General features: G+C 44.8%; 3 protein-coding genes and 1 pseudogene across 3 annotated transcripts; 1 reads left to right on the forward strand and 3 right to left on the reverse strand.

The window, feature by feature from the left end:
- Nucleotides 1-22,705: 22,705 nt before the first annotated feature.
- Nucleotides 22,706-25,938, reverse strand: LOC136484953 (3-oxoacyl-[acyl-carrier-protein] synthase I, chloroplastic-like; annotated as a pseudogene).
- A 1,954-nt stretch (nucleotides 25,939-27,892) lies between these two features.
- LOC136484954 (receptor-like protein 2) lies at nucleotides 27,893-30,865 on the forward strand. Its single transcript, XM_066481912.1, has one exon. The coding sequence runs from the start codon at nucleotides 27,911-27,913 to the stop codon at nucleotides 30,101-30,103; it is 2,193 nt and encodes a 730-aa protein (XP_066338009.1). The 5' UTR covers nucleotides 27,893-27,910; the 3' UTR covers nucleotides 30,104-30,865.
- A 3,771-nt stretch (nucleotides 30,866-34,636) lies between these two features.
- On the reverse strand, nucleotides 34,637-35,547 carry LOC136484955 (uncharacterized). The gene has a single exon (XM_066481913.1). The coding sequence runs from the start codon at nucleotides 35,406-35,408 to the stop codon at nucleotides 34,875-34,877; it is 534 nt and encodes a 177-aa protein (XP_066338010.1). The 5' UTR covers nucleotides 35,409-35,547; the 3' UTR covers nucleotides 34,637-34,874.
- Nucleotides 35,548-44,288: 8,741 nt separating this feature from the next.
- LOC136488945 (uncharacterized) lies at nucleotides 44,289-47,349 on the reverse strand. Its single transcript, XM_066485714.1, has 3 exons — nucleotides 45,698-47,349; nucleotides 44,543-44,678; nucleotides 44,289-44,477 (listed from the first exon to the last, which is right to left on the reverse strand). Exons 1-3 carry the CDS (start codon nucleotides 47,347-47,349, stop codon nucleotides 44,289-44,291), a joined length of 1,977 nt encoding a protein of 658 aa, XP_066341811.1.
- Nucleotides 47,350-72,089: the final 24,740 nt, after the last annotated feature.

A 72,089-nucleotide genomic window follows, 5' to 3' on the forward strand; every position in this document is an offset into this window, starting at 1 on the left:
CTATGCGGTCAGGGCAATAGCGCCGCGTGGCCAAGGCGACCTCCACGCGGCGCACGGTTCCTGCCGGTGTCGGCCACTGAAGATTTTGATTCAGTTCGTTCAGTCATGAAATGCTGAGCCTGACGACGTGTTTTGCAATCGAGTTAACTCCCTATGCAAAGCGATTCAGTGATTTCTTTTAGAACCAAAGTCATAGTCCTAAGTACCATCTCCAAATGTTGTTCAATGATCTTGTGCTAACTCGCAACATAAACTGAGTAAAATCATGATCAAGGTCGGCTTGTCAGGCTGTCAGTGATCCAAGACTTAGCAAAATTTTGTTAAGTGTTGAATCTTGGTTTTGCTGATTTTTGTGGGACCAATTCAAGCAGGTTAGAAGCTAAATCAGTCAATGACCTAAAAATAAAAGTTGTTCCTTATGTCAAACACTACAACTTTGCTTTAGTGATCTCCTCCATGCAAGGTCTCTAACACCTAGTTCAAACTTGGTCAAACAAGCTACATTCAAATGATGATACATACTTAAACTATGACTTAATGACCTATTTAGCCCTAGCCATAAATACCAAAGTTGTTCATGATGATATTCTAAACATGTTTCAGCTATTTGCAAGGTCACACAATCATCTACATGTTTACACTCATGATCATATGCACATACACATGGAAACATGAAATAATAAGAATGTTGCACATGTTTCAATCGAATGTTTCAAATGTCAAAGCTTGTATATGAATGCTTTATGATCATGCTCATGCTATGCAAGTCAAGTTATGCAAGGCTAACACCCGAGGTGTTACAGATTAGATCAGTTTAAGATTAGCAAACGATGGGTTAAATAAGATATAAGGCCGATCTAGATCAATCTCAATCGGGCAGAGTGATATTGTTGTAATTAGATAAACAATGAAAGTAATAAGCAATATCGGTAACTTAATGAATCTACCAAAGACTGCCATTCAAAGGTAGAGCTGATAACTTGACCTCGATCTAATTCAAGCAGTGGGGTGTGAGGCAGAATCACACATGCCATACTTGAATTAGGCAAGAGTCGATAACTAGCTTATACCAGAGCCACAGTGGGGGTCGACCGGATCGATGTAGCCATACGAACAGAGATACAAACCATAACGGTACTTACAACAAGCAGTGGAGGTCGACCGGATCGATGTAGTCGTACTTCCTAAAGAACTCACCGAGACCTACTCTACTCCTACTCCTAAGGGGTGGCCGGAGCCGAAAAAAGTAATTGACTTGTATTTGATTGATTGGTTCCCTCTTACAATAGTCGGGGTTTGGTATTTATACCTGGAGCCTAAACATGAATCCTATTTGGGCACGATTTGTTACAGACTTTGGCATAAAAATATTCCTAATTTAAGATAACTTGGACTCTAATCTTTCCCTTTTTGTAGAGTCCAACATGTTTTCGTCCTGGCATTGATCGTAGCCTTGTCGTTATCTGCTGGTGCTGTCCAAAGAAAGCCGATTCCTAGATTTCGCGTTTGAATCAGTTGTTTCTAATCCGCCCGCAACTGATCCCTTGATGATACGATTCTGGGAGCTTCTAGGTCTCTGTGACCTTTCTTCCAAATTTTGGTGTAAACACACGCCCCCCCCAATTTTGGGACAAAAGAAATTTTGTTCCAAAATTACCATGTTCGTGCTCCCGATAGGCCTCTAGTCACGGGTAAGGAATCTTGGGGTCTACTATTCATCACCATCCATATCAAACCATGAGTCCATGCTTCAAAACTTTTTCAGAGCATTATTGCTCCATGGGCGTTTGGACTCATCCTTCCAAGCCGGCTATAAAATGGCTATCTGACCCTGGTGAGAGCAAATTCAACAATTCAGCCATGTTTTGTTTTTATCTGCTTCCTTGGGTGTCTCCTATCCCACTGGATCCTCCATGGTTTATCCCTTTGCTATGCAGATCTTGAGCGATTAGAAGAATTCTTGTGCATGGGGTAATTGTGTCACTTATTCTAGCATTTCGTTGAGCAAGAAGACCAGCCATCGCGGTTAGAAGAATTCTTGTGATATCACCTGAGTCTTCTCTCTATGCTCACAAAGTTGTTTTAGTGTTTTATGAAGGCTAGAATATGTGGACACCTTCCCCTTATTTGTTCCATCAAATGCCTATTGGGAAAGCCACAAGCTTCTTTCCAGCGGTTTCCCAGTCACCGAGGAATTAGCTGGGTATCTGCTAGGCAGGCGGCTCTTCCCTTTCTCTTGCACAATATTATCAATAGGCCGATGTGACTTGGTTCACGATGACCCTCGGCCTTATGGGGATCTGGACTCCCTTCAATCCAAAGAGGCCTTGGTGGGTAGATCTCTAGTTAATGTAGATTCTTTGTATCCGTCCCACGATGCTTCGTAGTTTGGGGAAACGATACATTCGAATTTGTTACCCTTCCGTTATCTGTCTCCTGAACTTCCGGAGTGCCGTTCCGCTTCCGTTTCTAATTCCAAACTCACACCCCTGGCGAAATCTATCTTCTCGCCTTCCTAGGCTATATAAATGGGTCTCGGTAGTTGATCTAAGGATAACTCACTTTGCCCCAAACCTTCTACACCCTTAGCATAGTTCCTGCTTTTCCATAGGTCAGAGATCATGGAGAACAGCAAGAGGTCCCCTGAGAAGGTCTTCATCGGATCTGCATCATCGCGTCAGTGCCCTCGTCATCAGGAAGGTGTATCCCGTGATGCCTCTGCTGCCTTGGGGAACAGGGTCGACTCCATTCGGCCTTTAGGGCCTTCCTCATTGACGGCTTGCCACCAGCCCTCTTGCCATTAGATGAGGCAGATTGATAATGATGGTCTACTTGCCTCCATTGATCGACATGGCCAGAGTCTTGCTGAGTATCTATCCCTCATAGAATCGGCCCTGCCCACGGTCTAATGCCGGTCACCTCCTGCGGTCGATTCGGTGGAAGATAGGTTGGCCAAGGCCGAGTCCAAAATTGTAGGTGAGATACCTATCGTAACCTCTCCTTCTTTTCAATTTTGTCTCTGAGACTCTGATCACCTCCCCTTTGAATCTTTTAGATCTATCTGCTCAACTAGAGAGCCTTCGATCAACTACGGATCATGCGGCGGGATTTGTCAATGCTAGGGGTGCCGTTCCGATGGTTCGTTTGCATGACATCCCAAATCGTGTCAGGGAGGTTGCTCTCCATGGCGTTCGTCATGGCGCTGCCATGGCGTTGGCTGCCGCCCAAACCCATTTGGGCCAAAATCTTCAGCTTCGTCTCCATGGTTTTCCAGACGTAGCATACCTTGGGGAGCGGGAGCGCTTGGTCAAGGATTTCATGAGTGCCGCCAATTCTGTAGCTTTTAATACCTTGGCCGATGACATATTAGGCAAGGTTTTCCTCGGCCCGTAGTTTGTAATAGGCGATATTTAGTAGATAATTTTCTTGTCTTGGCACTATGCGCATCACTTTTGTTTATGCTTGCTTTTTCAGCTAAAGAGCCAATTTGATATAGCCGATCTAGGCCCTTGGTTTCACCAAGTCTGAAAACGCGGCTTTTATTAAGAGAACTCTTTGATTTCCTACCTTTCAGTTGCTCAGTGCTATATTTCCATTAGCATTAGTGAAGTGGCGCTTCGCCTTCCATTAATTGTTGTTGCCTTTTACACATCCCGAGGCGTCTGCCTCTTCGCTTCATGTCTTCAAATACCAACCGAGGGCTTTGGCTTCAAACGTCTCTCTATCTGCAACCGTTCCTTCGCTTTCTTCCATCTGCAAAAACCTTGCAGCGGTTCCACTCCTCTTTTCTATAGATTCACTCATTCCTCATGGCCGGCGAAGGTAATCAAGGCAAGCGCGCGGCAGAGGAAATCTCGGTGGAAGACATGCCGATGAACTAGCGTCCTCGGCGCATAAGGTAAGATTGGCAACCCTTGTTCACGATGATGGTCTGCTCCGACTTGCCTATAAGCTCATTGTGAATGACAGCCTTCACTCTTTTCCCAGGACTGGCAATCCTGCTGACACTACATCTTCTGTGCTGGCTTCATCGTTGGGTTCTTCCAACTCATATGATGGTGATGATGCCCGGTGCTTCTTCTAAGAATGGAGGGCGGCTGAGGACCGCTATTCCAAGGTGATTTTGAATAATGGTCAGCTGGAGATTCGCTTAGGACTCCTCCAGGCTGCTCTTAATGCGGAGGAGGAGACCAACGCCGTTCAAGCGCGGCTGGCTGAGTCTGACGCCACGGTAGTAGGTAAGATGAGCTTCATGAATGTTTCCATCCTAGCTTCCATTGCCTTTGCCTTGATATTCTTCTACAATTGCCAGCTCAAACGGTGCAACTAGAATCTCTTCAATCAGCGGTAAATGCGTCCGCGGACGCCGTCAATGCAAGGGGTCCCCCATTGACGTTTGCCTCCAAGACATCCCGGCCCACATCCAAGAGATTGCTCTCCATGGCGTTCGTCATGGTGCGGCGGTGGCACTAGCTGCGGCGCAGGTCCAAATCGGGCATGATCTCCATACCATGGAGGTTGGCTTCCCGACCGACGATGGCCCTGAGGGACATGCAGATTTGATAGAAGATTTCACCGCAATGGCAGAGGTCATCGTGGACATTACACCCGCTCAAGATGTGGTGAACAAGGTCTTCGATTAGTTTGCATTTAGGATAAACCAATGAATGAAGACTCATGTTCCTTTATGATTGTGTTTCAATGCAATGCCTTCGTGTATGACTGTTTCTATCTTTTGTTTTTGCTATATAAGTGATACATATCGTATCGGCTTTTATTGCCTTTGAATATGTTTACTTTTTGAACTAGAGGCGATACCCTCCTTGTACCGGCTATTAGAGCCGAGAATGAATCGGCTACCGAGTGTTGATCAGACGCTAGGATAACGTCCCACAAAACTTTCAATATAAAAGGTCAGACGAGTAATCAACCTAGGTCAAGCGTCCTATTAAGCGAAACAGAACTTCTCTTAAGAAATCCATTAACTCTGAGTCGTACTTACACTTTAACTCGGCCTTCACATACATCGGCCTAAACCCATTTCCAAGACTTAATGCTCATTTTCCCCTTGATCCAACGGCCGACGTGAAGCTGTGACTTTTCTACTAAAACAAACTCTCAGAGCCGATCGCTTGCATAGGCTGTTGGCTTTCATTACTGATTTTAATGAAGCCTCCTTCCCATGACTTGCTAGAAAAACACTCGAAATCTCCTAGTTCCCAAAAGACTGGATCGACTGTCGTAATGTTTACGAACTCGTTAGCACAAACTAGTTCGACATCATCTCCATGCCATTGAATCAAAAATTGATGCATGGTCGACGGTATGCAGCAATTCGCATGAATCCAATCATGACCGAGGAGTAAACTGTATGATCCTTTCCCATCAATAACAAAGAACATAGTGAGCAGAGTTTTACTCCTGATTGTCAGTTCGACGTTTATTGCCCCCCGGGTCTTGAAAGTATTTCCTCCAAAGTCTCTAAGCATCATGTCGGTCTCAAGCAAATCTCCTGGTCCCTTGACAAACTTACGTAAAGTGGTGTATGGCATAAGATTGACAGAAGCACCTTCGTCCACCAACATCTTGTTCATCGGCTTCCCATCAACAAAACCTTTCATGTATAAAGCCTTTAAGTGCCGATGCTCGATTGGCTTATCAAATAATGCTTGCTGCACAACCGTTAACTTGGCAACCATCTCTTCATACTCTGACTCGTCGAAGTCTGAATAAACTCCCTGATCTGCCGGAGCTCTGAACTCTGATGATAACAGAAAAGCCATTTGGATATTAGCCGATGGTTGCCTCTTATCAGCTATCTGCTTGGTATGCCATACTTGAGTTTTACCGGGTGCCTGAGCCTGTTCCATCTCTCTGTTCCTTAGGTGCTGCACCCTCTTCTTTTGGCTTCTCGTCAAATCTCCTAGGCACCACTGGCCTTCCTGCCACGTGTATATTCTTTCAGTGCCTTCCTCTTCATGATCAGCCTAGTTCTGTCCAATGACTCTTTTCCCCAACCGATCATGAACACTTTTGTTTTTTAAGCGCCGATCCATGTTGTTATAATGATATGCATCTTGAGCATAGATAGACCGGCGGTTGGTTCGAGATTGCCTATACTCCCGATATTGATTGCTACATTCTAGACAGTTGTGTCTGGTAGGCAACTTCAAACCTTCATTCCAGCAATGTCTAAAGAAGGGACAATTCCAATGTAATTCAGCTTGTTCCCTTTCATACTTCTCTTTTTCTAATTGATGCAGGTATGTTTGATCTTTTAACCAACGCTGATAATCATTTTCCTTCTGCCACTGCCATTTATTCAATAGAATCTGAGACGTGACCCGCGGCTTTGACGTCTCTGCTTTCGACATCTCCCCCTGCTCGTATCGGCTCTTTTGTTTGACACGGCGTCTTCTAATCTCTCTGTACTCATCAGCCGATATTTGCATCTTCGGATCAACTGTTCCAGCTTCTTTTGATTTGGCCGATGTTAGAACCTTAGTTTTTTCTTTGAACAGCCCAGCATCAACCAAGTTCTGATCTCTTGGGAAAGGATTATCATTGACTTTCATCTTTCGAGGTGTATCGAATTTGAGCCTCCCTTGCTGAATAGCTCTCTGTATATGCTGCCTGAAGATTCTACACTCATTAGTGGAATGAGAAGTAGCGTTATGAAATTTGTAGAACTTCTTGTTCTTCAACTGATCAGGGGGCAACATGACATGACCATCGGGCAACTTGATATGCCCCTTCTCAAGCAAGAAATCGAAGAGCTTGTTCGATTTGGTAACATCAAAGTCGTAACTCTCCTCAACTCCTCTTCCCCAAGGATTTGGCACCATCACTATCTTCTTGCCCCAATTCCATTCAGCTATAGCAACCTCTTCTTCTTCATCTTCATAGCCGTCATCGACTGAATATGGATCATAAGCTTCGGCCACTGAGGTACTCTTCTAGAATCGGGTATTTCTACGTATGCTCTAGAATTGGCTATTAAGTGCTGCCACTCATTGAGCCAGTTGACTCAAGTTGTCAAATTCCTGCCCCAGCAATTTCTCTTTCCACATCGGCAGCATTCCTTGTACGGCTAAAGCAGCTAACTGATCATTGGCCAAGCTCAACGAGAAACACAAATTCTTAGTCTCTTAGAATCTCTAAAGAAACTCAGTGCCCGATTCATTAGTCCTCTATCTCATGGTTGTCAAATCGGTTATTTTCTTCTCTCCAGTCCCAGTGTAGAAATATATATGAAACTTCTTCTCTAGGTCAGCCCAATTGGCAATGGAGTTGACTGGTAGTGACGAGAACCAAGTGAAGGCCGGCCCTGATAGGGACAAGGACAAGAAACGAACTCGATGGGCATCCTCAACTGATGCTTCGCCCAATTGTGTAAGATACCGACTGACATGTTCTATTGTGCTTGCACTATCTTGACTAGTGAACTTGGTGAATTCCGGGAGTCCATAATTTATAGGAAGAGCGACTAAATCATACCACTCTAGATATGGGCGTTTGTACGAAAAGGTCAGCCCTTTTGGCTTTAGGCCGAACTGATTCTTCATCATCTCGGTCACCTTCAGCAGCAACTCGTTAGCTTGTGAATTTGGATTTCTTGGTACTTGCTGACCCATCTGTGGATTGAAATCCTGTGTGCCTTGATATCCTAGATTTGGTATCATGTGGAGGGTGTTATAATCCATGCCATAATGATAGCCTTGTGGAATCTCAATCTGTTGGGTCCTTTGCTAGTTAGCTGCTTGAAGTCTCTGATTATAGACATAAGGATCTATATCTCTACGGATCTTCTGAACGGATGGTGCTATCTTTTGAGCCGACGACGGTATGTGGCCTGATATGCCAAAATTGATCATCTAGTTCTGATTTTTCCTCACCGGCTGTTGCACATGCTGTATTGATGGTCCAAGATTGTACTGTATCTGATTCATAGTAGCACCTGGAGTTTGTTTAGATAAACCTTGAAGTGTCTGGACTTCACCATTACCAGCTAGTGCTGCTTCTTGATGGTTGGTGCCAACTTGATTAGTCCCTTGGGTCAATGGATCTGAAATGTTGTAACAAGTCGATCCAACCTGACTAACTGGAATTCCATGAATCGCCTCTTTCATGGCGTTGTGAAATGCGTCAACGAAAGCTTCATTGCGGCTTGACAGGGCATCACGAATAGATTTGTCTATGGCTTCCACAAAGAAACGCATGTCTTCAGCTTCAACTGTATCTGTTTGTCCGTGTAGTAGAACTCTTGGTAGTGGAAATTTCTAAATAACTATGCTGTCATGTGTTTTGGTGTAGGACTACAAACACTTCTTCTGAAATTCTTCCATAGCTTTGTTGATGGTATCCCTATCTTCATTAGGTAGGTCTTCATAATGTACCATAAGGATGTCATTATTGTTATGAACCGCCATGATGATTGTGGTGTCCCACCGGGCGTGCCAGAAACATGTGTCGACATAGAATTTCATCCCGTGCCGAGGACACACGCAGCAAGCCGGAAGGGTCCGCTCGATGGAGCAGATCCGCCTAGCTTCAGCGTAGGGGTGGTCGATCTAGTCAATTTAACCCTGCCATTGACAAGGAGAGAAAGTTCATCAGTAATTAAGGGCGGAACTTGCCGGTGTTGCTAGACAGTTCCGAAAGTACGGCTATGAGAGCCGATATGGAAGGAAATCGGCTAAATAGCCGATCCCAGTATATTTATGAGAATAAGTCAGTTAGAGCTCATAGGGTCGTGTGAAGAAGAATCGGTTATCATTCAAAATAAATATCATTTAAGCAAACATTAATCAATGGCAATAAGATATCGATGATGATTGGTTTATACTGAGCCAATGATTACAAGTAACCAAACTCCTGTTTATGTAAAGAAACAATTCAACACCGCTCAACCATCTAATAAAGATAAATCTAATGAACATGTTAGATCTCATCTATCGCCATGACCAGTGGGGCATGAGGCAGAATCATGCAGGCCGTAGAAACAACAATAGACTCGACGACCCTAACTCGTTACTAATATCAGTGGGGCATGAGGCAGAATCATGCAGGCCGTAATACAGTAACAAGATCATGGGGCTAACACATCTTTCAACTTATCTCTACTTCAACAATCTCGTGATGTGAACTATTCATGAAAGCATTCGATATCGGCTAAACAGACGATTCAGGCATAGCGCATAGTTAAGGTCATGCCTTCTTAGGAACGGATCTACCAACTAACGATCCCCACTCCATGGTGCCAATAGTGGGGTGAGAGGCAGAATCCCATAGGCCATGATGACGGGCCATGGAATGGTTCTCGCTAACCAATAGATCTACTCAAGATCGAACATGCCTTAATCGCACGCTATGCACGATTAAGATTGATATAAAACAGCCAATAAAAACATAACTCATTATTTAAGATGTAGATTAGATCAGTTTAAGATTAGCAAATGATGGGTTAAATAAGATATAAGGCCGATCCAGATCAATCTCAATCAGACAAAGTGATATTGCTATAATTAGATAAATAATGAAAGCAATAAGCAATATCGGTAACTTAATGAATCTACCAAAGACTGCCATTCAAAGGTAGAGTCGATAACTTGACCTCGATCTAATTCAAGCAATGGGGTGTGAGGCAGAATCACACAGGCCATACTTGAATTAGGCAAGAGTCGATAACTAGCTTATACCTGAGCCACAGTGGGGGTCGACCGAATCGATGCAGCCATACGAACAGAGGTATAAACCATGATGGTACTTACAACAAGCAGTGGAGGTCGACCGGATCGATGCAACTGTACTTGCTGAAGAACTCGCCGAGATCTACTCTACTCCTACTCCTAAGGGGTGGCCAGAGCCGAAAAAAGTAATTGACTTGTATTTGATTGATTGGTTCCCTCTTACAATAGCCGGGGTTTGGTATTTATACCCGGAGCCTAAACATGAATCCTATTTGGGCATGATTTGTTACAGACTTTGGCATAAAAATATTCCTAATTTAAGATAACTTGGACTCTAATCTTTCCCTTTTTGTAGAGTCCAACATGTTTTCGTCCTGGCGTTGATCGTAGCCTTGTCGTTATCTGCTGGTGCTGTTCGAAGAAAGCCGATTCCTAGATTTCACGTCTGAATTAGCTGTTTCTAATCCACCCGCAACTAATCCCTTGATAATACGATTCTAGGAGCTTCTGGGTCTCTATGACTTTCCTTCCAAATTTTGGTGTAAACACTATCGTGCAACGAGTTGGTGTCATTGTGGTCCCTTTGGCAGTTGTTAGTTAACTCGGGGCCAAGCTCGCGAGTATGGATCGAGGCCAAGCCTCGGAAGTGATAGTTGGTTGTTGATCTTCGTTAGCGACAGTTATTCTTTTTAGATCCATCAGATGGCTCATGTCAAGAATGTCGGAGGTGGTCCCGGTGATGAGGATCCGAGGCCCCCGCCTCGCCAGCCTACAGATGCAAAAGGCAAGGTGACAAAGAAGCTAGCATCGAGGAAGTGCAAGTACCCTAATGCAGATACAGTGAGAGCAGCCACAGTTGGAGAGGCCGCAGAGCACATAGAGAGAGGAGGTGCTCGGAGTGGTGTTGTCATTGCAGATCAGCTCTCTCCATCTATGAGGGCTGCACTTGAGCAGGTTGAGCGCCGTCATGGTGGTCCAGCTGGGACTCTCATGGTTGGAGGACGACATGTGGCTATTGATGAGAGTCAGCCTCAGGGGGAGTCACAGCAGCAGCCACAGCCAGTAGAGCAGACTCAGGAGGGACAGCAGGCCGAGGAGACAGAGTAGGCACCTTAGCCACAGCTTCGCCGCTCTGGTCGTACCCGTGCTCCAGTCACACCGAGGCCAGAGACACAGCGGAGGGGTTCTTGCCCACCGCCTAGACCACAGGGTCCGCCTCTAATGACTCACTTTGATTTGAGGGCTGCCATGGCCAAGCAGGTGCAGCAGCTTAGATTTGTGGACTCTGAGCAGTGGTTTCCACTGAGGCGGGATGAGCGTGCTTCAGAGGGTTTCTAAACACCTCTATAGGAAGATTTTTATAATGCATATCTTAACAGTAGGGCAGTATTCAGATCTCAGAGGGTGTGCAACATTAAGACCATTGTAGCAGTAGCTGGAGAGCATATTCGCCCTTACCTAGCTTACATGCCAGGACTGATAGATTTACTTGGATGGACAGGCTTATATGTTCCATCTTGGGTCCATCAGTTCTATGCTACACTCTGGATTGACCCGCAGCACAGATTTATACACTTTGCATTCAGAGGCAGAGATTACAGGCTAACGAGCACTAGGCTCAGAGAGATACTCAGGCTTTAGGAGCAGCCTATCCGGCTACATGAGGTTTGCTATGGACAGACAGCGCCCCCCTAGACGCCCTCATGGTGGTATGGTGCCCCCTACAGATCTAGTCCACCATTGTTTTACAGAGCCATTCGGCGAGGGGTCGAGCAGGACACCCAGTGATCTCACTCCTACGGCTAGAGTGTTGGATGCCATTATGAGGAGGACACTGCTTCCGAGGATGGGTATAGCGAGGGCTTGACTCGCATACAGTTATGGTTACTGAACACTCTAATATAGCAGACAGTGTTTGACATTTGGGATCTCCTTCTATCAGAGATGGAGGATACTATTGTAGAGGGGTTTAGGGGTCACATGCAGCTGCCATATGCTCACTAGATTACATTCCTAATCCATAGGGCAGTTATTGTGAGGCCACCAGAGATGCTGGCAGAGTATAGTGGTGCTACTACAGAGTTCCCTGCATACAACATGACTCAGATGATCCAACATAGTATAGTGAGGACACCCAGCTAGCCGAGCCAATGTCTAGAGGTGCCAGAGACTGCAGCTCAGCAGGATGAGACCATTAGGAGCATAATAGCTATAGAGGAGGAGGAGCTTGATGCTCAGCAGGAAGGGATTGTCGCGAGTGACCCCAGTGACAGCTCAGATGATGACTACCAGCCTATTTCTCAGATGCCTCCACGTCGACTTGACCATGAGATCAGTAGTTCTAGTTCAGCTCCACCTGCACCGCAGACAGACCCCGCTCTACTTGCCATACTTGAGCGGATGAGGCAGGATCAGGCTCGCCAGGCTCAGGAGAAGCTACCACTTTTGCTCAGTTTTAGACTAGGCAGGATGAGTTCCAGTGACAGCAGCAGGCAATCCAACAGCAGCAGTAGGCTATACGGCAGCAACAGCAGGTCATGCATCAGCAGTAGCTTCTCATGCAGCAACATCTACTAGGGTTTATGCAGCATGTTGTGACAGTTATTAGGGCTCTATCGCCATAGCCTTCACCCCAACTTAGTCAGCCTGCCACCACTTCTATGACTCCAGCATTACAGCCTAGTGGGCTTCAGAGTCAGGGATAGCCACCAGCACAGTTTGCGTCACCTACAGAGCAGGTGTCCCAGTGGTTTGCCTCACCAGTGTTAGTCCCGTAGTTCACACCTCTTCAGACGGGCTTCACATCGGCTCAGACTTCTTCGCTGCTAGTGCCAGATACTTCAGTCTCCAGGAGCCTTGGAGCGACTTTCAGTGAGTTGATAGGGCAGCCTACTCTGCCATATTTACATGTCCCAGGTCCTTCTATAGTTGTACCTATTACCGGGACTACAGAGACGCTCCCTTCTTCTATTGCATCATCAGAGCCGCCTGCTTCAGTGATACCTACACAGTCTATGGCTGCTCTAGTCCCTGATTCGACCCAGACCGCTTCAGCATCGCTTCCAGCTACATAGGGTTAGATAGCTCAGAGCTCAAGGTCAGATGATGATGGCACATAGTTCCAGCTCACTCCTCGTACCTCAGCGCCCGACTCGTCCGCTGCAGCCCTGCCGACCGACCCTTAGGTTTTGGTGTTTGACACCAAAGGGGGAGAGGGATCGAGTATGTTAGATTTAGGGGGAGTGACTTAGAGGGAGCTTAGTATTCTATTATATTTGGTTTTTATGTGTGATACACTATTATGCATTCGTGTGTGTTTACTTTCATGCATCAAACTATTTATGTGATAGTGATATCTACGTGATCATGATATTTGACATGTGTGCTCTCTACTTTGAATCTTTTATATATCATATCACTAGTGTTATGCTCATTTGCTTTGCTTCCGTGTTTTACTCCGATGCAAATGAGCTTTATTACTTGTACTCATGCTTATTTCATATCTTTTGAGTACATTATGTTGGCTTGGGTCATATAAGCTTGCCTAATTCTTTTGTTCTTATTGACAAAAGCTTATATGAATCAAGCATGTTAAAAACCTCAACTCTTTCATATACTCGAGGTGGTATTGTCATCAATCACCAAAAAGGGGGGAGAATGAAAGCATCTAGGCCCCTAGTTGGGTTTCGGTGATTAATGACAATACGTGATTACTGTGACTAACGTGTGTTTTGCAGAGGCAATTAAGTTAGGTCACGGTAATGGAGATCGATTGGGCTATCATGGTGGTCATGCCCCTATGATGGAAATCATTTCGGTTTTCAAACGATGGACGATAAGGTTAAGGATGGACTAGTTCTAAGTGTCGATTGGAGTTGAAGAGACACTTAGAGTAGTTTAGGACTTTGTTTTTTCCTTTGGTCATACTATTAAGGGGGGTATGGACGGATAGCTTGACCTAGGTGAGTCTAGTGGGTTAGGTGTGGTGCACACTTGCTAAACCTAGCACTAGGTAGCTCCTAAGAAGCCCTTAGATCCATTGGAGCAAACTTCATTCACATATGATCGAGAGTTGGAAGTGAATGGAGGATCAAATACTGACCGGACACTAGCTCCGGGTTGACCAGACGCTGGCGCAGAGTTTGGTCAGTTCATTTGATCAAGGTGAAGTCATCTAGAAGTGACCAGACACTGAGTCCCAGCATCCGGTCGACTCCAGTAAGGTTCCAGAGAGGGAAAATCACGACCGGACGCTGTCCAGTGTCCGGTCACCACTTAAACACTAGAGTTCATGGAGAACTAACCAGAGCGTCCGGTCAACATGACCGGAGCGTCCGGTCACCCCACAGAAGCACATAACGGTTCGTTTTTCAGCCATGCTTATAAATACTTCCTCCATTCGTGTATTACTTTTGCTCATTCCAATAGTTGAGAAACACCTTTGAGAGTGTCAAGAAGAGCAAGGTCCTAGTGAGGTGATTGAGATTTGAGAATCCCAAAGAGAGCCCTCATTAGTGAGATCAAGAGTAGCAAAGTGTGCATCCACCCTTCTCATTAGGCTTGTCGTGGTCAAGTGAGAGTTTGTGCTTGTTACTCTTGGTGATCGCCATCACCTAGACGGCTTGGTGGTGATTGGGAGTTTGGTGATCATCCGGCGGAGCTTGTGGATGACCCAACTCAAGTTGTGAGCGGTTGTGGGTGATTCACCGCGACAGAGTGTCAAAGAATCAACTCGTAGAGAGCACTTGATCCTTGCGCAGATCAAGGGGGAGCTACACCCTTGCGCGGGTGCTCCAACGAGGACTAGTGGGGAGTGGCGACTCTCCGATACCTCGGCAAAACATCACCGCGTTCCTCCTTCTCTCTTTACTTTGAGCATTTACTTTGAGCAATTCAATTCTTGTCATTTACATTCATAGAATTGCCATGCTAGAGTAGGATTGGAACATAGGTTGCTAAACTTTTATGCGGTAGATAGATAGAAACACTTTCTAGGCACAAGGGGTTAATTGGGCTAACCATAGGACTTAATTATTGCAAAGAAATTTAGAATTAGCACAATTCACCCCCCCTCTTGGGCATCTTGATCCTTTCACTATGGATGCGGCGAGTTGGGGCACTTTGTGAAAGTTTGTCCAAACAAGCCCACACCCAAGACAAAGAAGAAGACGTGCAAGAACCAAGCCCTCACATCAATAAGGTCATGGGATGATTCTTCAAGTGAAGAACATCATCACAAGAGGCGATGCCGCAAGCACTCATCATCAAGCTCTTCTCGTATGTGCCTTATGGCACGAGGTAACGAAAGCTCATCCTCTAGTGAGTGATAGTGATGATGAAATACCTTCTTATGATGAAATTGTGCAATAAAATCTTAATTATGCTAAAGTTTGCACTAGTCAACAAAAGAAGCTCGAGAAATTAAAAGAAAAGCTAGCTAGTTCACAAGAAGCATACAAAACTTTGCTTGAACAATATGAGAACTTTGCTAATCTCAATGTTGAACTATCTACTAAAATTGAGCAACTTAAGGCTAGTGCAACAACAAATGCATGCACAATTAATGATGAGCAACTTGTAAAGAAAAATGAAAAATTAAAAGAAAAGTTAGCTAGCTCACAAGATGCTTATAAAAGTTTGCTTGCTAAAATGGAAACCATGTGCAAACTTTGTGATGAGCTAACTAATAAAGTTGCTAATCTTGAAACCGTTAGTACAACCTCCACCAAGGCATCTAAAAAGAAAAGCTCTATCTATATTATGTCTGAAAAGGATGCCTCTACTTCTTGTAATGATTTATATTTAGACTCATCTTTGTGCAACCAAGTTTGTGTTGAGAAAGTTGTTGTAGATACATGCACACAAGAGGTTGCAAACGAGAATGAGCAACTCAAGCAAGAAGTAGCTCGCCTCACCAAGGACTTGACTCAAGTGAAAGGCAAGGCAAAACAAGCCTAACTTTATCAAGATAACACCATCAAGGGAGTGAAGAAGCTTGATGAAGAACAAATTGTGGTTTGCTACGTGTGCCACAAGGAAGGTCACAAGTCCTATGAGTGCAAGGTGAAAAATGGGGGAGGAGCAATGAAGAAAGAGAAGAAGCAAACAAGCAAGCTCTCAAACACCTACACCAACAAGGTGGACAAGAAGGCCTCCACACCTTATCTCTTGAAGAAGAAGAAAAATGATAAGGTGGTGGCCATCAAAGTGAACAAGCAAGCCAACAATGGGATCAAACGCTTTTGGGTGCCAAAGGAAATCATTTCCAATATGAAGAGCACCAAGAAGGTTTGGATCCCGAAACGGAAGTGAGAAGTCCGATGGACATCGGGGAATTTGGAGACTTAGCAAAGTAAGGTTGCATTTCATAGGGTGCATCATAATGGACAAAATCATTGTCAAGTGGGTTAGTAAATACTATGGACCCAAATTCTCCTTCCCATGTTAGGTAACTAGATTCAATTTCCTTCAAGTAGTATCAATTTGGATTTCCTACAAGTGGTATTTCTTACAAATTGATATCTTTAAGCATCTAGTTACTTTTTATGCCAATGTTTGCATTTGCATGCTTATATCTTTTGTCATGCATACACTAGGTTTATCTTATGGTAGGCTTGCTCGGTTTCATTCTTAACCCTTGGAGCAAACCTACATGGTTTTAAATTGTTTTGGAGCACGACACATAGCTAGTATTATAATTGTTCATCTAATATGTGCCAAAGTCCAAATTATAGATAATTTCTCTCGAATATCATCTTCGAAAATGATTCTCACATTCATGAGATGTCATCTTTCAAGTGGTATTATTGATTCTAAAATCAATGTGCATGACTTCTACAAGTATCCCACACTTATGTGCACAAATTTAGGGAGAGGTTACTCTACAAGTTGGATGCGTTGAGACTAACAGCTTTTCAAGCTTATCATGTGTGTAGTAGTCTCATTGCAAGGAAAATGGAGTCCCCGGAGTCAAACATCTTACTTCAAATATCCACCACTAATTGTAAGTGGTAGAAATCAAATTGGTTTCCACATGTGGTATTTCTAAACCGATATCATCATGTTGATTTCATTTTGATATTTATATGCTTTCTCCATGCATTATATACATTAAATTCCCTTGAGCAATAATTTGCCAAATATGCATATGCCTTGTTTTCTACCATATGTATGCATATATTTAGGGGGAGCTTAATCTATATAATGTGAGAGTCAAATTTTATGACCTATTCCACTCTACACATAAAGGATCACAAAGTTTGACCCTCTCTTGTGCTACTAATGTCTTTCTTTTCGGTGGTTGATTCCAAAGGGGAGAATTTAGAGGACCAAAAGCAAGCATTAATAATTTACATGTGGTAATGGTCCGAGAAAGAGAGGATAGTGGATTATGGATTGCCTATGTAATGGGAAGAATTTGTAGGAAGCAAGGCTTAAATCCATAATGCCATATGGGGACATTTGCAAGGGCAAGATAAGTTTTTATGTGGTATCCTTTAGTTTTACAAGTAGTATCTTTTAGCATTATATAATCTTGCCCCTTCCATTGCATCCTAGCAAGTAGGTAGTTTTTAAATTTCAAAATTTTTATTATTTGCTGCTTTGGTCGTGTTGTCATCAATCACCAAAAAGGGAGAGATTGTAAGGAAAATGGACCCTTAGGCCATTTACTTTGGATTTTGGTGTTTGATGATCAACACAACCAAATTGGACTAATGAATTTGCAAGTGATTGTTTTGTAGTTCAATAGGATGAAAGACGTGACTTGGACGAAGACAACGTGATGATCCGATGATCAACACCATAAGCAAGACCTTAGAAGCACAAGAGAAGACCCAAGATATCAAGCAAAGTCCAAGCATGAAGATAGGAACCAAGCCGTACGCAAGATCATGAAGAAACGAGCTCACAGTAGTGACCGAACGCTGGATCGGACGCTGGTAGCATAGTGACCGGATACCCGATCAAGAGGCTCGGCGACAGCAGTGACCGGACGCTGGCGACAGATCGACCGAACGTAGGACAGCATAGTCCGGTCGAGTACAGAGAGGTTCTAGAGCGGCGAAAATGCGACCGGATGCGTCCGGTGGCATGTGACCGGACGCTGGCATCGTCCATCAGTTGATCGCGGCTCTAACGGTCGGGACGACCGGACGTGTCCGGTCAGTAGCAGAAAAGCAAGATTTCATCCCTAACGGCTACTTTCTTAGTGTGGCTTATAAATACAACCCCCAACCGGTCAAATGAAAAAGGTGAAGCTGAGGAAACATATCAAGGGTGTTGATACATCATTTTAGTGATCTCCACTTGCATAGTGCTTAGTGTTTTATTAGGTGATTAGCGTAGGTGCTTTGTGAAGTGCTTAGGTTGATTAGACCACCGCTTATGCGCTTGCTCTAGGTTTAGGCCTACATGAGGTTTGCATACCTCTTACCACTCGGTGCTTGCGCGCACTATTGTTGTACATTGGAGGGGCTTGTAGTCTTGCGAGATCACACCAACCGCGTTTATGGTGTGGCTGCCACCATGTACCGGAGGGAACAAGGCCCGCGATGTTTCGGCTGGCTCGAAGCTTGATAGTGAAGACGGCGAGGAGCATCTGGGAGAGGCTTGCCGGAAGGCACGTCGAAGACCCACTTGCGCGTGGGGAAGGCCCGAGGCTATCCACGGAGTTACCTGACCGGGAGCTTGGCCCTTGTGAGGGGCTCCAACGAGGACTAGGGGAAAGCTTGCGCGCTTCTCGATACCTCGGTAAAAATACCGGAGTCGTCGATGGGAGTTTGCGTATCTCTACCTTGCTCTTTAGCTTCCGCATTTACATTGATTGTATTACTCCTTTTACGGTAGAGATAGCAACACACTAGCAAAATCGTAGTTGCACATTTAGATAGTTTATTTTTTGCATAGGTTTTGCTAAAGTTAGAAAAATTGGCCATAGTTTAGAAGTAGAATTTTAAGTTGCCTAATTTAAACCCCCCCCCCCCCTCCCTCTTAGGCGTCATGGTCCCTTCACAAGCAAAAGTCTATATCATAAGGGGTTCACCACAAATTATTTTCTCGCAAGCAAAAGCTCTCCAACAAAGCATATATCATAAGGGGTTCATTTTTGGGGTTCACCACAAATTATTTGCAAGAGGGGTTCAGTTGGAGAACTTATGCTTCGACAAAGAATAGAAGGTGAGTTCCCCACTTTTTTCGTTGAACAACTCCAGACAATTTGTTGCTATGAAATATTACGGCCATGAGTAGAACCAATGATCGTTGTGTAGATAGATTACCACCAAAGCAGATATGTAAATATTGTTCTTACAGGACTGAAATTTCGTTTGCTCAAATTTGGATGTTTCTGAAAATTTTTATGTCCGATTTATATCTGCTGAACAACCTCCAAGTGATGATAAATTATAAATATGATTCATGAAACCTATTTAAAGGACTACTTAAGTTATATTGGCTTCACAAAGTTTGGTTATTCTAGATAAAAAAAAAATGACACTAAGATTACTTTGGAGTGGACATTCCTATTTTTGAAAAATTGTCTCATGGACCATAAGCATAGGGCCTGTTTAAGTGATTCGCAAGGATGCCGGAATATGAAATGTTAAATCGATGCTGCATGTCATATCTCACTCCAAACTTAAGCTTTGCTAATGCTAGCCGTCATCATGCAGTAATCTGCCAAGCAACGGCACTAGATCTGGCAGCATGAACACATGTATGACGCCCACAAGTGATGCTGAGGGATCTGCAATATGGGTAGTGCACAGATCGAAGACTCTGAATAAACCAATTTTGTGGACTGCAGAGATAGCAAGGTCACAATATGGCGGTCGGAGCCTTATCATTTTTCACCAAAGCATCATCATGTCGTTAGAAAAATACTACAGCTTTTGTCTTTCACTAAACCATAATAATTTTGGCTGCAGTGGTTATTCAATTCACAGTTATCCTAATCCTTGCTTTTTTCCCAGGTTGGTTCCGATAAGCTCTGTTTGTGTGAGTGAAATGCAATGATAACTTCAGTAGGGTTGCTTTGCTGAATATATTGCCAACGTAGTTTGTATGTCAGGTTTATACCATTTTATTTTTATCTCTATAATAGCTTCAACGGGTTCCTTTGCTGAACAGAGGTTGCTATGTAGGTTTGTATGTTTTGTTTTATCTAAGTGTCCTGTAAGGGAAATGAATCAGCACGATTATGTTCAGATCAGTGCAGTTTGCCATTGTTAGAAACAGAAATGGCTTAACCAGGATTAGTAACAATCACCCGTGCAACTAGGCTTCTAAAAAGAATTCAGCCCTGATTCAACACAAATACATTCCAGCAATGGTACTTGTTCCATTGCCACGATTTTTTTTTCTTAAGTATCAACTTGGATACTGTTTTCCTAGAAAATGGTAATGGTTGTTCACACTTGCAAAAGTTCGCTCTCTCTTTTTTAGAACTGAAATGAGAAATATTGTGAGATCATGTGAAGTGCAGCGTCATATGATGATCTCAAAGAACTTTCCTCTCTTCTCTATGGATCTTTTAATTTGGGTCCTCAGTCATAGGGGACTGCAACCTTGTTCGATCTGCTCAAGATAAAAAAAACGTACAACAACAATTGCAATCCTTCCTTAGCTACTGCAGTCAATGAGACAATCCCGGAGCGGGTACTCGTCCTTGCTTGAAATTCACCTTCTTGAATCTTGATAGGCTCTTCACTTGTCGAATCAATAGACCGTACCCATCCTTGCTCGCCTTGACAGAGCTTTTACCAACTATGACTAGTATCTGGTCCTCCCCTCGTCAACAAAGTTAGCTCAAGAATGGCTCAAACGAATCCGAAATATCAAGCAACGATATCTAAGTAGTCAACGAACACACATATCGAAGTAGAAGCGCCCACGTCTCAAAGTAGAAGCCAACGACCAAAAACATGGGTACCAGCACAAAAATCACCGGAAAAAATATAGTCAAAGAGTAAATTTCTTGATTCCATTGTAATGCACGGGCATTAACCTAGTTTTCAATAAATTCCAATCTTAATAGAAAATATATGTTACTTCGTAGCCAGAGGTTGTGCTTTTAGCTGGATGTTATATAAAATAGCCATTGCTGCCCGCGCTTCGCTGCGGGTGATGTGCTTGGTATAGGAAAAATCTTGGGAAATATGGCTCATGTGTCTAATATGTTTTCTCATCGCATTGCTACGAAAGGTTGGTCTATTTGATACATTAAATAGGAAGTATGGGAAGGAAAGATAACATGCCTTTTTTCATTACAATGTTGTAAACCAACATAGAGGCTGGTTATCATTACATGGTGCCTATTCTAGGCCAGCAAATCAATGACATGTTAGTGGAAAGAAGTATTTGATGGAGTTGGACTCAAGAAACTAACACACTTAGATTCAAAGCACAATATTGGCTAGGATTACATTATAGGTAGAAAGAGCAAAAACTACAACACAAGTACGCCGCCTAACGCGAGGGTTTATAAAAGAGTGAATTAGGATCCACTCCCCTTAGCCGAAACTACAACACATTTCGTAAATCTGGAATTACACGAAAGATTACACGGCATCGAACACTAAATTACACCGGGATTTAAAGTTATATGGTTAAGAGCAACCTAGTATAACCAAGACGTACTCCAAAAGTTGGGATAGACGAGGGCAATGGAGAAACAACAAGATAATGATTATCCAAAACATGACGTATGACCAACAGGTGAGCACATTTAATGCCTCTCCTTTACATGTAGAGATTTTTCACACGCGCAAAGATGCCCGCTCCTACAACTGCGCATGCCTACCGAGGCCACCTCGGTAGCAACGTACATACAACCCAAGCCGTCTCTTAGATGCATGGATGCATGTGTAAGTATAAATGTTCCTGCATGGTCGGTGAATTATTTTTATCTGATGGTAAGAAGGAGAGGCATTAAATGTGTCCTCCTCGCTGACTTGTTTTTATCTGATGGTAGCATGGAGGGGAAACATTAAATGTGTCCACCTGCTTTCGACACACCCTGCGTAGGTGAAGATATCGAGTGCTTTCAAATTTACTGAGTGAATTTCTAGATAGCTTAGGGAGGCACTCGTGCATGCATGGAAATTTACTGCCTAGTATCTATTGGTAGTAAATTCATTAATATAGAGGAAGAAGGCACATGTGATGTAAATGCCTCATGTCATAGTAACTTTTTTTATGTAAAGGACATGTGAAAGCACACTGATGTAAATCCATATACCGTAGTAACTTTTTACATGCAAAGTACACCTACAGGGAAGCAAGCAAGCAAGGCCTCAGCATGCATGCAAAGTACACAAACAGATAGCTCATGCATGCATGCAAAGCAAGCAAGGCCCCAACAGCATGTATGCACACGTACTCGCATGCGTGCCGACCATCATGCTAATTAGGCACCGGCCATGCATGCTGAGAATCCACCGTCCCCTGCTACGCGCCACCGTCCATTTGCGTGCCGCGTACAATCAACAGGGCATGCAAAGTACACCTACAATTTATATTGTCCTTGCATGCATGTTCATTCAATTTTTCGTCTACTTCATTGAATATGTCCACTTGCTTCATCTATCCACTGCCATGGAGGAAGACCGGTTATGACGCGCTTCATCTGAGTCGTGGAATTTCTATCTAACGCACCAACTAAATAGAACGTACGTGGACACCCTGGGAGACCGCCGATTCGGCGTGCCTTTATATCTCTAATAGAATGATAACGATTCATCATTGACCATCTTGTGAATTTTGGAGGGAGAAACTTATTGCTCGACCTTAAGCTAATTATGAGCACGTGAGGAGCAAGGAGTGAGGTGTGGATCATTCCATTCAACTCACCAAATAACCAAACAGAATATAAATAGTAAGATGTGCTAACAGGACCACCTTTTATTTACCTCTAACCAAACGATGTAAAAGTTCTTTTTACTTTATTAATAAAATCCACCCCTTCTCTCAAAAAAAATCTAGCAAACACGTAAGTCAGGCAAAATGGTGTAAACAGACCAAAATCCATCTTACAACGCTGCCGCACTAGTGATCTTTTTTTTCTGCCAGTCCGTTCATTAGCTTCAACATCTGGTCCATATATACATACATGCATGACAAAAGGCCCTGTTGTCTACTGCGACGACCCAGGGAGATCGAATTTTCGTTTTCTCTTGATGCTGCCGTTTTACACAATGCATTACACAAACACAAACAAACAATTCTGTATGGGGACTTTTCACTATGGCTAAAAAACATCAAGGAAGGCATATATCATGTTCCACCAAAACATGTAGTATAGTGCTCTTGGCCACTCATAGCCATTCACAAGTCACCAGGGTATGGGCTTGAACGGTGCGAACACTGCCACCGAGTTGTGCCCACCAAATCCAAACGAATTGGAGATACCTGCATGCCAGAGGGAGGAACTCATCATCATCACCACTACACCAGTGCCAGACTTCCAGGGAGGGAGCAATTCAGTTCTGTACTTGTATGCATCGACAGTTCGCCACTCACCGACGTGTACCTCGTGCCGCTGTTTTTACCCCACTCACCGTGTCAAATTCATAAACTGCCGGCTCAGGATTCTGCAGTCGATAGAGCAAAGCCAATAAATAAATAAATATCACTACGCTTCCGGTACGTACAAACATCACATTTGTATAACAACAAGATAGAAATTCATTCGAAGCTTGATTCAATTTCTCAGGGACCAGTAGTTTCAGAGATGTAAATTTACTGAACTTGTATCTCGTTGCAAACTTACGAATTGGTTTATGGTCGGATGCACCCAGCCGGTGGTTATCGCTTTGACGGTAGCAATGGCTTCCAGCCCGCCGGCCGCGCCAAGGCAATGCCCGATCATGGACTGCAAGAAGACACCCACACAGATATCAGTTACATCATGCATCATGCACGAACTTCATGCCAAGTTTTTGCAGCAAAAACAGATCATCGTCAATTCGTCATGGCGCAAGTAAATACAAGATCGATCGACCACCTTGGTCGCGTTCATTTTGATCTGGGACGGGTTCTTGAACACCTGCTTCAGTGCCTTCACCTCTGCCAGGTCCTCGGCAAACGAGGAGGTCGCGTGAGCGTTCACGTAGTTCACCTGCAGCAGCGGATGCATGCATCTCAGATTCTCAGTGGATGGATCACCACGCAGCTTACTAACCCGTTCACGCCAATGCAATGGGCGAGGCATTTTGGCAGGCACCATACCTCCTCCGGCGCCACGCCGGCGTCTTCCAGGCTCCGCCTGATGCACGCCGCCGCGCCACGGCCGTCGGGCCTCCGGTCCATCAGGTGGTGAGCGTCGCAGCTCGCCGCGCCGCCCAGGTACTCCGCGAGGATCGGGGCGCCGCGCCGCCTCCCGTGACTCGTCATCAGCTTGCAGCGTGGCAAGAGCCGCACGCACCGCACGACGAACAGTAGCGGCGAGCACAGACGCACGCACACGTTCCCTCGAGAGCGCGGCGACGGCGCGCACGTACCAGTACCTTCGCCCAAGACGAAGCCGTCGCGGTCCCTGTCCCACGGCCGGGACGCCGCGCCGGGGTCGCCGTTCCGCCGCGACAGCGCCCGCAGGGCCGCGAACCCGCCGAGGCAGACGGGCGCGACGGCGGCCTCCGCGCCGCCCATGACGTCGGAGCGGCCTAGCCGGATCTGGTCCGCGGTGCTGTGGAGGCAGTGGTTGGACGTGGCGCAGGCCGTGGAGATGGAGTAGTTGGGGCCAAGGAAGCCGATCCCGGCGTCGATGGAGACCAGCGCCGACGCCGCATTGGGCATCGCGAACGAGATGGTGCAGGGGGAGACTCCCTCGGCCCCTTCCTCATGAATTCCTCCACCCCGGCGGAGAATGTCGTCGCACCGCCGTTGCCGGAGCCCACGACCACGCCGACGCGTTCCTTGTCGATCTACGGGCCGCTGTGATGGTTAGAATAGATTGGTGGGGTCGGCAAAGCGGTGAGCGAACCGCGTGCCTGGCGTGTGATCGGCCGACCTTGTACATTGCTCTAGAGCCGAGGGCGAGGCCGGTGGACGCGAGGGCCTTCCTGGCGGCGACGAGGGCGTAGCGCTGGCAATCGTCGAGGCGGCGGTCGCTCTCGTCGTCAATGTGGCCCTCGCAGGAGAAACCGCGGATCTGGGCGGCGAAGTGGGTGGAGAACCCAGAGGTGTCGAAGCGGTCGATGGGGCCGGCACCGCCGCTCCCGGCGAGGAGGCGGTCGTAGTAACACCGACACCACGCCCATCCCCGTGATCACCAGCCGCTTCTTCGGGTTCGACTCCCGCCACGGCGTCCGCCGCGGGGCAGAGGTTGCGTGCGCGAGGGCACGTCGGAGCAGCAACGCTGCCTCCGCCTCCACGTGGGAGGCCACCATTGCTCGCCGCGCCGCCGCGCCGCGCGCCCGACCCGCGCCGCTGCTCCACCATGGCCGCTGCGCGCTTCCCCCGCGCCTCCGCACCACGTCGGTGTGGGGCCCGCCCTACGTGCCGACGCATGCCGGCAACGTGAGCAAGGCCTCGCCCGCGCTGGGGGCCTCCTGTGCCGGTGGCCGCTCCGATGGACCCGCCACGGCGCGGCATCACCACGCCCGCTGCGCGCTCTCCCCGCGTGGGGCCCGCCCTAGGTGACGACGCGCGCTGGCAGCGTGAGCGTTGAGTGGTGCCTGGATCCACTGAAAGAGGATACTGGGGGAGCTAGAAGATGGAACCGAACCTGAGGAACACCCGATCGACTCCATGGCCGGGCTGCTGTCGTTCGCCACATCCCACCACCGTACACCGGCATCTCCATCCCGTTGTTCGTTGTAGCCCGCTAGTCACTCGACGGGAGCAAGGACGCCGTGGGTCGGAGGAGCGGGTCCACGCCGCTGCAAGGGGCCATCGTGGCTGCGGGTCAGGCCGCACCGCAGCCAGGGCCCGCCTCTGCCGGGGAGCCGAGCGCGCGTGGGGGAAGGGCTGACGCCGCCGGTCGGGGAAGGGGCGGATTAGCGCCGCCGTGGATCGGGGAAGGAGCGGGGCCGTGCCACCGTGGGTCGAGGAAGGGGCGAGGCCACGCGCCGCCGGTCGGGAAAGGGTCGGGGACGGGCCGCGCGCTGCCATCGGAGGGGGAGGGACGCGGACGCTAGAAGAGCCGGCACCGACATCGAAGCTGCTGTCCCATGACGCCTCCTCGCCGGTGGGGGAGCGGTGTAGGCAGCACCGCAGCAGGCCTCCACCGGTGCCTCCTCGCCGGATGACATCTGAGACTGAAAAAGAGAGAGAAACGTGAGCATTCAATGGAACTGGAGGGAGATGAGAAGGGCGGGGCTTTTTTTGCGGGCAACCAGCTATTCGTCAAGCAAGCAAGTGTGAGCAGCTTTTGCATGCATGCAAGCATGGCCCCAGCGGCATGCGAGGATGCGTGCCGACCACCATGTAGCAGGCGCCGTACTTCATTTAATGAGTATAGTTGCAGCTGATTCATCTATCTCACCTGAGCTGTGGAATTTCAATCTAACACACCAAACAAAAAGAACTGACGTGGACATCCTAGAAGGCCGCCGATTCGGCGTGCCTTCATATCTTTAATATCAAGTTGACAAACTAAATACCCAAGCTCCAAATTTATCTATTATTTTTAAGTGAATATTCATCTATCAATCTGTGCATGCGTGTCTGAAACGAGGTCAATGTCACCTCTTTTTTTTTGCTTTTAACGGTGTCTTCCTGTCCACAGTTTTTGAACCAAATCTGCCAAAGATTCACGAAAAAGAAAGAAGCCAATCGGTGGCAAAGACGAGGACTCTCAATTAAAGAACAAGGAATATTGTAGGAGGATAGAAAGAGAACCAAACTGTACGGACTGACCACATTCTTATCTTTCTGCGGCTCAAAATTCCCCAGTAGCCAATTATGGAACATCACTTTTTCAAAGGTTCCACATTGTTGTCTCACACACACACACACACACACACACATATATATATATATGCATATGCACGAATCACAGATATATACAAAGTTAGAAGTGAACCAGTTGACGTGTATCGACACACTGTTGCCTTGAATAGATCACTATGGCATCTTCTCTTTTTCTAAAAGCTGGATCAGAATAGGTCAGGATAGGTGTGTGATTAGCACAGCTTCCACTTGGTGCATGATGACCCCACTGTTGGAACTATGGTTATCAACCACCTAGAGTGCACTTGCCAACGACAGGTAGGCTGTAACCCTATGATTGTAAAATATTGCCCACAAATTTTATTTTTCCTGCATTGAAACAGAGAAAGCTAAAATTTGTGATGTATATATGTTCACTTCGATTGTACTCCCTTCTAAATTATAAGTCATTTTAGCTTTTCTAGATATATATTTTTTTTACTATATATCTAGACATAATATAAATCTAGGTGTATAGTAAAAGCTATGTATCTAAAAAGAACCCGAACGACTTACAATGTAGATTCTAACTCAAATTGTGAACATACATTAAGTAAGAATTTAAGTTCAGAACTTCCATATTAGCCATGTACTCAATCTGGAACCATGAATCACGCTTATCCTTGCTCCCCTTACCATCAATATCACTTATATATCCAAGTTTATGGTGCTATTGGTTCAGCAAAAGTAGAGGCCTAATTTGAGGGCTCCCGCCGAAGAATTCTTTAAATCATCATTTGGAGATAGTCCTTTGAATAAAAACTGATCTCTATATCTTTTTACACTCCAACGACTTCTATATCGTGTGTGCACTCTAGAGAGCCAATCCCTCTTTTCAACATTAACTGGCGAGAAATCCAAAAGAGAGGATTGCTATATTTGAAGATCTAATTAAATAAAACTATTGGAGGACATTTTTATCAAAGTCTTTATTCTTATTAACTAGGAAGAATATAAAGAGACTCTTGGAGTTGCTCTTAGGTTAGGCTTCATCGACCCCTGAGAAATCTGTAGGGGCCCGCTGTCACCAAAAGACATGTGTAAACATCAGAGAATAAAGACTAAGAAACCACAAAAGTATCGAATACGAGAGGCACAACTTAACAAAACTCGTCTGCATCTGGATATCACAATTTGCAATTCCAGAAAACCTACAGGCAACTGATATAAAAGGAAAAAAAAATGTAAAAGCAAAATTTGATCAACATCATCGCCTGCCTTTAAATATTCAGTTGCTGAAGTCCTACATTGTACAATGGAAAAGACCACTGTAAGAAGTCCTACGTTGTACAATGGAAAAGACCACACAGCAACTCCATTCCTCGAGCAACAGAAAACCAAAAACATTACAAGTATCTTTACTTGCTGTTGCTCTTGTTCTGTTGCTCTTCTTAGCCTCTCCTGTCAGCTCTTGCAAAGAAGAAGAGAAGACCTCCCTCCTTGGGTTCCTCGATGGTCTCTCTCAGGCCTCTGCCCTCAACACTTCATGGAAAAATGACACAAATTGCTGTTTGTGGGAGGGCGTTACTTGCAATGAGGATGGGGCTGTCATGGATATCTCTCTGGCTTCTATGGGCCTTGAGGGGCACATATCACCCTCACTTGGCAATCTCACCGGCTTGTTGAGGCTCAACCTGTCCGGCAACTTACTCTCCGGTGAACTACCACCGGAGCTGCTGTGGTCCAGCTGCATCGTCGTCCTCGATGTTAGCTTCAACAAGCTCAATGGAGAGTTCCACAAGCTGCCATCCACCCAAGAACTGGCAATAAAGGTAATCAACATCTCAAGCAACTTTTTCACAGGATATTTTCCATCTGACACACTCGATGGCATGAAGAATCTGGCCAGTCTCAACATGAGTAACAATAGCTTTAGCGGGAAATTTCCGAGCACGGTTTGTGTTGACAAGCCATTCTTTGTGGTGCTTGATCTCAGTTACAACCAGTTTCATGGTGGCATACCGCCAGAGCTTGGCAACTGCCCTGTGCTGAGAGTGCTTAAGGCTGGACAAAACCAATTCAGTGGGACACTCCCCTGTGAGCTTTTCAATGTCACCTCATTAGAGCACCTCTCATTGCCTAATAACCATTTGCAAGGCAAACTTGATCCTAAGCATGTAGTAAAACTCAGCAAATTAGTTATCCTTGACCTTGCCGGGAATTGGCTAAATGGCAAAATCCCAGATTCTATTGGGCAGCTCAAGATGCTGGAGGAGCTTCACTTAGACAATAACGACATGTCTGGAGAGCTTCCATCATCTCTGAGTAATTGTTCAAATCTCACAACCTTCATCCTGAAGGGCAATAACTTCCACGGGAAACTCACTAATGTCAACTTCTCCACCCTACCCAACCTAAAATTTCTTGATTTTAGATCAAACAAGTTCAGTGGCACAGTTCCAGAAAGCATCTACTCTTGCAGCAACCTTATTGATTTGCGGTTATCTTACAACATACTCCATGGTCAACTTTCATCAAGAATAAACAATCTCAAGTCCCTAAGATTCCTAGGTGTTTCTCATAACAATTTTACAAACATCACAAATACACTTCAGATCCTCAGTTCCTCTACGACTCTCTCTCTCTTAATAATGGGGGGAAACTTCAAGCATGAGACCATGCCAGACTATGATGCATTTTATGGATTTAAGAATCTCAAGGGACTTGCCATAAGTGACTGTTCACTATATGGAAATTTACCAAACTGGCTGTCCAAGCTTAAATTGTTGCAAGCACTGCTTTTAAACAACAATCAACTCAGTGGACCAATCCCGGCATGGATTAATACCTTAAACTTCCTTTTCTATATAGACATGTCGAATAACAGCCTTACCGGTGATATACCAGTAGCACTGATGGAGATGCCAATGCTTGAACAAGCCAAATCAGACCAAATTTTCCTAGCCACATCTGTATTTCCATTTCCTCTTTATCTGGCTCCATTTCTCCAATACCGTACGACCAATGGTTTCCCAAGAACAATCAATCTAGGCTACAATAGACTTACTGGTGTAATCCCACCGGAGCTTGGTGATTTAAAAGGACTGCTTGTACTCAACCTGAGCTTTAACAACTTATATGGGGAGATTACAGAATCAATTGGCAACCTTGTGAATCTACAGGTGCTAGACTTGTCATACAACAATCTGACCGGCGCGATCCCTTCCACGTTGGAGTCACTTCACTTCCTTTCCAAATTTGACATTTCTAACAATGATATGGAAGGGCCTATTCCAACTGGAGGTCAGTTCAGCACGTTTCCAGATAGTAGCTTTGTTGGAAACCCAAAGCTGTGCAGCCCTACCCTGGTGCACCTTTGTGTGCCCCATTGTAGTTCAACGGATGCAGCTGCACTTCCCATTGCCTCCACAGAACAATACATTGACAAGGTCATCTTTGTGATTGCCTTTGGTATATTCTTTGGAGTAGGAGTTCTATATGACCAGATGGTTTTGTCCAGATACAACTATGTTGGCCCAATCTAGTTCAGCTGTAATAGGCTATAATAACGTGTCCTCTGGCTTATGGATATGAAATGGATAGTACTGAAGTAAGCAACAAATACTGTGTGCGTCGCGATTGCCATCTGAGTCTCCAAGCATGTCATGCATCACCAGCAGCAAGGTCAACCTGATCGAGTTGTCATGGTCAGAGTTTGTTAATCATGTTCTGCTTGAAGTGGATAAGTAAAAGGAAACGAAGGAAAGGACTGATCGATGGAGGAATGGAAGAATTTGTAATCAAACAATGAACTGGGTATGTTTAGTCCCAGACCCGTCTCAGGGTTATGTGTAACTTTGCGTAATGTTTCATAAATTATGTAATGGGCTTTGCTATGATACTCCCAAATGACCATGAACCGGTTCATTTGATTAGATTGGATATGGTTAGAAACATATATTACTTTCTACAAAGTAATTGATGAAACATAGATTTATTATTTTTTAAATTTATAAAATAGGATAAATAAGGGAAGTTTTAAATATAAAGATTTTTTTGATATTAAATAGTACAACGAAGATGCTCACAACGCACGTACACTCACCCAAAGACTACGTCGGCAAATCGAGGCCTACCACTGAAAGCAATGCATGCACACTCACCCCTATGAAGTCAGTCACGTAAACACTAAGGGTCTCATTCAAGACTTGTAAATTGCAATTATGAGCACTCGAGAGGATAGCTAGACAGTTCTATTGCACTAGATTCTTGTATAGAGCAAGAATTAGTAGGTCCTAGAGGGTTAAGTGAGGTTGTAAGAGAACAATAATCACTTGTACTCCTTTAGAGTTATGTTTATAGAATTTGTGGTCAGCTTTACAAAAATCAATCTCTTTGCCGTTGTTTCAACATTGCCATCTAGTGTTTTCTATGAGATTCATCGATGTTGTTCTTGATACAATGCAAGCTTGTGTCATACTCTCGATATCCTTCTTTCAAATATCTGTGTTTGCTAACGAGTGTCTAGCGACATGGTTACATATAGTCCTTTGAGGAGCAATTATGTCATTGGAAATCTGGAAGCACTGCTTGTCTCACTAATGTCGATGCTTCCCAATACTAGTAGCGAGCATCCCTACCATGGATTAATGCTGCCGCAACTTTCGTTAGAATCCTCCAATTCATGGACCTCAATTCTTGAACATGAGTAATAAAAATGAATTAAGATGAATATATAATATATAATACTCCCTCCATACTAAAAAATAAAGTCGTTTTGGATAAGACTGAGGGTCAAACATTGGGAATATAAATCATAAATAACTTTTAAGTTATTGAGTTTGAAAATGTGAAAACTATATGTATAGATTTGTCTTGAAAATACTTTCATAAAAATTTACATGTATCACTTTTTGATAAATATCTTTATAAAAATAAATAGTCAAAGTTATGCTTTGTAGATCGTGTCGCTGTTCAAAACGACTTTATTTTTTTAGTATGGAGCGAGTACATATCAAGGACTAGTCCGTTACTTGTAGTCCGCTGCATGGTGCCTAGATGCTTTCAAATTTTAATAATGAGCATCAGCGCCGAGCATATATAACAGACGTCTCCAAGAGTTACATAAAACCACTTGTAAAATTAGTTATTGGCCAAAGTGTCCCAAAACCATACTCCATATATTTATGCATCCTTGCTCCAAAGCCACTGTCATTATGCTCCATATACGCGTTATCAAAACGCGTTACTATTGTGATCCGAGATGGGCCAAGTCAAAACACATATCTTGGATATTGGCTCAAACAAAAAAGTCAAAACGTTTCTTGTTGCCGAACGAGGCCTACTGATAAAATGCGCTCCTGTAGTCCTACTGATATCAATTGACAACCCAGCAAGAAAAGCACCTATCTCAAAAATTTCTGCATCATACTTCACATTTTCGACCTTCAGATGCAGCAGCATTCTACTGAAACCTTTCTTAACTGACAAGTGCTCACTAATAAAGCCACAGTTGTCCTTCAGGTCAGTAGCAATTTATCACTTAAACAAAAGCAAATATAAATTTCATTCCGAACATAACAGAATTACATACCATCAGAGCATTCCAAAATGGCAAAATATACCCTACTTTGTGTCATTTTGTTCGTAATATACATGGAGCAGGTTAAACCATCGTTCATTTCCCGTGACAAGTTTATACCATGCTTGTTCTGGCTGATGTTAAAATATAGCTTATGCTCAAAAGTCACATGCTCGCACTCAGCTCTCAACACATTGCAATATTTCTGTGCCAAACACTGACATCCCTACAAAAGCAAATGCTACTCTGTAGCATATAATTTGATTACAGTACCATATTACAACATACGCTACCATAGCAGTGCATATCACTTTCACTGAAGCTAGGCTAATGGTCCAGTCAAATGTATGCAAAATATTCCTAAGAGTAAATTATGTATGCCATTGCTATTGAAGGGGTTAAAAATTTAAATCAATGGTATTGAAGAAAGATCAGTTACAGCGGTGGAATATCAAGGATTAGAATTTATCAGTGGCATATAAGGAATCAATCCTATTTCTAAATGATAACCTCACAATGGGATTAGGGTAAACTATATACTACAAATTACGAGCATAAGTTAGACTATTCTCCTTTGCGGCTACAAACATAGATGAAAAATACAAAATAAAAACTTTACCATAATGCTATATCAATGTTTCAAAAAGCACCTGTGTGCTCGGCAGGAAGTCAGGCTTTGCCAAGCGCATAGGTGATAGGTGTGTGCATTGCCTATGCAGACGTAGGAAACTAATTTTTTTGGCTAGTTAAGAGTAATTCATCGATAAACAGAGGAGATATGGCTTGCTAAACAAAAAGAACTTGACATTACCACACATACGTTAGTTCCAGGACATAATTGATAGTTTATCTTCCTCTATCTTCATTTGTCGCATTTTCATTATGGATCAAATCCTAAACCACTATCAGAGAAACACCTAGACAAAACACCAAGGCACTAGGCAAGCGGCACTGCTCTATTTAGCGACTGGGTGCCACCTAGCACCTCTCTTTGAAACAGAGATTATATCTATTGAGGGTAGGGGTGGGCAATTGGGTAACCCAAAAGGTTCAGGCCGAGTAATTCCGGTTTTTGGAAATTTGGGTTTCACATATTGGTACCCAATTTGGCATCTGCTAACCCTAGTGTTAATATATTTGCACAACAGTGCAACACCCTTTCTTGTTTTCACAAAGATGGGACTCAGTTCCCATTAACATTAATTAATGGGAGTCAAAGCACCACTACAAGTAATATTAGTGATTTTGTCAATGTCCAATATAATCCACGTCAAATTCCAATTAACCCATAAATGTCCTACAGTATCATTCTGACAAGTGGGATTGTTCATTAATAACTAATATAATGTGAGTATTTCTATTCAATAAATTAACATGTGGGATTGTTCAAACACAACACCCTTTCTTAACAAATCTAAAGGTGCCTCAAGGTCCCTGGGAAACTGTTCTACAATAACTACATCCACAAATTCAATTCATAGACCCAAGAGATATGGGAACTGAAATACAACAACACATAACTAACCTTTTATTTTTCCTACAATCGGTAAAAACATCCACAATAGCTAGCTGAACAAAATCACCGCAGTTGTACTTTTATATTTATTGATGGATTTATCTATGCTTCTAGCTATAGTAAAGTCATTTACAGCTAATGATGGAAATCTGAAAAGAATGATTGTATAGCAGAATCTTAACCAGCCAATTCTGCTGCAAGACTTATTTTTATTAAGTGGATGAGAAAGCCAGTTTCAAACAAGAAATCCACATATCTACTCCTATATCAAATTTGTCCTGGTAAGAAATCTAATCTGATGCAAGTGAAAAAAGTCTAGTCTAGTCAGCAACCAGGCCATCACTTTTTTTTTCATAAAAACACAGGGGACCTGCGTATCATTATATTAAGAAGAAGGCCATCACATTTCAACACAGATATATACTATAAATTATAGTACTAGTTTAGCCAAACTGCATGATAAGGTGACTCGGTAAGATTCAGAAATAAATGTATTTAAACAGTAAAAAACAAGGCTAATGACAAGGATTAATAGACAGCAGATTAACATGAACTAAGTAGTATTATATAAGTTATAGCTTGTGAAAAAGTACTATCCTGCATGCTTCAAACATCAAAACAGTACTTTTCCAATAATAATTTACTTACAAGATATTATGGAAATCAAGCAGAGCTCGAGGTTATTGATGTCATCAACATATCATGAAAACAGTGTAATGTTCAAAAGGAAATTTGTAAAAAACACTATAGGATTCAATACCCTTGTTGGTAAACAGATCTAATCTAAAATCTACATTATTTTAACAAAAGATATCTCACATTCAGACATTCTGGAGCAACATCCCCACATTCTTCCAATGACACCACTATGTCCAAGACAATCCAATGGACAATGGAGATAAGTGGTCTACGCTACTAAGTAAAGAATAACATATTATACTGATTCAATCAACTACAACAGGTTGATATAAAATAGTGGGATGGCACGCAATCCCTGAAACTCAATACTTATAAAAGCCTTGTTTAGTACCATTGCAAAATGATAATCATGATCCGACAATTCTGAGTTGATGTCATACAACATGGTGCGATGTAACATTAATTGACATAATTAAAAGAGGAGTCCGCTACTCCACACTCCACAGCACGCAGATCCATTTAGATGTAGCGAGATTTTGCAGCGGATCTGGTCTAGTTAACAGGCAAGATTTTATCAGGCTCACCAAAGGTAGCCGGGGATCTTGATGCGGAGGAAGAGCATGGCCATGGCGTAGGCGATGACGACGGCGACCGCGCCGGCGCTTCCAAACGAGACGCGGAGGCTCCGGGGCCTGGTGCGGTCGACGGCGAGGTCGAGGAGGATGATGCCGACGCCGCCAAGGAGGAACATGAACCCGGAGGAGAGCCCCTCGATGATGTACTGGCCGTTGACGCGCCCCGGGAGGAAGACGACGGGGCGGACGGCGCCGGTGCCGGGGTCCTGGGCGCTGCCGATGCCGGGGGGCTCGACGATGACGTCGTAGACGAGGCCCGAGACGACCGCGAAGTAGGTGAGTAGGATGAGGGAGAAGACGGTCATGGGTGAGGGGAGCGCCAGGTTCGACGGCAGCCTCAGGCGGGTGCGCGGCGGCCGGAGGAAGGAGAAGGGGAGCACGCGGAGGACGTGGAAGACGGGATCTATGGAGTCGAAGTTGGCCTGCGTGGCCGCCGCAGCGGCGGCGCTGCCGGCGGCGTGATCCGATCTAGGGGGCATCGCGCGTGGAGTGGGAAGAGAAAATACGGGCCACGCCTGGGCTATGGGCCTATTGACGTTCTGGCAGTCAAGGGGCGTGTTTCTACCCCCACAACCCCCGCCCCGGCGCACCCCTCTGCCCTCCGCTCCCTAAACCTCCTCTGCGCCCCAGCCTCCTCTGAGCCGCCCAGAGCTCACGTGCTCCCCGATGACGACGGCCCCGCTGCCGCAGCGGCCCCCGACGAGGACAGGGAGGGGGAGGACCTCTACAACGACCACTACCTCGAGTAAGCCAACTCGAATCTGACCCGGGGCTGGAGATTTCCCGGATCTGCTATGATTCAGGGTTTTAGGGTGGCTGGTTAAATGGGACCAGGGGATCTGGTAGATGTCATGGGTTGATAGGCAGATGCGATTGTTTTTTTGGCGTGTGGTTTTGGTCAGATATCTGCGGTTTTAGGATTTGTTGTCATGATTTACCGCATGGTGTACGCAAATTGTGGCATTTAGAGAAGAAGAAATGGTCAATTTATTGGCTGAATTTTCCCATTGTTGTTGAAAAGTTAACTAATTAGATTGTCCTAATAAACGTCATATGTTTAAAACGAGGGAGTACATAAATTGGGGAAGAATTTTGTAGTTGAGTAGGTAATTGTAGTGCTAGAGTAACTAAATGACAGGCTTAACTAATGTTTGTTGGATTGATGGAAATGAACTTAAATCTACTATGTTTTATTGAAAGCGGCCAACTTTAGTTCTTGGTCATGCATCTAAATTTGCTAATTTTACTCGTCTGGTGGAAATACACTAAACCCATCTCAAAATTTCCTAAATTGAAGTGCCTTGTGTGACTCTCTGTGTCTATAGTGGCAGATGCCCAGGCTCACCATCTTTGATGAGAGATTCGTGAAGTGGCTCTGCTGCCATGATGTGAATTTGTGTTCAGTTACACATTGCTATCAAACTAAAGTTACTGTATGTTTCCTAAATTGGGAATTTGGACTTGCACAGTTTGTTGCGAGGATCAGTTTCGGTTTTTAAATAGTTTACAACGAAGACATGAATTTTTCATGATCGCAATGAATCCAATGTATCTAGCCAACACGAGCCATTCTATATATCTGCTGACTGTCAGTTTTGAAAATTTTTGCTTCCATATTCAGTCCTTTTTCCTTTTCCTGATTGCAGTGATTACCGAAGGATGGATGAGCATGATCAGTATGAGTCAGTTGCCTTAGATGATTCACTTGAGGATGACAGGGATCTTGATGAAATCATGGCTGATCAAAGGGCTGCGGAAGCGGAGCTTGATGCACGGGATGTGAGGTCTGGTGCAGCAACTGACAGGAAATTGCCATGGATGCTCCGCGATCAGGGTAATTCGCTTCAAGACAAGTTTTATTTCTGTAGGATATCAGAGCAAATTAGGTATTTATATTTTAAATTTATGCTCTTGATTAAACTACCACATGAGTATTTGGTATATGAACATATGTTGCATCTCTGGGCTCTGGTTCAGTTGCATCTGCTTCTTTTGTGATTGGTTTTACTACCACATCCTCATTTGGTGATTTCAGTGTGGTTAACACTTTGTGTAAAAATCTCATTTTGGCATATTGCATATTATACTGAATATTGAGTTGGACTATCTCCATTTATCAACTGTTGTAACGGTAAAATTGTATTTTATTTTTCTTCCACATGTAGGAGAGCTGTGTGTCGTTTATGTCTCAACTGCAAATGAATTTGTTGCTTAGGAAGTTATTAATGTTTGTTTGAGTTCATGTCCATATAGAAAGCATACAACAGATATTAGCAATCAATCTTCGTTTCGCAGCAGTACTGATGACGCCTAGATAATTTTTTGAGAACTGATAGTTATAGATTCTTGTAAAAAAAGGGTAAAGTGATTGCCTTAGGCGTAAACTTTTGTAACATATATTAGAAGTCCAAGATTTAGATGTCAGTTACTGTGAATTAAAAGCTCTTATTTTCCATGGTCAGATGAGGATATGAGTTTTTTTCTCGAACATGCAGGAGTGCTGCGTATCATTATATTAAGAAGAGAAAAAGGTGTGTGTAGGGGGGGGGGGGGGGGGGGGGGGGGGGGTTAGAGCCCTCATACAGATCACACACCCACACACAAAACACTCAGTAGAACTAAAACTCACGCGCCTAATAAAGCTTTAAATACCAATCGGTGCAAGGGCAAGGAGATAAGACACAAGATATGAATTTTAGGCGTCCTAAAAGGCACAGGGCTAGTTTTTGTTGGCCAGGTAACACAAGTGAATTCTGGATCTAGGAATAGATGGTAGCAATGACCATGGCTGCCGTAGCTTCATTATATAGCTAAAAGCAAACTTGGTTCACAAGAAGCTCCTCAACTACTACAACATATTCTTACTACATAAAGCAGATACTAGGCATATTCCTATATGCTAAGATAGAGCCGAGTACAGCTTTAACAAAAAGTGATCAGGCTTAACTCTCAATTCTCCCCCTAAGCCTTGTGCCCAGCCTTGGAGGTGATCTACACCAGCCCAATCCTCTCCCTCGTCTCCTGGAACTTGGACTTTCCAAGTGATTTGGTGAGGATGTCAGCCAGCTGATCAGAGGTGCTGATGTGGTTGGCCTTCGCTGTCCCATCTTCCAAGCAGCTCCTGATGAAGTGATACTTGATCTTGATGTGCATGCTCTTTTTATGGAAGACTGGATTCTTGGCCAGAGCTAGAGCAGACTCCTTTGCGGCCGCCTGCACCTGCTTGATGGCATCCGTAGCTGCTCCCTTGGTTGGAAGGAGGACCACCCACATGAAACGGGACGCGTCGTCCACCAGGAGCACGAAGTAGCGCCACCCGCCTATAGTCGTCGGCATCACAGGGCCACATAAATCGCTATGGACAAGCTCGAGCTACTCCTACGCACGGTAGTGGGCCTGACGAGGGAAGGGGCGCCGCACAACTGCTCGATGTGGTCGATCACCGGCAACCCGCGCGCCAACCCCCCCCCCCCCCCCCCCCTGCCTAGCTTCGGCAGCGCCTCGAAGTGGAGGTGGCCGAACCGCTCATGCCAACGCCACGCTTCATCTTCCCCACGAGCGGCGAGGCAGAGTGGCTACGCGACCTCCACGTGAAGGATGTAGAGCCGGTTCGTGCCACGACTGGCCTTGATGAGGAGACGACCGAGCCGGTCCCGAATTCGGAGGATGCCATGGTCGATCTCCACCTTTGAGCTGCCCTCGTCCAGCTGACCGAGGCTGATGATGGAGTTGCGGAGCGTCGGGATGTAGTAGACGCCGTGCAACACCAGGTGCTCGCCGGTCTTGGCCGCGAACAGGATGGAGCCGACGCCTTGAATTTCCACCGAGGATGAGTCGCCGAACTTCACCGAGCCCCGAGCTCTGCGGTCCAGGTTGGAGAAGAGCTCCTGGTGCCCGATCATGTGGTGGGTGGTGCCGCTGTCGAGGTACCAGCCATCGAGCTTATCCTCGCCGGAGCCGGTGCCGAGGAAGACTCGTGTGCGCGGCTCGTCGATGTGGAGGTTGGCAGCGGCGGTGGGCGAGGCGCTGAAAGTCGGAGCCTTCTCCTTTCCTCCGCCTTGTTTTCGGCTCGAAGCCGTGCGCCAAAAACAAAGAAGGTTCCTCCTCTGCTTGCACCATGTGAGCTACGCCACCGCGTTCACGTTGAGGCTGGCTGCAGTCCTTGGCCCAGTGGCCTGTCCTGCCGCAGTTGAGGCAGGTGTCGTCGCGGGTCGCCTTGCGTTTGCCGCTGGCGGCACCTGCCTTGCCTCCTCGACCTCCACCACCGCCTGGTGGATCGCCCTTGGCCTTGTCCTTCTTGCGCGGATGCCGGCGTTGATCCTTCGGTGCGCTGGAGCCCTCCCCCTTCTGCCGCGCGAGCCACTGCTCCTCGGTGTAGAGCAGCTTGCTGCCGATGGCGACCGGTCCGGTGGGAGGCGCCTCCTCGCAATCATCCACCGCCTTGAGCCTTCCCGTCACCTCCTTCATGGAGAGGTCCACAAAGTCAAAGAGGGTCTGCATCGCGAGAGCGGTCTGGGAGTACTTCGGGACCACGCTCAGAAACTTCTCCACCGCTGCAGAGTCGCAGTCCTGATGGAGCCGCTGCAAAGTCCCAGTCATGGTGGAGCCGCTGCAGAGTCGCCCGACGGACACGGTCAACGCCGATGCGGGCTGCAGCGATGCTTGCTTGGTGGAGGCCTTGTCGGCGAGGGTAGCTCCTAGCTCTGGAGGAACCGCGGCGAGGAGAGCCTTGAGCGCCCGCCGATCGTCGTGGAAATCGACGACCTCGCCCTCGATGGCGTCCTAGAGCTAACGGGCTTGCATCTTGACCTTCATCAGCAGAGACCACTCGTGGTAGTTCGTCTTGGTGAGCATTGGCCATGGCGTGCCCGCTTCGGACTCCTTGTACACGGTCTGGACAACCGGCGACTGGCCGCGGTGTCCGCTACGTCGCTCTGGTGATGGCGACTCGCGACGAGGCGGCCGCTCCACCTCCGCACGCAGAGCAGCAGCTGCAGCCGCTGCAGCCTGGGCCGCGGCTGCCTGCTCCGCAGCAGCGATGCGCGCGTCGGCATCTGCCACCGCGCCGGCGGTGGCACGGGCTCTGCGCTGGCTGGAGGTGCCGGAGACATTCGAGTGGTTGGACATGGCTCTCTACTCTCTCAGGAACAACCTAGGCTCTAGATACCAAACGTTGGCCAGGTAACACAAGTGAATTCTGGATCTAGGAATAGATGGCAGCAATGACCATGGCTGCCTTAGCTTCATTATATAGCCAAAAGCAAACTTGGTTCACAAGAAGCTCCTCAACTACTACAGCATATTCTTACTGCATAAAGCAGATACTAGGCATATTCCTAAATGCTAAGATAAAGCTGAGCACAGCTTTAACAGAAAGTGATCAACCAGATAACTAGATAACTTAGAGAGAAGCACTAGGCATATATCGACTTGAACTAGGTTATGCTTTTATTTCAGAACTTGAATTGGTTCTGTAATTACCAATTAAATAATAAGCCTCATGTTCTGCAGCTCTAAATGACTGTCTATCCTTTAAATAGTAAGCCTTATGTTCTGCAGTTGTCAATCACTACTGATCTTTAAGCGCTGGGAGCAGCTGCTCCACAGTTTTCTTCAAAAAAAATCACTACTGATCTTTTAATTTGTAAAATGCAGGATATTGTTGATCCATTTACAGATGAAATGCTTGCAAGGTTTGTTGTAGATAGTCACGCCAGATCCCAACCCAAGGGGGCTAACCTTGAAGGCTAACCTTGAAGACAGGGTTCCAACCGATGTGGACGATGATCCACTGTCCGCTGCAAGACAAGCTGATCCAGATGTATGTATCCTAACTATTTTAACTGAAAGAACCTCTTAGTCTGTTTTGTGGTTCTAACAGAATGTTATATTCTCAGGTCCTTTCCCAAGACATGCTGAAGAAGTACATAACTTATGCTAAGCTGAATGTAAGACATGCTGAAGAAGTACATAACTTATGCTAAGCTGAATGTATTTCCCAAAATACATGATGCCGATCTAGATAAGATTAGTCATGTTTATGCTGAACTCCGTCGTGAATCCTCTGTATGATATCCTTCCTTCTTAGCCTTGTCTAGGGTTTTGTGTGAACTAAATTTCTGAAGTGACACCTTTGAAAACAAGGACGTACTAAGTAGTTTCCATGTGACTTTGCAGCATGGCCAAGGGGTTCCGATTGCAGTAAGGCATATAGAATCAATCATCAACTTGTGAGGAGCTACATGTCTCAGGAAGATGTTGACATGGCCGTCTTTTATTTCAACTCAGAAATTCAATGTGCAGAAAGCACTTCAAAAGGTGAATTTTGTTGGTATTGAACTGTTATATGGCCCTTGCATCGGATATGCTACACAAGTACATGCATTCGATAATCAATTTTATGTAAAAGTGCGAATCTATTTAACTGAAATACTGTACCAAACAGTGTCAGTTTTGTCAGTAAGTGTCATTTAATTATGCATTGCTTTCTATGTCTTGTTGTAGATTAAGCTAATAGCATGAGTTAAAGCTTGTTACCCTTTTGTACTAATCAGTCTGGGTCTGGGTAGTCCTTGAAGCCAAAGGGCGCCTAGCTCAAACGGTTAGGTGACTCAGCGGCACTCCTCAGGTCCTGGGTTCGACTCCCCGTGGGAGCGGATTTCAAGCTGAGGTTAAAAAAATCTCCTCGCCCGTCCTCATGTGCCAAAGCGTAGTGGAAGGCCCCGGCCTGGTTCTCACAGGGTGACTCGGCACCTCCTGCGAGGATGGGGGCAGGGTTCGGGGGTTTTCTCGATCTGTTAGAGAAGATCCTTCTTAACGGAAAACCCGGGGGCCGTCATAACCCCCGCAGGTCGAGTTTTTTTTTTTATAGTCCTTAAACTACTGAATGCCTTGCAAACATCAACATAAATTTCTGCTGTCCAAAGAATTTCCGGGAAATGCACGACACATTTAAGAAGGATAACACCGAGCTGCTTTTGCTCCTTCTGTGTACACTCGTCAAGGGTACCTCATTTCGTATAAGCATAGAAATAACACTGGGCCAATCGCCTTCTCAGGATTTAGTATCTGCTGTGTTATATTTAAGAGCTTTATATATTTAAACGTCTATGCACTTTGCTGCCATTTAGGCGTAACTGTACAGTGTACCAAATCATTTGTTAGATAAATGATGGGTGTGACTGCACGCGATAAAAAAAACTAGGAAAAGAAGGAAAAAACAAATCACAGCCAAATAGCTATAAATACACCAACAGACAGATTTTATTTGTAGATTTTAGTAGCAGTTTCATATATTTTGATTTAAATGAGTTAACTATGAATTTTTAGAAATTAAACAAGATATTTATTATTTCCAAAAACAAAAAATAGATAACCTCCTTTACCCTGACTCCCCAGCCAGTGGCGGGCCTAAAAAAATTAGGTGTGGCAAATTTTAGCTATTAGTTAAACCAAAGGTGGAAACGACCACATGTATATGTTGTAATCAAGATATTATAGCAAAACAATGAGCGAATAATAGTTTTAAGGTGATAACCTTGAATTTAAAGAATAATTACTATTTTTGCAACAAACCATTCAAGATACATCAAAAGAAAATCCATTATACCTTTTTAAAGATCAATTAGTCAGTGACAATGAAGTGAGCACATGCTTTAAGTATTGATGAATATTAGAAGAACATACATACCACTAATGAAAAACTAAGACCATCCACTGTCTACGCTGAGTGGTGCTAAAAAGGAGAAGAAAAATGGAGCACTATTTTTCATTGTAGCTATAGATGCCAATTACGAGTGATGCCAGGAAGTCTTGAAGTGATGCATGAACTTGCGCTGATGCCCAAACAGTAAAAAAAGTTTTTATTGCTTGTCAATTCATCCACAACCGCTGCTCAACTCCCTGACTTGGAATCGGATACGGATGGAGACGCATTGCTGCTCATCTTTGTCGGTGTGCATGCTTGCCACCGACCTGGCTATGGACCTCCGCCGCTATTTCTCCATGCCATCTGCTTGGGACGATGTGTCTGGGATGGAGACGAGGTGCATGGGACGGGAGACAAGTCTTACACCACCTGCTAGTACCCATCATCGATGTCATCGGTTTCACCTTCCACCGTCACTGGCATTGAATCAAACACATACCTTACAATCTGTGGCTCATTTAAAGTGTGGTGTGGCAATATGTGGCTCTGACTTTGTGAGTATATGTATGTATAGATGGATTTTTGAGACTGCACATTTTTGTATTAAGATAGAAGAATTAGAAGTTTACAGAATGCGACAATTGAAGGTTTACACGATGCGGCATGGCCAACCATGTGTTAAACAATGATCAAATTGCCAATCTAAGGAGACTGGGCAGACATCAAACTACCTAGATAGTCGTTCTCGGCTTTGATCCATTGCTCTGTTTTGATGTCTTCCAAAAGCACCTGGCGTGTCTGGAGGCTAACTGTGCCACGCTTGTCTGGAGGCCAACTGTGCCGCCGCTTATTTCACCAGTCATGCTGGGGGCACGGAAAGCCAAGCTGAAACTGATTAACCACCAAACCTGAAATGTGAGAAGGGATATGTGACAAAGAGGTGATCACAAGTTTCCTCCACTTGATCACACAAGTGGCGCGATGGGTGGGTTTCTACTCCATGGCGTCTTTGGCGATCCGGTGTCCAGTGTCTGCGCTTGACTAGGAGCCAAAGGAAGGCCTCCACCTAGAGCGGTGCCCAACACTTCCAAACCAGATTATGGCCCTGGAATTGCATGATGGCTCCTAGGTGTCGGTAAGCCGATCTAGCGTTGTAATTCATTTTTTATGAGAATATGAAGGTTTAAAACCCTACTGATTTATTAATATATTAAAAATAAATAAATAAGATTACACAAACAACTCTAGCCATAAAAGCAATATCAGTAGAGTAGGATTTCTTTGCTATGTGGATAACCAAGGCAAAAGACGTTTTGACCAAAGTTTTGCATCTTGCAACAGAAGGTTGAATGTTTCTGAGAATAGAATCATTAGTGCTCCCCAGGCACTCTAGCTCATCAGGACAATTATCTCCATGAAAGGGTAGCGACAATTGATATTTGAAACTCTGTAGAACCTGAAAGGGTGAAGCACTAGGCAAAATATGTAAACCAAGGAGAGATCAACAACTTTGAGCAAAAGGGCACTGGATGAAAAGATGCTGCAAGACAGCTAGCAAAGTTCATTTATTATTATTATTAGTTATTAGTGTTTTGGGAGTGCCCACTCAGCATACATTATTTCGCATATATTTGTTCACGACAAACTCAACACCAACATATTTGTACTGAAAGACAGGAAAAACTGGGAGCAGCATCAGTTTATGGATCGATCAGATCCTGCTGAATAGATTAGCCATGGAGATGAGCGCGTTGGCTGACAGCGCAAGGAACCCAAGGAGTGAAAACCACACCGCGATGTTGATCTCGCTGTCGAACTGGTCCTTGCCGTGTCTCAACGCCCACAGACGGTTGCGAGACGCGGCCGCCGACGAAGCCGATATGAGCAGATATGCCAATACCTGCAGGGGAAACTAGTTCAGCCACGGAAATTTCGATCCACCTGTGCTCACACACATGTTCCTGCCTGATCGAGGAAGAGGCTGCAGCTGTAGCCTGAGATGCTCCGCGGCATAAATGTCGGCCATACTAGACGGAGGATTTCAGCGAATGCTTGCGCGATCGAGTAGAAGCAGACGACCGAATTCACTCCGACGCCGTACCTGCCGTTTGAGGATCGGTGAAGGAAAAAATTAGTAGTTTTATACTAACAAAATATGAAAGGAGGATACTGAATTGAGGCTTCACAGGAAGTGCTTTTATTTTATTATGAGTTTTTCTTTATTCTATCCATTACCTTATTAATTAATTAATTAATTAACACTACTAAAAAATGATTTTAGACGATTATATCTTTTATTTCCAAATACAGTCTAAAAGTTTGTGTCTTCAAAATACCTACTTAATTTTAGAGGCCACTAGTCTATATTAGGAAGTAGTCTTGTCTCTATAAATTATTAGCAGAGGCGTGCTTCTTTAATGGTATGCCTCCCAAAATAAGGGTAAAGTACACTTTCCAACCTTCAACTCGCGCTGAAGTTTGATTTTTAACCTTCAACTATGAAACCGGTTAAGAAACACCCTCCAACTATCAAAACTGGACAAATTTGGTCCTCGGCTGATTTCAAAAGCAGTTTTCTATTTTCGGGAGGCGCCGAAATTTTATATTATTTTTTGAGCATCTTATCGTCCTCAAATGAAAAAACTCAAAACTACAAAGTTGTAGATCTCATTGAGAACTACAACTTTGGTATAAAAAGTATTTTAATTTAACTCCATACAAATAATATATTAGTGCTCTAATGCGGCAAGCGCTAGTAGGTGATTATTATGGTGCTGAAATTTTATAATATTTTTTCGAGCATCTTACTGTCCTCAAATGAAAAAAATTAAAACTATAGAGTTGTAGATCTCATCGAGGTCTACAATTTACATATAAAAATTATCTTCATCCGACATCGTATTAAAGGGTTATGATTTTTCGAAATTTGAGTCTCGTCACGCGACACAGTATTTCGAAATTTGAGTTTCGAAATGCTTTTAGAGACATGGACCGGCATATGCATGACGTCCTGGCCGATGTTGAGTGAGGTACATGCCTAGGCAGCGGCTATCCTAAGGAGGCGAGGCGGGTGCAGAAGAAAAAGGAAAAGGCCAGCGTGCAGGCAAAGTGGTCACTAACCTGTACGGTTCGTAGAGGCCGTAGCTATCGCCGTCCCACGTGGACGTCATTGCGCTGAGCATAACCGAGAAGGCCACCAGGCTGAGCACCGCCGTGACAGATCGAAGCCCCAGCGACAGCGTCCTCCCCTCCCAGGCCTTGGGCTTGGGCGCAGCTGGCACGTCTTGCGGTACGGGCTCCGGCCTCGGTACCGCCTCGGCCTCCGGCTCCAGCTCTTCCTTGATGTCGTCATCGGCGGTCGGAATTGGCTTATCGTCGCCCTGCTTGGCCTGCTCGAGGTAGGTATCCATGCGTTGCGTGGCGAAGATGCGAATGTCCTCGGCGTCGCCCCTGGCCGTGAAGCGCTGTCGGTCGTGGGAGGCGATCGAGGAGATGGCGGCGGGGCGGCCCTGCCTCTGGTAGATCTCCTTGGTCCTGAAGAGCTCCAGCAGCTTCTCCAGCTCCTTCCGGAGCATGTCCACCATGGGGTCGACGACCAAGCGCTCCAGCGCTTTCAGCGCCTCCGCCAGTACGTTCCGTGCCTCCTCCAGTTTGTCGCCGTCGGCCTTGTCCATCGCCGCCTTGATGGAGTCCGCGTGCTTCAGCCGGGCCACCTCTGCCTGCACCTGCGGCGGCGGTGCGCCAGCCGTGCCGGCCGGCGCTCTTTTGCTGCGGTGTATGGTGATCAGCTCGGTGTTAGAGGTGAACTGCTGGCCTTCGAAGCTGAACCTGTACTGCACCTTGGCGACGTCGGCGTTGTACGGGCGGAAGGAGGAGTGGTCTCTGAGAGCGAGCTCGACGACGACCTTGCGCTCCTCCGTGCTGTAGAGGGTGCCGAACTGGATGGCGACGGAGGAGGAGCCGTTGGTGGCGGCTTTCCGTGGGTAGGTCCCGGCTTCCACCGCTTTGATGGTGGCCTCGTCCAGGAACGGCGTGACGGTGAGCTCGAGGTCCTGCGCGACGATGGTGACGAGGCCGGCCAGGATCTGGGAGAACGTCTCCGACAGGATGGTGGGCTTGTTGCTCTCATCCACGAAGTTGTACACCCCGCCGAGGCTCCTCCTTGAGATAGCGCCCATCAACGTGGAGTCGTGGTCTGAGCCGAAACCGAAGGTGTGGACGGGCACGTCGCCGGGATCGACTCTTCTGGCGTCGCCAATGTTCTCACCGCCGTCGGACAAGAGCATGATGTTGGCGGCCCGGCCGGCGGTGAACCTGCGTTGGCTGAGGACGCTGAGTCCGGTGTATAGGCCGGCCTGGATGTTGGTGGCGCCACGGGTCACGAGCCTGCCGACGAGGGCCTCCAGGTCAACCTTGGCGGCCTCGGTGGCGCAGCGCAGCGGACAGATGCGGGTGGCTTCGTGGTCGAACATGACGATGCTGAGGCGGTCGTCGTCGGTGAGCTTGCGGATGATGAAGCGGAGGGCTTTCTTCGCGCTGTCGAGCCTACCTTCGTAATCCATGCTGCCGCTGACATCGATGACCGTGACGAGGTCCAGGGGTGCCCTGGAGGCGGCGGAGGAGGCGCCCTTGAGATCCAGCACCACCTTCTGGTTGTTAGGGGCCAGAGGCGCGTGCGGGCTGTGGTACTTGATCAGCTGCACTCGCTGCGCCAGACTCACCACCGGCCCAGGCTTCCGAAGAGGCTCTTCATCGTCGTTGAACGACGACATTTTTTATTTTTGTTAAGAAGGACACACACGCACGCTATCTACCTCGATGAACACGGTAGAATGACGATCCCACGCACAGACTGAGCGCGGCACAGCTTTGGGCGTTTCTTTCTTCTCCCACACATTATATTGTCATGGAACCTTGTTGCTGCTTACCGGCGGAGACAACACATCCATCCCTCGTACGTGCATCTAACCTTTCCTTGTTACCCAAGAGAACTGTCTAGCCCACTTATGCCCAGCTGTAGTTCCCTCAGCTCGCTCATTCTTCCCAAACTAACATCTATAGAATCTTCTTGTACATAATGTTTTGTACCTCCGTCCCAAAAAATATGCAGTTTCAGATGCATTCTTGTTGTTAACAAAAGTATCTAAAATTTGGCCAAATATGTAGATAAAAATATTAATGTTTGTCATACCAAATACATATACTATAAAAAGATATCTCATGATAAATATAATAATATTTATTCGATATCGCAAATATTGATACTTTTTTATATATAGTTAATCAAACTCAAGACACTACTCTAATTTGGTAGAGTACTAGAATTGCGTTCCTTTCTTGACGGAAGCAGTGTCTAAGTCTTGTTTTATACAAAGCACCTGTGACGATAGTCCAAAGCCAGAAACCATCAGATTGTCTCTATACCCACATCAGCAAGACACTACAGCTAGAAACTGCGACATACAATGTTGTTGTCTGCTCCTAATAAATTTTTGTCATTCATTCACGTTCTCTCTCCCATGGTCTCACCACATCTTCTTCTTGTCCTATTCACATCACAGGCACACGACCGCCGGCGTCTCAAGCTCGACGGCCCCGCACAGCACGTCGCAGCGGTGTAAAGGTTGGAGAGCGGGCAATGAACGGCACAGAGAGCAACGAGAGTGTGGTAGTGGCACGAGTAGGCGGATCCACGTTGCGCTGCAGGGCTGACGCGTGGCACGACAAAGCAGCCTGCTGGCATGTGGGCGCGGCTTGACGGCAATTCCAGTGTCGGCGTGCAGTGGTGTGGCTGGCGCAGGGCGTGAGGGGCAGCGAGTAGTACGTCTATCGCTATGCAATGGTGGTGCCAGGTGCCAGGGGCCGGGGGTGGGGCAGCGGCCAGCATGTTGCAACCGCGTCGCCACGTTGCAAGCACGTACTGCCGGCACGGCGGGTGTGGCTAGGCACAAGGATGATGCTGGGGAGCTACTGCGAGAAGCGCATGCAGGCGCTGGCTAGGTCAGAAGTGGCAACACGGAGGGTGGTGCAGGCGCTCGGCATGGCTATAGCAAGTGGAAGCCAGTGCGATTGCCTAGCGCTGGGCGCTGCCGACAATTGGTGCACAGTGCAGGCACGAGCAGTCGAATTGCAGGCCTCACGTCGAAGAAACTGCCTGTTTCCTCCCAATACAAAACATGTGGTTTCTTCCTTCGTGGGACAGAGAGTCGACTTTATTTCTTAGTTGAGAAATGATTCATTCTGGTTTTCTTCTCTTTGCTCATTAACTCTCTTGCCACATTAGTTTTTTTACACAACTACAGAAATAGTTTTTACCAATGCTATTTCAATACCAATTCATTATGAATTGGCAGTTTACAATAGAACCAACAGTGATAATGATTTTCACCGCTGCTGTGTGGCTTGAACCGGTAGTGAAAACCAGCTTAGTTTTCACCGCCAGTTCAATATATAAACCATTCTCAAGTATGGCCTAAACTCTAGCCGCCTCTCTGTCTCTCCCTCACCCACACTCGATGACTCTCTCTCCACCCACAACCAGCCACGTCGGCTCTCTCTCTCTCTTGTTCTCTACCCCTCCTCCCCTACCACTGCCCCTCCTCTTCCTCCCCATCGTCGGCCCCTCATTCTACACAGGCAGGCAAGGCAAATCCGGCGTAGCCTAGGGTGAGGCGCGATGGTTGTGGATGAGAGCATGGCGCCTTAGCTCAGATCTGCACGAGGGCGGTGCCAGTAGCCTAGATCAACCTGGATCCGACGACAATGAGCGGCGAGCTCAGCGGCGGCAGCAAGGATGGTGGGCGATGGTGCGGACGGGCATGAAACTAACACGAGATTTAAATTTGTCAGTCACTTCTTCCTTAAATCATGGAGTAGAATATCTGTGTTTACTTACCACACTTACATAGTATCTCCAAGCCATTCAATTCACTACCAAGTCAAAGAATGTAAAGAACATGCATTCATTCAATTGCCCATGTACATATAAACCCAGAAACACATTGCAACATGTACATGCTCAGCATGTGCTATCTACACCGTTGAATATTGCTTTGAGATTCGTGCTGCTTCACACTCCCCAACTACTTCTCATTCCTGATTTGGATTGCACATATCTCGATGCGGTGTTGGATGGTGAGGATATTACATGTTGAACATGTATGCACCAAAAAACTGCTTTGATATAAACCGCTACCATCTTTTTCTATTGCTAACTGTTCTGTTTTTCTTTCTCTTCAAAGCTGAATCCATTATATTATTCAATAATCTATTCGAATCCAGACATGAATATGTTCTGGAACAAACAAAGAACCACCATCAATTCTATGACATAAAAAATACAACCTGGATAGAAGGGCAGGAAGCGTACTACTGTAAGGGCGTGATTGGTTGCTCCGACATTGGTGATCCAGGATGGGGGCCCTGTACAGGCTCTTCCTAGCCATGATGGAAGCATGCAAGTGGGTGTGTTTGGTTGCATCTGAGTACAGGATACCGGATGACCTGCATCGTGTTTGGTTACCCGTTTGCACCATTTTGGTGTATGAACTGGTGATTCTAGGTCTTGTTTGTTTGGCCGCATTGCCCCAGGTTTGAGTACCCATGTATGAGTTTGGTGAGCTTACCACCATTTGTAGCAAACTAGAGAAAGCACATTGTAGCCTCAGATCAAATTGCCTAGTCATTGCTCTTGACCTTGGAGCATCAGTGAAAATAAACATGATACAACAGTACAAGCTCCTAGTTGTGAACCCCAAAGGTTCACAGTACCTCACGAGGTCAAGGACATCAGCTGAGTACATGGCAATTGGGACTCATCATGGCCATTTCTTCCCACGGTAAACAATGAAAAAGAGGAGTACCACCAACACAAAAGACTGAACCATACAAAGAAGAAATAACCAAGGTGTTTTGCTAACGACCGCTGTAGGAGGCTTCACAAACACTTTTTCGCCTTCACAACCCTTGAACTCCATGTATGATGCTACTGCCTCTTCCTTGGTGGGGAAGCTTTTATAGAAGCAATTTGGAAAACCAGTTACCTATGCATGGCATGTAGCCTAGGTTGCATACACCCCAGGATCCCTGCCGCGGTATACAACATACCATGCCATGTGCCTTTGCAAACAACATAGAAAAACCAAGTATAAGCTATTTAGTAAATGAAATATTATGGAATATAATGGCCTCAGATAAATTTGCTTCCCCACCTGACCTTGAGCTTGGAGCATAAGAAACCAATAAACCAACAAACAACAAACCAAACACCTGACAAGATATAGCAACTGGGAAACCAAAAGAATAAGAGCAAAGTTCTAGTACCTCACAAACTCAAGGTCATAAGGTCTTTGTAATCCAGTAGACATGGCAGTTTTGTTATCATCATAGGCATGACAAGAATAGCAAAGTTCAGTAACCTCAGTCTATCATAGAACTAGAAACATCACATGAGCGCGGCATTAAAGATCTTTAGTTTGGATGAAACCAAATCGATGATCCACAATGTCTCACCAATAAGGTGCTTCATCATCAAAATATCACAAGTTCTGACATCACAGGCAAAAGAATGTAAGTCCCGAGAAACAAGAACAAGACAGAAAAACCAGCCACCTCAGAGTTTTGTTTTAAGATAGCATCATTGGCCAAATAGGAACCCAAACAATCCAGCAACACAAAATAATATCAGGTATGGGAATCAAGTTAGGCAACTGAAATCAATAAACAGAGAGTACCATCCATCACCATGTTCCCTGACCACTACATAGGCCCACAATATCAGGTGTTCATGTCTACACCATACACATTAAATTGCCTCACATCCATCACCATGTTCCCTATGCTATACAAAAATATCAGTTGCCTTGGTCAGACATCAAATGGGGTCTGTCATCACCAACACAGGTTAGTGCTACACCACAAAAGTAAACTATAGCATAAGACAGTTAGCATGGCTATTTCCAAAAGTGGAGAGGCAAGCTCAGCTGCATCTAAGCAAAGTAGGTAGTGCTCAGGTAGGTCCTGAGCCACAAGATCCTATGAGCCTCTGTCATTTGAACAAAGCACGACCCTTTTGCTTTGTTCTTCAACAGATAGACAAGAGCAAACATGAGTGCCTCCTGTGCATAGCCAGGGCAACTCATGACACAACCATAGAGATCCTCATGGACCTCATTGTGCTAAGGAGCCTTCAAGGCCTCAGCAATAGATTTTACAGCCTCTGTCATGCTACTCATGAGGTCAATTTCCTCCTAGGTTAGCTTCCTCCTCTTCCCACCTCTTCCCTCATTGTCCTTATCATCAGATCCCTTAGAGCTCTGCATACCAGTGTCAGTTCCCTTGCTAGAATTAGCCTTAGTCCCACCCAACTCAGTGATGTCCTCCTTACCATCTACATCACCTTGCCCAAGGTCAGCTGCTATGCCCAATGGCTCATTTGAGCCCATTGCAAACCTGCTAGTGGCCTGGTTACCACCAAATATAGCCTCCATCTCAACATAGTTCTCTAAAGGTGTGTTTAAGAACTTAGCATCAGCTGGGTGGTCCTAGGTAGTGAAATAGATAGAACTATTAGACAAAGAGAAGCAAAAGACAAGCAGGGATGTGGTAGGCAGACATGGCCTAACCTTGGTGTGGCCAATAAGGTGTTCATCATCAAGGACTATCATGTGGTGGTCCTCATCCCAGAGAGCACCACTGAGGTCCTTCAGCCTAACAATCTTAACCCACCTTGTCCTCTATTTGCGCAAGTGATTGTAAATCTGTTGGGTGGTCACATTGACCTAAGCAAACTCAGATACCATGCTAGCAACCTACCTAACATGGACCTCCTTGAAGCTTTTGTCAGTTTTCACCCCCTACCCAACCAGGTCATGGAACCTCCTTAGCATGAACCCAAACTAGATAGGAGTCCATTGCATTGAGCTATTGGGTAGAGGGGCTGCAGGAAAGGCATCCTCAGCAACAGGTAGCCCACCCAGATTTCCCACCACAACCTCCTCACCATCCTCAATGTCAACAACCTGGTCACCCAAGTTCTCCATTTCCTATCCACAACCAGCCAAACATTTAACATACCATGGAAGGAACATGCAATTAACAAATTGAAGGGAACAAACATATGCATAAAAATAGTAGCAGGAACAAACAAGTAGGAATGACATCACTGCAAAGTGCCTTAGGTCTCAGAAATTATTACAAGTTCCATCAATGCTACAGCCTTAGTACACATACCACAAATGCAAACATAGTTCATAGATAGGGGCTACACTCTAGAATTTCCCCTATTTTGTCACATCTGGGTAGCCCATGCATCCCTCTATTGTGCCCAGGTACCATTGTTAGGGACATGATTTGGTTGTGTGGCATTGTCATTGTTGTTAGGAGTCTAGGAAGATTCAGCAGGCACATGTTCATCCTGCCCATGCCTGAGGATCCAATTGTGCAGAATACAACAGGCAAGAACAAGCTTTACTTAGGTTTTGTATGGGTGGAAAGGTTTGTTGTCCAGAATTCTGAACCTATTCTTCAATGCCCCAAAAGCCCTCTCTACTGTCACTCTAAGAGAGGAATGCCTCAGATTGAACAACTCTCTTTGGTTTTGAGGTTTGTTTGAACCAAACTCCCTCAAATGGTACCTGGTGGCACGAAATGGAGGCAAGAAACTAGGCCTCACTGCATATCCAGCATCCACAAGATAGATTTTTCCTAGAAATTTCAAGATAGGGACATGATTTAGTAGTTTGTTTTAGGATCATTTAATGTGCAATGGCTATGTGTGGTTTGGATGATACCTGTTGGGACTCTAAGGCCATCAGCTCTTTCTAGAGCATCAGACAAGATAAGAGCATCATGTGCAGATCCCTCCCAACCAGCAAGAACATAGGTGAACCTCAGGTCAAAGTCCACTGCTGCTAGCACATTTTGTGTGATGGTGTGCTTCATGCCTCTAAAGATAGCTTGCATCTTCACAGGCACTCTAGCTAAGACATGCGTTCCATCAATTGCTCCTATGCAGTCCTAGATGAACAAACACATCAGTGATAGTGAATATTGTCACTAACTTATGGGATAATTAATGATGACCTCATTAAAAGTTATGGGACACCAACCTTGAAATAGGGGTACCATCTTCTGCTCCCAAGAATCCTAGGATGGACATTGGTAGGAGGAGGGATAATCAATTCATTCCTTAGCTCCCCTACTGCATACAACACTCTCTGAAAAAACCTACTAATAGTCTCTCTCGACCTCCTAAAACTCAGGTCAACAACCCTAAACCTCTCATTGTGACTAACAACATGTAAGAGCATTGCAACTTGTTATCCGATAGATGCATGTATGCTGTCAGTGACCAATTGTCTACTACAAAAAAGGTCACACAGTTAGAAAAAAGGTGCCCTCTTCATCCTAAGCAGGTTGACACAATGAACATCATCAAACTCATAAATGTATCTCAGGTTATTCATCCTCTATTGGTCCCTCTCTGCCATGGGTCCATAGGTCACTGAGCAGGCATCTTCAGCTTGTCTTCTAAACCACATGAAAAACCACGCAGCCACTGCAACTACCACAGCAGTGGCCGCCCTGTGACTAGCTTGGAAGTCCATCTCTACCAATAGGTTGGAGGGTAACATTAGATAGGGATCATGCATTTGTAGTGTGTACTAAGGAGCAAGCAAAAATTTAGACCTACTATCTTAGACTAGACGCGGCTGCCACACCCAAGGGTGCTCCTCCAGCGCCTAGGGTTACAAAATCAAAATCATCAACCTAGGCACTATGCTCAGATTATAAATCAAAATAGACATCATCATGTGCAAGATCTAGAGTAAACCACATATGTACAACAACAAAAAGTTAGCCGTACCACCTATCTGAGCACGGAACAAGAGGGAAACAACTAGAAACAAGTAGATCAGCAATAGCAGCTCATAGATCTGAGTATGTAAGAACAAGAACCCTAAAATCATGGCACAACGCAAATAAAATCCGCACATAAATCAAGAAAAGCACCGCACGGAGAGGGAAGAGGAGATAGGTGTAGGTGAGATATACCGTCGCGGCATTGGAGGACCAGCACGAATCGGCCGGTGGAGGTCAACTTGGGCGGTGAACCGAGATTGAGGGGGAGCAAGAGGAAAGGGCGCACCAGAGGTATGGAGGAACGAGAGGAGCAAAATGGGGGGGGGGGTAACCCTAGTCGACACCCATGCGCACCCTTTTATCGTCTGGACGATGGCATCTCCCACGCTCGCCCAAATCGTTCTAGCCAAGCATCGAGGCGTCCTGCATCAAGAGGGAAGTGGAAATCGAGAAGATGGAGGTGTGCGGGATGGAGGAGGGCAGAGGTATGAGACCGAGCAGACGAAAGGTGCGAGGAGGCAACCAAACACGGCGCTGGAATGAGGCCAACCATGTAAACCGTGCGGGGACGGCCTAGTTCGGCCTATCAATTACCCCCTAAATGCAGGGGATGCATATGTGAGAAGAGAAAAAGAACTTTATGCTGTTAAGTCCCATCTACTATAGGCCCATATGGCCCATGAGGCTCTGTATATATACATAGCTATTCCGCTATTGAAATTATCTTCTAAAATTGTCAAGGTTAGTAACATGATACAAAGCCAAGGACTAGCATTAGACTAATCTAATCCACCCACGATCCATTTTTCCCTTGGAATCTCCTCTGTTTGGTCGGTGCAGCCTGTCGTCATCCCGTCCGCCTATCTCAAGTGAAGCCTATCGCTGCATCGGCAATCTCCTCTATTCGGTTGGGCTGCATCGTCCGCGGGCGCTTGTTCTCGGCCGATCACGAGCACATACGCGCCATCGACTGTCCATGTGGTCGTCTGCACTATGCACGTCATCGCGCACGTCCGTGTCGTTCGCCCGGCCATCCGCGTGCCCATCCGCCCACCCGTCTGCACTCGTCCGCGACGCGGCCATCCGCTCGGTCTTGCGCCCTTTGTCTATGCGCCTTCCAAGCCGTGCCCTTTCGTCTGCACTATCCACGTGGTTCGTCGTTGTGCCGCGCCGTCCGCCCCCGCTCGCACGATCTCCTGTCGCCGTGAATTCCACCAGCACGGCCTAGTCGTGCAGCTCAGACATCTCCGTCTGTAGTTCCCTTCATGCTGCTGATCCTATCTGCCCGCCCGTTCACTGCTCGTGAGTCAGAGGTGTTCTTCTTTGCTCTGCTTCTCTTAGCTGCGTGTTAGAGGAGGTGTTGTTGTTCTCTGCTTCTCTACGGTCTGCTCTGCTGCGATCTGCTCTGCTATTGGTGGTCAGCTCTGCTGTTGTTGGCTGTCTGCTCTGTTCTACTGCTACTTCTGTGGTGCTGTTGTGGTGCCATTGGTCTCTTGGAATTACATAGGTCTGTATCGGCTGTACTCTGATTTGCTGCTGTGGTGGTGCTGTAGTGATCACTTTGGTCTGCTGTTTTTGTTCTCTGTGTTGCTGGTGGTGTGTTGGAATTCAGAATAATGTGTGCTGATATCACTGGATTTGTCTTTATAGCTGCTGCCTCTGATAACATTACTCCTCAGTCTTGGATTTTGGATTTAGGGGCTTCTTTCCATGTCACATCAAACAAGAATCACCTGATTGACTGCAAGTAAATTATTGATGGTTCCACAATACACACAACTGATGGTACATCTTATCATGTTACTCATGAGGGCATTTTTTCCTCTCCTCATTTTTATGTACCTGATATCTCATTGGTCCCTCAACTATCCATGAATTTGTTATCCATTGGTCAAATAGCTGATATGAACTGTTTTGTTGGTTTTGATGATTCATCGTGTTTTATTCAAGACCGTGGCACTGGTTGTGTGATTGGGACTGGTCATCGTCGTAGAGATTCTTCTAACCTCTATGGACAATTTACATCTCCCTTCCTCCTCTGCTCGTGTGTCATCAGCTGTGTCCCCATCAACCTCATATTTTGCCAAATGGCATCATCGTCTTGGTCATCTATTTTGATCTCGCTTGTCCACTCTTGTTCATTAAGGATGTTTGGGGCATGTTTCTATTGACTCTACCTTTCATTGTAAGGGTTGCAAGCTTGGAAAACCGATACAACTTCCATATTCGTCTAGTGTGTCTCATTCTACTCGACCATTTGACCTTATTCATTCAGATGTATGGGGTCCTGCACCTTTTGCTACAAAGGGTGGTCACAAGTATTATGTTATTTTTATTGATGACCATTCTCGCTACACATGAATTTATTTCAGGAAACATCGGTCTTAGTTGTGTTCCATTTACCAATCCCTTGTTCGCATGGTTCACACATAGTTTCCTACAGCTATTAGAGTTTTTTGCTCTAACTCTGGTGGTGAGTACTTGTCTGATGCTTTTTGCCAATTTTTGTCCTCAGAAGGTACTCTTCCTCAACTCTCGTGTCCTGGCGCTCACGCTCAAAATGGTGTTGCTGAATGTAAACATTGTCATCTCATAGAAACAGCTCGCACACTTTGATTGCCTCCTTTGTTCCTTCACATTTCTGGGGAGAGGCTATTTCCACATCTGTTTATCTTTTTAACAGGGAACCATCATCTAAATTGTCTGGCAAGTGTCTTGGTGAAGTTCCTTTTGGAACTCCTCCTAGCTATGATCATCTTCGCCTTTTTTGGATGCCTATGCTATGTTCTGCTTGAACCTCATGAGCGAACAAAGCTGACTGCTCAGTCGGTTGAACGTGTTTTCATGGGATATAGTCCTGAGCATAAGGGCTATCGTTGTTATGATCCTTCTTCTCGTCGCATGCGTATCTCTCATGATGTCACTCTTGTTGAGGGTCGTCCTTTCTTTTATAATTCCACTACAAAGTCATCATATCCTCTTACAGAGTCCACATCTTTTATGTCACTTCTCCCTATTTCCATCAGTGATGATGTGGTTCCATCGTTTGTGTCTCCACCATCCACCACTACTCTTGCACCTCCTCCACCCATTCATGTTGCTTCTCCACCTTCCTAATCCATTACAGTCATTCCTGATCCACCAACTCTGCCTCCGCCACCGTCTCCACCTCCACCACCTCACTCTTTTTCCAAACAACCTATCACACAAATTCTCAATTGTCGTCCCAAAGACCCTCCTGCCCTTCCATCTAGTTCCCCCACCTTGGTCAACCCTAATGAGCTCAATGTTGATGCTTCTAATAATAATAATATTGACAAGTTACATATGGCTTCTGATGAGTTATAGGTTGCTCCATGATATAATCTTTGAGGCCGCAGTACTATTTGTCTTGAAGAGAAGTATGGTTTTCCCCATGTGCATGCTGTTGTTGATGAGCCATCCACTTATTAGGAAGCTTCTCATATTCCAGAATGGTAGCTAGCTATGTCTGAGGAACTTGTTTCCCTTGATTGTCAAGTGACTTGGGATCTTGTTCCATTGCCATCACATGCAGTACCTATTACATCTAAGTGGGTATTCAAAGTTAAGACCAAGTCAGATGGCTCTATAGAGAGATATAAGGCCTGCCTTGTTGCCAGAGGTTTTCAGTAGACTCAAGGTCTAGATTATGATGAGACGTTTGCACCTGTTGCACATATGACAATGGTTCGTACATTAATTGCAGTGGCTTCTTCTTCTTCTTGGCCTATATCTCAAATGGATGTCAAGAATGCTTTTCTTCATGGTGATTTGACTGAAGAAGTTTATATGCAACCACCCCCAGGTGTTGTTGCTCCTCCAGGATATGTTTATCATCTTCACCATGCTTTATATGGCCTTAAATAGTCTCCTCGTGCTTGGCATGAGCGTTTTGTATCTGTGATACGGGCTGCTGGTTTTTCACCTAGTGTCATGATCCAGCTTTATTTATTCATTTATCACCACGTGGCCATACTTTGTTTCTTCTATATGTTGATGATATGCTAATTATGGGTGATGATGAGGATCACATTTCTCATGTGAAGCAACAACTTAGTGCTGAATTTCAAATGTCTGATTTGGGTCCTCTCAATTATTTCTTAGGCATTGAGGTCAAGCAATCTACCAAGGGATACCATCTTTGTCAGTCTAAGTACATAAAAGATCTTATTGCTCGTTCAGGCATCACTGATAATCGAATGGCTACAACACCTATGGATCTTCACTTGCAAATTTGTCCTACTGATGGTACACCACTTGAGGATCCCTCTAGATATCGACATATGGTTGGTAGTCTAGTTTATCTCACTGTTACCAGACCTGATATTGCTCATGTGGTCCATATTTTGAGTTAGTTTGTGTGTGCCCCTAGTCCGATTCATTTTGGTCACTTACTTCGTGTGCTATGATACATACGGGGGAAATCATCTTGTTGTTTATTCTATGCTTGTGATTGTCCGCTTTAACTTCATGCTTACTCAAACTTCACTTGGGCAAGTGACCCGATAGACCATCGTTCCATAACAGGGTATTGTATTCTTCTTGGCTCTTCTCCTATTGCCTGGAAGTCCAAGAAACAGGCTGTTGTATCTCTTCTAGTATAGAGGCCAAACTTCGAGCACTTGCCACTACTACTGTAGAAATTGTATGGCTTCAATGGTTGTTGGCTGATTTTGGGATTTCTTGTGCTACCGTCACACCTCTTCTATGTGATAACACTAGAGCCATCCAAATTGCCAATGATCATGTGAAGCATGAACTTACAAAACATATTGGTGTTGATGCCTTCTTTACTCGATCTCATTGTCATCAGCACACCATTGATCTCCAGTATGTGCCCTCTGAGCTGCAATTGGCTAACCTCTTCACTAAGGCACAAACTCGAGAGCAGCATCGACTACACTTGCTCAAACTCAATGCTTCAGATCCTCCGCTTCCACCATGAGTTTGAAGGGGGGGGGGGGGGTGTTAAGGCCCATCTACTTTAGGCCCATAAGGCCCATGATGCTCTCTATATATACATAGCTATTCCTCTAATGGAATTATCTTCCAAAATCCCCAAGGTTAGTAACACATGCATGGCGTCAGAACTGCTGGCTTGACAATTCACATCATAGACATCAAATCAAAACATTTCTTGGAGCCAAACAACCCTCACTAACGAAACATGCTAATGGTCTCGGATTCGTGCCAAACCGGCCTCATCTAATTTACCTGCACCCAAAACTGACTGCACCCCACCACATTTATTCCCCTACTAGAACCAATCCACACCAAAGCTATTGGAAGAAGGAAGATGTGGTAGGACAGACAACGCAGTACCAACGAGCAAGTGGAGCTCAAAGGCGGTACAAACCTATGTCATGGAGGGTCATAGGACAAGGTGGTGTGGTTAAACAAACTACACAACAAAATATTTCTTAGGTGGAAAGTTCAGGCACTCTAGCCTGGACAATGACATGCTAAAAGGATCTATGGATGGCTAGGGGGGGTTGAATAGCCTATTAAAAATTCTACAAAGACCACAAAACTTGGCAAGTTGATTAGTACAAGAGACAATCCTAATAGCCAATACTTTCCTAGCCTAATCATCACAAAGCAGGCCTTTCCTACATAATTCTAGTAGCAAGATTGATCACTACAACTAAACCACAAAAGCTACAAGAGGCAACAACTACAACTAGTGAGCTATACTAATTAAGCAACTAAACTACACTACTCAGTAGAGAGGTAGAGCTACACAAGCTACCACACAAGCATAAGCATGTTAATGTAATTGCCTGTGTAGTAGAGAACAAACCAACGAGGGCAAGTGACACAAAGATTTACCCTGAGGTTCAATTGCTTGTCGGCAACCTACGTCCCTGTTGGGGCGGATTCTATTACACCACCACTTCACTAGCCTCGCGAAAACACTAACTTAGGGCCTATGATGTGGGCACTAGTGTGAAGCCGGTAGATCACCAAGAACCTCTCCAAGCCCCTTTTGATTCACTAAAGTTACTCTTTGCGATTCTCCTGTGGTGATGAGCACAAAGCCCCTCACAAACCAAGGATTGGAGGCCCCACACAATCTCCAAGTGGTGCTCAAAGATCTCCACAAGCACCAAGCTAGCTAGGCAGTGGAAACCACCAAGAGTAATAAGAACTCGTTGGAAAATTCATGCACCAAGTGCCACTAGATGCAAATTCTCAATTCTAGGCACTAGAACCGCTCCAATCTCACACAAATACAATGCCAAGCTATGCAAGTGAGTTGGAGGTCTTGCTCAACCTTTAATGATGCACATGTATTAGCCAAGGGTGCCAAGGGAGCTAAAATGGCTGGCTACACACATATATATAGCCCCAACCACTCTACTAGTCGTTATGTGCTGACTTCAGCAAAACCCATAGGCACCGGATATTCCAGTGACCACCAAAGAGGTCACACTGGAGATAGGAGCCGACACATACTGACACATCCAATGGTCTATTTTAAATAGTCAACTAGCCATTGGGGGATCATTTTTCTGGTGCACTTCCGGTGTGCAGCACCAGACATTTACGGTGCATGTTGTACCTCTCTGGTGGGAGGGTTAAAATCAATCCCCACCGATGCTTTCTCCGGTGCTCTCCCAATGACACCATCGAACAAATCCAGTGGGTCTAGGACTTCTTTGCTCAAGCCACCAGAGGAGTTTTGGCCACACCGAATAAGTCTGATGAGCCACACTAGCATTTGTGGTGACCTCTTTCAAACCTTCCTGTGCACAAGACATCGAACCTCTTTCTCTGGTGCCACAGTGATGCCATCACTGGACATTTTCGGTGGTCATCCAAATGTGACACTAAGCTAGTGAAAAGCATTGAGCCTTCAACCTCTTTCTCTGGTGCTACCTAGGGCCTAGCACTGGACTTATCCGGTGACTACCAAAGCCCTGCAATTAGCCAAGTTTCAAATGCTTTTCAAAGTTCGCTAACTTCAAATGTATTCAACTAAGAACACCACCACCTTAGGTGTCAAGATTGCCTCCCTCTTGGGTCAATTACCTAACTAAATAGTCTTTCATTGACTATAATTAGGTAGATAATAAACTCAATTGGTCATCCTAGTACAGTACCCATATAGTGTACTATATATATCCGACCTTCACCTAGGATCACACGATAGAAAACACTACTACACAGATCTTTTCATAGTCGGGCCTTTTCGGTTTATGAAGGCAGGCAAAGCTTCCACCTCCACCAAAAGGCCTGCATTAATACAGCTTTACGGAGGTGAGTGCTTTGACCGCCTCCGTTAACCACATTAACACAGGCGGTCGCCTTATGATGACTGCCTGCATTAATAACCATTAAAACATTAATGAAGCCGACAGTGCTAAGGCTCCTGCCTCCGCCAATGGATTAATGGAGGTGGCCCATTTTAATAGACCCACCTCCATTAATCATTTTTTAGTTTTAAAAAATAGTTTCCCGCCATTTGATTTGAATTTGAATTTGAATTCTGTTTTCATGGTTTAAACACAGACAATATATACTGAGGATGTAGAAAATACACATGCAGAGAACAACAAGTTATGAATATATATATACATATCATATTCGTGTCTCATATCATCGTAGCACGAACAACAAGTTACATATAGACTTCAAATGTATTCTAGTCATAAAAAATCTCATTCATCTTGTAATCCCCTAACTTTAGCTGCTCCAGGTAGTTTCTAATCTTCTCATACTTCTCATCCCACGCGTAGTCGCTGTCGTGGTTGAAGAAGTCTCCCTATTCATACACACAATGGTGCATGACAAATCCACATATGTCCACTATGGTTCTCATGATGGATTTCTAGTCGACTTTTCTCCTTTGCCAGTTTTTTTCGTTATTCACTAGCATCCTGTAGCTAATGCTGAATTTCTCAGACACTCTAAGGTACTCAGAAGTGTAGAATCCACATACTAGTGTCCCGGGTGGTTGTTTGGTGCACTACATGATATATAATACACAATCAATTAAAACATATAGAGAGCATGCATAATATAATACCACATAGGACTATTGATGTGTACCAGGAAGTCGCGCCTGATGGTTGTTTTGTTGCCATGCCTTTTCTTCTTCTTCTCAGTTCTAAGATCGATGGAATCGGGATCCTCCATGTACATCTTGTAAGCGCTGTACGAAAACCATGGGAGTCAACAAAAAATTTAACACGGTTGTTTGTGTAAAAGAATAAGTACTGTCACTTACAAGCTCAATACGTTTTTAAAGTCCTTGTATGCTTCTTTTGGAGAATTCAAAGAGTCCAATACAATGGCATGTCCATACTGAGGATAGATTAGAAATACAATCCAGTGGCCACTGGTGCCGGGCTGCACCATTCAAACAATACAAGTTTCAAATCTTGAAATATGTAAAGGGTTATCCTAGCGGCTACATATACGTTTGAAGTAGCCTTTTGACTTTCCAGAAGCAGTAGGGGGCAAGGAGACACCCATTTTCCGTGACCCACTTCATGCATCTATACACGTACGTTGCCGCCTGATACTTAAGGTTGTTGTGTAGCTATTTCCAGGCTTAGGGCTTCTCTTTCGCGTTCAAGTTCTTAAGATCTTCATGATCGTCTAGAATGTCCCATCCCATGAGGGTTCTCTGGTTAATGTGCATCAGAGAGAGGTCGATAAGGTTTTTATTCAATTGCTTACAGACGTGGTACTATATCCTGCAAGGACAAGTCATGGCATTAGCTTCTCCGTAAGGTACCTATAGCGATGGAATGGAGTGAGACTCATAGTTAACTTATAGGGCAAACAAGGTGACTTGAGAGATGTCAAGGTCTTTGCACCGCAGCAGCCTATGCGTGTTATGGAAATATATGATGATTTGCACATCATCATCAACCAACTTGAATGTGTTCGCCAAAACTTTTACAATGAAGGAGTGAAGGCCTGCTTTTGCCGCTACCATGTACTAGCGATGGAACCTCCTTATTTCCCATGGCTCCTGTAAAACTGGCCCAAGGTCAGCATGAACTTGCCAGGCTTGTAGTTCTCTAGGTAGTCATCTGAAAGGGGCCAATCACATGGTGACAACATCCTGTTGAGTGGTTTGGGAGTGAAAAACTCTGCTAGTATCTCCTCACATGTTGGACTACGACTACAGTTGCAAGAAGCATACCTTTCATACTCAGTTGAGCATTTAAACTATTTAGCTAGTTCATTGGCTGCCCTTTGCCCCTTGGTGTAGTTGATAGCAGTTGGTTTAGGATCTTTCACCTGCATGATACTAATGGAAGTTGTGGTTTGCTCTTATGGACGCTTTTCGGCGTGGGAGGGTATTGTACAGCCTACTGTTGTGGATCATTTGCCTACAGTGGAGTGGTGCCTGGTGGTGCCACAGTATCTTCCTGTGGATTGCTCATTGATAGAGGAGTGCCTGGGTCGTTGTCGTTGTCGTAGTCGATGATGAGGACATCACTTCTTCATCACATACAAGCCAAGGAGAGGAGGACCAGCATGAGTGTCCAATTCATCTTTCTCATGGTGGAGGCCCAGTCCAACTGAAGTTGGAGCCCATCTCGGGTTCTAGGACCAGTCTGCCTTAAACTGGTCACCCAGGACGCATCTGGACTCTATTTTCGACGATCCATATATGGTTGGAAAGCTAATTTGATAAGCAAGCCAATGCAAGTGGTCTTACATCAAAGGCCCTTTGGAATCAATAGGAATCGTCAAAACAAGTCAGCGTCCAGAATCTACCAGGGTGCTACGACACCATCTTTTGGTCCATTGGACCGTGTATCGTGTTTGGGCCTATTAGGGGCGCGTCCAAGGGGGTGACGCCTAAGACTCTATAAATAGCAGCCGTCACTCTCCTTAGGGTTTGGATTTTGTTTAGTTCTTGATTTCCTCGTGAAACATACATCGTTTTGCTGCAACTGTGCCGCTAAGGCTGTTTGCTGTGAACCAGGGCCCTAGTTCTTGATCTTGTTCGCCTATGGTGATTAGTCCTTTTGAATAAAGACTTGAAATCCTTCTTATTATCATAAGCCTCATATTTATTTGTAATTTCAGATTGCGTTCATCCCGTTCTTGCTTGTGTTCTCGATTCGCTTGTAGGAAAGCCTTCTCGGCGAGGTCAATCATGTTCGCGTGGTTGATAACCAACAGAGCCGTGGTGTAATGGTTGTGGGGTCTGAATCAATCTTGGTTCAAAGCCTAGATCGTGAACGTCGAGTCTCCACCAATCAACGCTATCATACCTTTCGGAAGATCGGGCCTAGTCTACATCAGTTGATGTGACCCACGGGAGACGGCGAGGGCTGTGGCGTCCTCCTATCCAAGATGATGTCGCTTTGAACCCATAGTACATAGTTGTTAATGGTGGGTCCTAGGTGCTCAATCCCATCTAGAGTGGGCACGTTGAGGTCGCCATCGACATGATCTGGGTTTACGCTTGTCACCAACGCCCTACAGTAGTCGGCTGGGATGGGATTGCCATGGTACACGTGGACTAGGGTTGCCATTCCCTAGCCCACCTAAATCCCTTTCTTCCTCTACCGGCCATAGGGGACCATGAGCTTGCACAGCGTTTCTTCGATGATATCGTCGACCAGGAACCTCACGTCTCCTTTGGTCACCTGTGTGGTCTTCCCTTGTTACGGCTATGTCTGTGGCACCACCACGCCAGCCTGGCGCAACAACTGCGACCTCATCTCCACCATCTTGGGGTCGCTGCTCATGAATACGTCTACAATCTATCCCATGACAAGCTCCTTCATTGCCTCCTGCGGCCTTGCTAGACAAGCCTATTGTTGTCCCCCTACCTCGTCCTATATGAGCTCACGTCGGATGTCTAGGACTCCATGTCCTTCTAGCTCATTCTCGAGGACATGCCACAGATTTGGCCACAGTGCTTGGGGTTTCCTAGCACCTCGGACAGCTAGTCCCTCTCTCTATGAGTAGTAGGAGTAGTAGTAGTAGTAGGAGGAGGAGTAGGAGTAGGAGTAGGAGTAGGGGTTGGAGTAGTAGGATAGCAGCAGCAGTAGTACGTATAGGAGTAGTAGTATAGCAGTAGTAGAACATCAGTTGTAGTAGTATAGCAACAGTAGCAGTAGTGTAGCGGTAGTAGTATAGGAGTAGTAGGACAACAACAGTAGTAGCATAGCAGCAGTAGGAGTATAGGAGTAGTAGTAGTAGGAGTAGTAGGAGTAGTAGTAGTAGTATAGGAGTAGTACGAGTATAGGAGTAGGAGTAGGAGTATAGCAGTAGTAGGAGAGTGACAACTCTGCAAGCTCAAGCCCCACATACTAAAAAGCAGAGTGACAACAACAGCAACATGGCTAGGAGTAACATAGATGTTTGCCCCAAATTTGATAGCAGTAGTAGTAGGAGTAAGATAGGAGAGGTCAGCTCAACCAAGTGTTGATATTTCTTATGCTCAAGTAGATAATTTTGTAAGAACACAAAATATTGTTATAGCATTTCACCCAAGAGTATTCTAGGGTATCATATTTATCCTTAGGGAAGCAATGGTTTAAGAGTATTTATAACTAACAGTGATGGATCTACTAATTAATGTACCAACCAGACTAATGTGGGGGTAAGTCATAAGATATGAGTTATGGATAATGACACACATAGGAGAATTCCATGGTACGATAAAAGAGCACTCAAGCGAAGTTGAGAGGGCAACGGGTGAGTACAAGGTTCCTGTACACTTCTCTATTAGTACGGTTCCATTATAGAGCAGACTAGAGGGGATAACTAAGGAATGGGTAAAACATAATGATCACACACAAGAACACTTTGGGACATCAAAACACTAGCCACAGATAAGGATGAGAAAGGGGCTAGGAAGCTCCGACTATGGTCCTATAAACACCAACCCGAATGTGGTGGACTACATCGGCCATCCGGGCTATCAAAACCTGGAGCTACCACAACTATCCATGGGGTTGGGTGCAAACTCAGGTAACATATAGTCTAGACACCATGTCTATACTATTGATTACTACTCTAGTCAAGTACTATAACTAGAGCACTTAATGCGAGTGGAAAACCCATGCTAAGGTGTGAAGCAACTTTTCTACCCATACATAGCTAAACAACTAAGGCATGAACTAGATAAACATGGAAGACATGCAAGTAAATAGAGAAGATAACAATATTAAAGCTCAAGTCTTACAAATGAAGGTTACAAAGAGTATACCAGATCTTCGAGGACTCCTCTAGAACCTGAGCATAGCTCAACTCTCCCTAACTCCCAACACAAATATTCTACTAGTACATCTTGATAGTGTAGTGGAGATTGCTCCCTTGTGGTGTGTGTTACAAGTGAGGAGTGAGGGTCCTATTTATAGTGAAGAGGTGGAGTAGGGGCTACTCCAAGGTGGGCCCATGAATCCATGGGAGAGCATCTCATATCCATTGGATCAAACCGCCTCAAATCAATGCATAGGATTGCTCCATTTTGTGCTTGTTTGCATGTCCGAAAGTTTGAGGCGGTTTGGTGGAATTGGGGCGTTGAGCGACGCCCCCACGTCGAGCGACCCCCACTATGGAGTGGGCCTTTCCCCTTCTGTGTGGTGGTGCTGGAGGTAGTGTAGAGTGTGGGTGTGAATCTCCCAAGTCCATTTGATCACCGACATAGCCATGGTGGGTCCATGAATCCATGTAATCCATCTTTTGAGCCTTTGATCTTGAACTGACTTGTGCCAAACGGTGGGATGAGCTTGAGAGTGTGTTTTTTGTCCACTCCCATGGATTGGTGAGGTGGCACTCACTAGTGGGGCCACATTGGGCAACGCTTGGTGGGGTTGCCCCAGGTGGACCTTCCTTGCTCCACTTGCCTCTAGTGCTTGATTCTTGGTGTATTTGTATAGTTTTCCTACATAAACAAAGATCTCCAAGTACAAGTGGAACCAAGTGAATTTAAAACAAAATACTACTATGGTGTTGCTTATTCTATCACTTTTGATGCAATGTTGATGGTCAAAACTGATGTTTAGTGACCATCAACAAGTTCACCCACACTACCTCTTTTCTTGTCCGCGAGTAAAGGTAAATGTAACTATGAAACAAGACTTCAAAAGATATGTTACTAGCATAAAAGTTATTCCATGTCATTCCTCATACCTATGGATTTTGAAGTGGCTACCATGTCGCCTTGAGCGGTTGAAAAGTGAAACGGTTTTGACACCAAATCACTATCTCACCATGAAGCATACTTGGAGTTTTTGTGACTTTTGCAATTGAAAACATAGCTCATACTTCTCCTCAAATGGTACTCTCAAATCGCTCAATGGTGTTTTGTATCCTCAGCAAGGCATTGATGCTTTGCCTTACTTCCTACTTCTAACAAGCTTATGTGGAGTTCTAGGAAGGGTAAGAGTAAGGCATACTTGCATTGCATATATTGCTAAGTCAAACAATGGATCCATGGAGAAAAAATGTCATACACTTAGATCAAGATGTGCATGTGTGTGGAAGCATGGTGATAACTCCTTAGCATGATATGATTCTTTCTCGATCTTTTATTGGAGAGCATGACTATCTCTTTTTTTCTCTTTTTTTCAACTATGGACCTTCTTGTGTCCACTTTGTTTTTTTCTTTTTTTCCAACTATGGACCTTCATGTGTCCACTTTTTTCTTTCTTTTTTAATACTTTTTGCATAGCCCATGCCTCATTTGTAAGAATTATGGAGAAAGATCATGCTTGAAAACATGGAGTATTTATTTGGTGGAAGTGGAAAGGCATGTTTTTGCTTACTTCCAGTGTAGAAGTATAGCATATATTTGGTGGAGTGTACGTGATCTTGATCTTGGGAGCATGATAAATTTCTCAACACGGGTCAACAAAGTTTGACAAAGCTCAATACAAAAACAAGTAGCATATGTGGAAGGTTTTCAACATATAACATGATATTTGGCCCTGGAAGGGCATCTCACCATTGAGGAGAAGTGAGGCTATTTAATTTTGATGTTTTATCAAGGAATCTCCAAGAGCTTACATAGAAAAGATAGGATTTCTTTAGTCTTTACCATATCTCACTTCACAACAACTTAGTTGACATGTTTTCCTAATAAAGATATGTCCACAAGTAACAAGTATATGAGCAAGGAATAAAGTTTATGTTGGCCAACCTTTATAAAGTCAAGTTCATACTTTGGCATGATTTTATTTCATAATTTTAGTTTGATTTTCATGTATGGCATTTTTAAACACATCAAACTCAGAGAAATAAAGCAAGACTGAGCAGGGGGAGTGCAAACCAGCGTGCTGAAGCGACAAAGGCCTAAGAAGAAGCATATCAGTGTTGGATGACCTATAGGGGGAGTTGGCCGACCCCTTTCAGCTCAATTTGAGATGAAGTTTGTTGGGTGATCTCCTCTCCCCCACACTTGGACTTTGATGTCACTTGACATTAAAAGCCAAGTGTGAATATTGGAGCACCCTTTGGAGTGTATTCCATTGCAGCGCCTATGTTTTTGGACATTGTACAACCTTTGTTCTTTTTTTATCTTAACCTGCAATGGTTAGTGACCAAGAATACCGAAGGGAACTTGTCCTAGCACCATGTTGTTAAATTGATTTTATTGTGGAAGACTTTATTAGAAAGGGAGGTGAAAGATTAGTCATCCCAAGATTGGTTGTTTGAGGGGTTTTGTTGCCACCACAATAAGTATCTTGTGGGTTGTTACACACCACAAAGGTGTTTGTGTGGGGCGTGAAGATCTCAAAACAAAATCTTGGAGCAAGACTAAGCTAGATCACATTTATTATGCAAGGCAAACAATTTTTTTTATTTTCATTTTTTCTAACTTAATACATGATTGTTTTAAGTTGTTATGCATGAAGGAAAAAGTATTGGGTTGAAAATTAAACATGCAAAAATTCAAAATTCAAATGGTTATGTGAAAATAAGATATGAGATACATACCGATTTACCTATCGGCAAGGGCTCATTGCTTAAGTACATTGAGCATGACTTCTCCATTGAATTCAACTTGAGTTTGCATTGTCCAATCCCAGAGATGAGGATATGGATAATTGCACTTCTTGTTTCCGTCGTACCATCTTAATCTTTGTTTGGTTTTGGCTTGGTGGGTTTGTTTTGCCTTAAAGGTGTATGCTTCACCTTCTTCTCGATCAAGTTTTCATTTCTCATCCTGCAAAGGTTAGTGGACAACACATATCTGAGGGAATTCACAAAGGTAAAGAAACATGTATGTTTGTTGCCATAGGGCTAAATGTTTTCTTTTATGCTAATGAAGAATTGGCATTAAGGTTCAGTTAGCAAAGATCCCTTTTCCCATATTTTAAACCTTTGTTTATTGTTTACCAAGTTCTTGCAAAATTTGCACAAAGCACAACATGGCATAAAAGAGGGATTTTCAGATAGTACTCACAAAGCACCCTCTAAAGATGAGATGTGACTCTTTTGCAAGATGTGCAAAATTTGTTGAAACGTATCGTAAGCCTTGATTGATCTCCGACATGAATTCATCTCAAAGACTTTCCCACAAAAATCTAACAAATTCCTACAGGGATTAGTCCATATATACAACCAATTTCTACACAAGCAGTTTCGGTTCAATAATCAAACTAGACACCATGCCTAATTTGATTAAGGAAGGATATTTAACCTAAACACCACGCTTAATTTAAAAAGCCTATGGAAGTATGATCAACACATCCAAACTTTAAACTAAGCACCATGCTTAATTTAAAAGATGTACGACCAACACACCCAAACCAGAGCATACTAGCATAGAGAAAGGAAGCAAGATAGCATAAACAAGATTTATCCATGCAGAGGTGAGAAAATTGAATGGCGAATCAGAGGATAAAGATTGTTTTTTATGCAAAGCAATGCAAACGGGGTGGATGAATGCAATTAAACAAACATGCTATGGTTTTGAAAAGGAAATTTAATTAAATGAGTGGTATGCTTGAATGTCTAGGCTTTAGCCTTCTCTCGTAGCGTGAACCATCAACCGATATCATACCGATTGGCATAGCCAACATATGGATCTGTTGGTCCCGTTTAACATACGTCTACTACGAAGCTAGACTAAGAACATCAAATAGATAGATAACAAAGAAAATTGCCATCTACCTAGACTAGGCATAGTGCCTGAATATAGCTCAAAGTTTAGGAGCCACCCAAAGAAAGCACTAGATATTTGATGATTCAAGCAAACATACAGTGGTAAGAACAAGAATGAAAGATAACTTTGGGTTGGTTCTCACATACCTTGACCGATTCTGCCATCACCCACAATTTGAGATAGAATTGTGAGTTATGCGACATCTGTGTTCCATCACATGTGATGATTTTGTTTTCTTTTTATGGTGACCTTCTCTCAATTCTGCACATGGTTGGAATATATGCATATAAACACACACCTGTGAGATGGTAGGGTGGAAGTATTGATGTTCATGAATGACCAGGCACCCTAGGTTCTTTGATGAATCTTTTTTTTCTTGTAGAAGTATGTTGGAAGGTCGGTATGGCAGATGATGTCCTGTTTGTTCCACACTCAAACAAAATAGGGTAATCCCACAAAAGCTAGCGGTAGATTAGATTAGTAGACATCAATGTTAATATCAAAATATTTCACCAATTGCTCCCCCGGCAACGGCGCCAGAAATGCTTATTGATATTTCTTATGCTCAAGTAGATAATTACACAAGTGCACATAATATTGTTATATAATTTCACCTAGGAGTATTCTAGGGTATCATATTTATCCTTAGGGAAGCAATGGTTTAAGAGTATTGATAACTAATAGTGATGGATCCACTAATTAATGTACCAACCAAACTAATGTGGGGGTAAGTCATAAGATAGGAGTTATGGATAATGACACACAGAGGAGAATTCCATGGTAACATAGAAGAGCACTCAAGCTAAGTTGAGAGGGCAACGGGTGAGTGCAAGGTTCCTATACACTTCTCTATCACTACGGTTCCATTCTAGAGCAGACCAGAGCGGATAACTAAGGAATGAGAAAACATAATGATCACACACAAGAACACATTAGGACATGAGAACACTTGCCATAGACAGGTATGAGAAAGGGTCTAGGAAGCTCTGACTATGGTCCTACAAACAACAACCTGAACGTGGTGGACTATATCTTCCGTCAGGGCTATCACCACCTAGGGCTACTACAACTATCCATGGGGTTGGGTGCAAACTCAGGTAACCTATGGTTTAGACACTATGTCTATACTATTGATTACTACTCTAGTCAAGTACTATAACTAGGGCACTCAATGCGAGCAGAGAACCCATGCTAAGGTGTGAAGCAATTATTCTACCCATACATAGCTAAACAACTAAGGCATGAACTAGATAAACATGGAAGGCATGCAAGTAAATAGAGAAGGTGACTATGTTGAAGCTCAAGTCTTACAAAGGAAGGTTACAAGAGTATACTAGACCTCTGAGGACTCCTCTAGAAACTAAGCATAGCTCAACTCTCCCTAACTCCCAACATAACTATTCTACTAGGACATCTTGAGAGTGTTGTGGAGATTGCTCTCTTGTGGTGTGTGTTACAAGTGAGGAGTGAGGGTCCTATTTATAGTGAAGAGGTGGAGTAGGGCCTACTCCAAAGTGGGCCCATGAATCCATGGGA

The sequence above is a fragment of the Miscanthus floridulus genome, chromosome 10 (genome assembly GCF_019320115.1).
Source record: "Miscanthus floridulus cultivar M001 chromosome 10, ASM1932011v1, whole genome shotgun sequence".
In the NCBI taxonomy this organism is placed as follows: domain Eukaryota; kingdom Viridiplantae; phylum Streptophyta; class Magnoliopsida; order Poales; family Poaceae; genus Miscanthus; species Miscanthus floridulus.

Excerpts from the sequence above, each read along its gene's own strand:
- LOC136484954 (XM_066481912.1), top strand. The coding sequence starts at position 27,911 with ATGGAAAAGACCACACAGCAACTCCATTCCTCGAGCAACAGAAAACCA.
- LOC136488945 (XM_066485714.1), bottom strand. The coding sequence starts at position 47,349 with ATGTCGTCGTTCAACGACGATGAAGAGCCTCTTCGGAAGCCTGGGCCG. Across the intron at positions 44,679-45,697 it reads GGCCTCTACGAACCGTACAG|GTACGGCGTCGGAGTGAATT; the intron begins GTTAGTGACCAC and ends CTCAAACGGCAG. Across the intron at positions 44,478-44,542 it reads GCAGCCTCTTCCTCGATCAG|GTATTGGCATATCTGCTCAT; the intron begins GCAGGAACATGT and ends TTTCCCCTGCAG.
- LOC136484955 (XM_066481913.1), bottom strand. The coding sequence starts at position 35,408 with ATGCCCCCTAGATCGGATCACGCCGCCGGCAGCGCCGCCGCTGCGGCG.